Source organism: Lactuca saligna, chromosome 7, assembly GCF_052625555.1.
Source record: "Lactuca saligna cultivar CGN05327 chromosome 7, ASM5262555v1, whole genome shotgun sequence".
NCBI classification, from domain to species: domain Eukaryota; kingdom Viridiplantae; phylum Streptophyta; class Magnoliopsida; order Asterales; family Asteraceae; genus Lactuca; species Lactuca saligna.
In genome coordinates this window covers 61165430-61237518 of record NC_136423.1, presented here as the reverse complement: position 1 = coordinate 61237518, position 72089 = coordinate 61165430, and the positions used below count along the sequence as shown (strand labels likewise).

The 72089-nt window shown below is 37.2% G+C and overlaps 3 protein-coding genes across 7 annotated transcripts; all 3 read left to right on the top strand.

Moving 5' to 3' along the window:
* The first annotated feature begins 10862 nt into the window (after window positions 1–10862).
* On the top strand, window positions 10863–14697 carry LOC145005606 (lipid droplet phospholipase 1-like). 4 transcript variants are annotated; one of them, XM_078964718.1, is made up of 10 exons: window positions 10863–11441; window positions 11903–11970; window positions 12160–12230; window positions 12460–12672; window positions 12762–13000; window positions 13690–13745; window positions 13849–13901; window positions 13994–14090; window positions 14210–14307; window positions 14388–14697. In XM_078964718.1, exons 1-10 carry the CDS (start codon window positions 11134–11136, stop codon window positions 14457–14459), a joined length of 1275 nt encoding a protein of 424 aa, XP_078820844.1. In that variant the 5' UTR covers window positions 10863–11133; the 3' UTR covers window positions 14460–14697. The 4 variants fall into 4 exon arrangements, with proteins under 4 accessions (XP_078820844.1, XP_078820846.1, XP_078820843.1 ...); XM_078964720.1 differs by having other exon boundaries at window positions 10865–11441; window positions 11911–11970; window positions 13994–14111; XM_078964717.1 differs by having other exon boundaries at window positions 10865–11441; window positions 13994–14111.
* Window positions 14698–16010: 1313 nt separating this feature from the next.
* On the top strand, window positions 16011–16840 carry LOC145006881 (uncharacterized protein At4g14100-like). The gene is made up of 2 exons (XM_078965906.1): window positions 16011–16536; window positions 16633–16840. Exons 1-2 carry the CDS (start codon window positions 16056–16058, stop codon window positions 16746–16748), a joined length of 597 nt encoding a protein of 198 aa, XP_078822032.1. The 5' UTR covers window positions 16011–16055; the 3' UTR covers window positions 16749–16840.
* Window positions 16841–40868: 24028 nt separating this feature from the next.
* Window positions 40869–47065, top strand: LOC145006757 (putative 1-deoxy-D-xylulose-5-phosphate synthase 2, chloroplastic). 2 transcript variants are annotated; one of them, XM_078965811.1, is made up of 10 exons: window positions 40869–41007; window positions 41143–41310; window positions 43453–43617; window positions 43713–43863; window positions 44811–45082; window positions 45219–45498; window positions 45575–45882; window positions 45974–46255; window positions 46352–46636; window positions 46738–47065. In XM_078965811.1, the coding sequence occupies exons 1-10, from the start codon at window positions 40885–40887 to the stop codon at window positions 46888–46890; spliced, it is 2187 nt and encodes a 728-aa protein (XP_078821937.1). In that variant the 5' UTR covers window positions 40869–40884; the 3' UTR covers window positions 46891–47065. The 2 variants fall into 2 exon arrangements, with proteins under 2 accessions (XP_078821937.1, XP_078821938.1); XM_078965812.1 differs by having other exon boundaries at window positions 40919–41007; window positions 41162–41310.
* Window positions 47066–72089: the final 25024 nt, after the last annotated feature.

Below are 72089 nucleotides of genomic sequence, written 5' to 3'. Positions count from 1 at the left end.
TTACCCTAGGCTTTGGGGGGTTAGGGAGGCTTAGAGAGAGAGTTTAGAGAGAGAAAGAAGGTTTGGGAGGTGTGAGAATGAATGGAACCCGGAACCTCTATTTATAGGGGAGAAATATGATGGACTCGTCGAGTCTGAGTCATGACTCGTTGAGTTGGTCCATGTGGTGGCCTTCTGGTGGTGCCACGTGTCCAATTCTGGTGGTGCCACGTCACCCCCTATCGCGTATCAGCCTTCAAACTTAGAAAAATCATAACTTTCGCATACGAGATCCGTTTTCGACGTTCTTTATATCCACACGTAGGTAAAATCAAGATCTACAACTTTCGTTTAGACTTCGTTGGCTAATTTTTGACCGATCTCAAATTTAACAGTAGGAGGCGTTTAGACTGTTAAATGACCGCGAAGAATTCATAACTCCTTCATACAGACTCCATTTTCGTCTGTCTTTTTACTGTTGAGTTCCTATTAATGAGATTTTCAACTCTCATTTAGGTCACGTAAGCCAAAAACCGCTCGAACTAAAATTCGAGTTTCGGGCTGTACACTGCTAAGCCGAATCTTAGAAAAATCATAACTTCCTCATACGAAGTCAGATTTGGGCGTTCTTTTTATCGACGCTCTTAGTTTAACATATTCTACGAATTTCATTTAGATCACTAAGGCTAAAAAGTCCTCCATCGTAAATTCACTATTTACGCTTCCCGGTGCCGTGCCGGTTTTGCCGTAAAACTTCGACGGGGCATAACTTCTTCGTTATAACTCGGATTTCGGCGTTCTTTATATGTACGGAAACCTTGTGACATATTCTACAACTTGGTTAAGATTATTTATTCTAAATAAACTTTTGTTGAAAAGTCATTTTCGACCCCTATTGGCTCTAAATTGACTAGCCTGGATCTGCGGGCGTTACAGGTTCGAATCTGATGATAGAGAGTTTACCCACGGAGATGTATGTAATCTTTTAAAGGATGTCCCTCACTTTTAATATGCATGTCGGTTAACTTAATTGTTTTTCGTTAGTTAAGTTGCTTGTTGTTGTATGTGTTTTGTGAGTAGTCAATAAATCTACCTTACTTTTAATGTATGTTGTTTCCTCAATTAAGATAACAGGTACATAAATAACTAATACATAATAGGAGTTAAAATGCAAACGAGGTACACCAATTAAGATAACAGGTACATAAATATCTATTACATAATAGGACATAAAATGCAAACAGGGTACATCAATTAAGATAACAGGTACATAAATAACTAATACATAATAACACATAAAATGCAAACAGGGTACATGAATAATTAATATATAATAGGATATAAAATGCAAACGAGGTACATGAATAACTACTTCTTTTAGGGAGGTAACAAGACCACCATTTCATTTGGTATTTCCCAGTGCACATGTGATGGTATAGAATTCACTAACTCAGATCCAAATGCAAGTCGATACACGAAAGCAGTGAACTTATAATCAACTATTTCGTGAATGGCTTCAGACGTACGGGTTCTTAGAGATGCTATAGTGTGGCCACATGGTATACTGCTTTTTTGCCATTTCCCACAACTACAGACCCTATGTTCAAGTTGTACTTTGTTGGTGGCAAAATTTTCATCGACTTCAAATATATCCCCATACAAACGTCTTGTCATCCAATTATAAGAGTTGTTGATGCGTTTTTGAACCTTATTCTCAACATAAGGGGTCACCCCACTAAACAACCTCCCGACAAAATTTATTAATTTTAAAATAATAATACAAGAAAAAACTAAATTTAACAATCTCCCTTAGGAACCATCTTCATGATTCTTCACACTCTAAGGTTCCCAAACCAGTTGCTGAGAGTAGGGGTTCATGGTTTCCATCCAAAGCCACTGTGAAGTACATTGTTGTCAGATAGCTCCTAAGAAGGGGTAAATAACCCACATATAATAACGATATCATGCACCTAAGGAAGGGAATCTGCATAAAAAAACAAACATAAATTAGTGATAAATAAAGAGTAAATGAGATACATTACCAAGAAATATTAATTAACTCAATAAAAAAAATATGCTATACCACGTAACCTAAAGCCATAAAACAGAATTGAAAGCAGTTGGTATCCGTTTTCTTGATGGCTATGAAGGTATTATGATTTTTCCTTTGTAGATTATCCAAGAATATTGGTAGCTAAGAAAAGCTTATTTCGATGTAAGTACTCATTGTGAACAACAATGAAAGTGTTTTACAATAATCACGCAAATACAGTTATAATTATATACAAATTGGCGTTTCTCAAAAGTTCATACTTCATACTTCAACTTTTTTAATTCATAGTCAAACCAGTTTATTTCATAGTCAAACATCACTGACCGACAGACAATGTACTTGTATGCAGTTCATAGTTCAACGTTTTTAATTCATAGCTGTAACGCCCGCAGATCCGGGCTAGTCAATTTAGAGGCAATAGGGGTCGAAAATGACTTTTCGACAAAAGATTATTTAGAATAAATAATATTAACCAAGTTGTAGAATATGTCACAAGGTTTTCGTACATATAAAGAACGCCGAAATCCGAGTTATAACGAAGAAATTATGGCCCGTCGAAGTTTTACGGCAAAACCGGCACGACACCGGGAAGCGTAAATAGTGAATTTACGGTAGAGCGAGATTTATCCTTATCAATCTAAACGATAGTCGTATAATATGTTAAACTAAGAGCGTCGATAAAAAGAACGCCCAAATCTGACTTCGTATGAGGAAGTTATGATTTTTCTAAGATTCGGCCTAGCAGTGTACAGCCCGAAACTCGAATTTTAGTTCGAGCGGTTTTTGGCTTACGTGACCTAAATGAGAGTTGAAGATCTCATTAATAGGAACTCAACGGTAAAAAGACAGACGAAAACGGAGTCCGTATGAAGGAGTTATGAATTCTTCGCAATCATTTAACAGTCTAAACGCCTCCTACTGTTAAATTTGAGATCGGTCGAGAATTAGCTGACAGAGTCTAAATGAAAGTTGTAGATCTTGATTTTACCTACGCGTGGATATAAATAACGTCGAAAACGGAGCTCATATGTGAAAGTTATGATTTTTCTAAGTTTGAAGGCTGATACGCGATAGGGGGTGACGTGGCACCACCAGAAGGTTGCCACATGCACCAACTCGGTGAGTCATTACTCAGACTCGGCGAGTCCACCAGTCAGGCCTCCTATAAATAGAGGTGCCGGGCATTCACTTCTCTTCACACCTCTCCAACATTCTTTCTCTCTCTAGCCTCCCAAACCCTCCCTAAAGCCTAGGTAAACCCCCTAGCACCCGAAGGAAGCCCCGAGGCTTCCGGAGTTCCGAGAAAAGAGCCTTTCGGCTTCGGAAACGCTGCTCCAACGAAGCCCGGTTTTGCAAAAAAACCCGCTGTAAGTGAGCTACGCCTACGCTAGTTTTAATATAGCTTCTAATTAATTATAGTAACATTATTAGGACCTTAAAATAATTATTTGGGCTATTATTATGAGTTATATTGAGTGTTATTTAACGCTTATATAATAATAATAATAGCTATACTATTAATTAGTCGCGGTTATCGTTAGACTAAACCTACTGGTGTTGATACTAGGTTTTATCGAAGGAAATTGTTTTGAGAGTATCGAAGCGCTGTCCGAGTGTTGAGTCACCACCTATCAGGTGAGTGCATGGTCTCTTTCATCTTACACATAGATATGAAGTATTTATTATATAATTTACGTGTTGTGAGTGCATAGTCCCTTTCATCTTACACATAGATATGAAGTATTTTATATAAACTATGTGCTATGTGTGCAAATTATCTGAATACTTGCTGTCTATGCTGGATGAACGTTTTATACATGTTTTAAAGGATTTAAACTGTATACGTATTTTATATATACGAATATTTTGGGTATGCTGATGGGTAGATGAATGATGAGAGATAGAAGATGACGTGAGTATACATTGGCAGCTATAGACTTAGTGCCTATGGGACAAACACCGGTAGCTATGGATTTAGTACCTGTTAGACGTTGGTAGCTATGGATTTAGTACCTGTTAGGAGTTGGTAGCTATGGACTTAGTACCTATTAGTTAGACACTGGTAGCTATGGATTTAGTACCTGTAGGAATTGGTAGCTATGGACTTAGTACCTGTTGAGCACTGGTAGCTATGGATTTAGTACCCGATGAGTAAGATATAGCAGCTATGGAATTAGTGCTTTACGAACGAACATTGGCAGCTATGGATTTAGTGTCAGTCCTATGACCTTGGAAGTAAGGGACTTCGGAATAAACGAATGCAGGATAGACGACTTTTAGGTTAAATCCTTAAGAGTAAAGAAGATAACGGGGATGGGTAATTGGGTTGATTGTTTGATTGAATATAACAATTATATTATTGTGGGTTGAAAACCCTATGTACTCACCAGGTTTCCCAACCTGACCCACTCAGTTTATGTATATCACAGGTGACGAAGTGAAGTGACATTACACTGAGAGATTTAAAGAGATGTAGATCACTAGTGTAAACAAATGTAAGTTCTGTTTATGCTTATGTTTCTGTATTAACGATGACATCCCAAACGTTTTGAAATGAATAAAATACGTTTATCCGAAAATGTTTTAATAACGTATTTATCATGTTTTTCTGGGAACAAATTCCGCAACCTTTTTATAAAATGAAGTACTCTGATTTTCATAAAGCATAAACAAAAATCAATCTTTTCTGACCGTGATTTTGGGGATGTCACAATAGCCAAACCAGTTCATTTCATAGTCATACATCACTGACTGACAAGACAAGACAAGACAATGTACTTGTATGCAGTTCATAATTCAACTTTTTTAATTCATAGTCAAACCAGTTCATTTCATAGTCAACACCACTGACCGACAAGACAAGACAATGTACTTGTATGCAGTTCACAGTTCAACTTTTTAAATTCATAGTCAAACTAGTTCATTTCATAGTCAAACATACTTGTCTGTAATAAAATTTCTTTTATAAATGGGTGTAAAGTAACTCCATGAAATTTATCTGTGAAAGTAATTCATTTTTGATAGAATAAAAAAGGTGAATGACATACTGTAATTGCAGAGGTGAACGTATCATTAGGATTTCAGGTACAGCTAAAAACCCAGGAAGATTATTGTACGCTTGCCCATATATGGTATCATGTTGTTAACTTCGTTCATATTTACACCTAGTCATTATATGGAAACAATTCTTATTGTCAACGTTTAAATTTACAGGGAACAAAATGCGAGTTTATCAGTCGGGTTGACGAAGAGAAGGACCAATCATCTATGGTAATAGCTAAAATAGCTAACTGTAATAAGTATGTTCAATCAGAAAATAAGAAGTTAACGATAGCCTTGGTTTGTAGTTAGACTGTTTTTTTGGCAATTATTGTTTAGAAGTTGTAAGCTTTTTAATATTGTTTTGATAGTTTTGAAGTTGTTACGTCAATAAATTGTTGTATTTGTTGTTATGTTTGGAGCTGTGTACTTGTTACTTTAAAACAAATGGTGGTGTCATTGTTATGTTGTAAGTATTGAAGTTATTAGTATATCATTAAATCCAACATTCAATTACATATATAAATATATAATCCAACTACATAGGACCAAGACTCAACCCCCAAAATTTTTTTGCCATCCGTTGACTAAACTCTAAAGTTGCGTTCCTTGGGTCAATAAGTTCACGTATTGGTTGACCTGAAATTAATTGTTCCATAAACATACAAAGAAAAACACCACAATCTCCCAAATGACTACTTTGTTGGGGAACATTTTTTTCGAAAATGAATTGCATATTTAATGGAATCCTTGGGATGTTCCTCCAGGCCCAATAGTCAATCTTGTCTAAATAATCTACCACCCGAGATTCAAATTTGGTAAAGGTTCCATCAGAGTTGAATTTTTCATAAACCCCTCTACCGAGACTGTCATAAATATGGACTTCCATTGAGCCAATCGTAGTTCCCCAAATAACCGGTGATTAGGGGATGAATGAATCGGCAATAGGACCTGTATAAGGATCATAAAATAAAATTATGTTTACATATCAGAATACAAAAACATAACGACAATAACGAAAATATTTTCAAAATAAACAATTCATTTTACCGTATCGACATCCCATCAAACAACCATGAAGTTGGGGTACATAGCAATACCAGCCATAAACGCCCTCCAATCGTGTACTTCCTCCAAAGCATGGAAAACAAAAAAATTTGTAGGTATTATTGTATGTTGGTCGCTATCAAACTGTCTCTCTATCAGTAGTTCATACCAAATGGTGATATGCTGAACATAATTATGATACTTTTGTTATTAACAAAATAACGAAATGCTTTTAAAATAATAAATTAACAATTATTTTACCGATGACTCCAACCATCCGTCATGTGTATGCCCAAACAAGGCGCTCCAAAAATCTCTATCTAACACGAAATTAAACAAACGATGTTGGACATCATATGAATGAAATAAATAATTCTGGATGGCAACCTCACCGCCTGCTACGTAAGGTTGCAGGCGCAACACGAAGAATTCGTGAACAACAGCAAAAGTTGGAGGAGGAACGAGACTTGTTGATTTGATATCAACCTTCTTTTTTGGTCTTCTTTTGTGCTTCGGTGTCATGTGCAACTAAAACAATATTCAAATGTTTAAATCTCTATCTTTCAAATAATTCACATAAAAATAAAATTCTATTATTACGATATAAGTTTATAAATTAAACGAATACCTCGGTATAAGGAGGGCACAAATACTTTGATGGATTTCGAGCCCTCGGTCTATCGGGTGTAACTTCTTTGCCATCAAAACCATAAACATCATAATAATTTCCATTTCCTGTAATTATTACTTCATCTTCCACCGACACCTAATTTAATAAGCAATAATCTCTAACTAAAAATGTTTCAATCTACTAAAAAAATTTAAAATAAATGTAAGTATAAAAACCTCTTTAGCTTCATTATAATCATTACATCAAACACATCATCAAATTTGTTTCTACTACAACCCGCATTGTCATTCATCTCCTCCAACTCCTACATTAAAAACAACACATTATAGTTATTAACGAAAAACACCTTAAAATTTAATTATTAAAATTGTAACTGTAATATATATAATAACTTTGTCGTCTTCAATATAACCAAAAACATTTTTATTTTTATTATTTTTATTCATCCCTTCATCATCTACAACCTACATTTTCAAATATAAAATATGAAAAGAAAATTTCAAATATGCTAATAATTTTTTTTTAAAAATGTAGCGTGTAACTGATCGATTCATCAAAATTTGTTTGGAATACTGCAGGCTCCTCAAAACTGATGTTATTCCATAGATCTTCATTATTCACTTCTTCAACAAACACCTTTGTAGGTTCTCGGTTCATAAACACATGTTGCTACAGTGAATGTAGCCGTTTCAACACCTCCTCTAAGCTGGGTTTCTTTCTATGCCCACCTCTACCATGAGAGCGACCACTAGACGACATACTAGACGAAGATTCGTCCTGTCTCCTAAAATGGTCCCGTACTGGGGATGTAACTAATTTACATTCACCATATACATACTCTTGAAATGACATATAATAACAAGATGACATCTTATCATCACTCGGTGACATTCTATTTATTGGTGGGTGTCACTCCTAAAAAATTAAACGTATTAAAAATACATATAAAAGTATAATAATGAACTTTATTAAAAATTAAAAAAAAATTATAAACCTGTATCTTTGAAAAAATCTTGTTCACATCAACCCATTTCAATTTTTTTGTGCCACTCCATTGTTTCATCTGAAGCATGTCTCTATTTTTTTCTTAATACAAATCCACATGCACAAACAACCGGAAGCATCTCATATATCTATATCTACAATTTTTACAATTATAGTAGTAAAAGTTAAAATTAAAATAACTAACATAACAATAAAATCATTTAAATATAAATAATTTTTTATACGCTAAATGGAGCCGTAAATCCCGATACGGAATATTTTAAAGTTTGACAACGCTCAGGCAGTGATAAATATTTATTTATTTTGTTCCACGTATCCTCAACGTCCTCATAGGTAAAATCTCATAAGTAGCTACCCTAAGCAGAACTAACAAAACAAATAAATATTAGTTATAATATAAATTAATATTAATAATATGAAACTTTCAAAGTAAACAAAAAAAAAAAAAATACCTGTTCCAAACATCCAAATTCTCAGGAAAAAAAAACCAATCTTGCAACACCCGATCATTTATTTCTTTTCCCAAAAAACCTTCACACAAAATATATATCAAACATACTCTAACTATATCAGCGTCAACAATTTCTAAGAATGGTTGATTTAAAATAAAACTTTTCAGGTCACTAATTTTCACCGAACTATTTGTATAGTTCGTAAATAGTCGTTCATGCAATAAACATCTTTTTTTACTACTAAATATTTTTTCTGACAGTTTTTTCACGAGATTTTTTGGATACTCCCCAAAATTCAACCCGATTATTAAACAAAACTCTTCCGGATCATATACCATTTTCGTATCACCCACTCTAAAATATAACGGTTTTATCTCATCTGGAGATAAAACAACGTTCGACCGTATCTGATGAAGAGACATCTTGTGGAACAACAATCCGTCCCCTTGTAAACGAGGGACGTCCAACAAGAAACCAAATACCGTATTTCTAAAAATATCACGACTAACACCATCTAACACATAAAATACTTTCCATATATTACACCCCGATCCTTTTACGTTGACAATAGTTTTAACATTGAAATTATTATAATCAGGTTGCACAAAAAACAAAACAACTATTTCATTTTAAAATATCAGATTATTAAATGCAATAAAAATCTAACATTCAAATTACAAACATAAACAACAATAACTATGCAAATACCAACATTTAATCAACAATTTATATTATATATTTACGCTGAAAAACAATAACATACTATATAAACGACAACTATATAAACAACTTTCCAAGTTATACGACAAGTATACAAACGACAATTATATAAAATAACATATTATAACCATACTATAACAATTTCTCAACTTAAACAACAAATATATACAAATTTTAAAGTTATATGACAAATATACAAACGACTATTGGAAACATATTGTAAACATTATCTTAACCATTTTTTAAGTTATAAAACCATTTATACGATAACTATATACAAAATTTCAAGTTATACATACAACAACTATACAAACAACAAATAACATATTCTAATTAAGAACTTAAATAACATATTCTAACTAAAAACTTAAATAACAACTTATACGATACAATTTTTTAAGTTATAAAACCACTTATATGATAAGTATATACAGTTTTTCAAGTTATACATACAACAACTATATCAATTTATCAATTTAAACCACTAACCAAATATTTTTGTAAACATTATGGTAACAATTTATTTAACTAAGAATTTAAAAAAAATTAACATATTCTAACCATTTTACTAAATGTACAACTAACCAATACACATTATATGCAGTCTATATTTGTACATTCATACAACCACTAACAAAATACCATTTAAACTTCAAGTTTACTAATAAATAATATTAAAACTATCAACTACAACAAAAATACCCAACCACAATAAATATAATTTCATTTTTTTACACTAACTAATACAATAAATAATAAAATAATAAAGACATATATTAAATAAATATTATTTAAAACATAAAAAGTGTTAAAATCTAACAACATTTTATGGATTGTTGAAAAAATCATCCATTTTTTTTTCAAGAAATCGTCATAAGGAATCAAAGGGAATCAACGAGAGATAGAATTTTTATATCTTAAAGAGTGAAAAATAAAAAATAAAAAAAATGTTTTTATAATTTTCTTTTCAGTAAAATCGCAGATGGACTATTCCATCTGCGCTTGTACATTCACAAATGGAAGGACAAATCGTAGATAAGTCTTTTTTATCTGTGATTTTCGTGGTTAATTTTGTTTTTTTTTTTTGCTAAATTTGTAAAGTAATTAATGTATTTGGTTAATTTTGTAATTTTTTCAAAAAATTTCTTAAGCTTCAAACAAACTAACCCAAATCACAAGGATTATTATTCTTCTAATTTAACCTTTATAATCTATATATAAAAAAGGGAGAATTTCATATATACCCTTTCTAAACATTAAAATATCATATTTACCCAACTTAATTTCTAAATATCATATTTACCCTTTATAAAATTTCAAAATATCATATTTACCCTTCATAAAATTTCAAAATATCATATATCTCCTTTTTAAACATCAAAATATCATATATACCCTTCTTAAATATCAAAATATCGTATATGTATATTTTAAACATCAAAATATCATATATACCCTTCTTAAATATCAAAATATCGTATATGTATATTTTAAACATCAAAATATCAATGGTAATATCTAAAATAACCTCTATCTACAACATGATAATAATCAACAACAACAAAAACTAGACAATCAAAATATATATTCTATCTAGAGGGTTGAAGATGAATTTTTTTGTTTGTCAAGAGGGCGACATTCCAACAATTTAGAAGTTCACATTTCATTATCATAGACGTAAGGATAATATGGTTAATATTTTTAATTATTATAATAATTCTAAGGTATAAAGAATGATTATAAAATATTAAAAACATTATAAAAAAGGATTTGGGCAAATATGATATTTTGAAGGTTTATAAAGGGTAAATATGATATTGAGAAATTAAGTTAGGCAAATATGATATTTTGAAGTTTAAGAGGGGCATATATGAAATTCTCCCTGTAAAAAAAAAGTGGCCTATTGTGGAGAGCTTAATCGGGTTATTAGATTAGCCATGTGCTAAAACTCCCTTACGCACATGGTTGAAATTGAAACGGAATTGATGTCGTCGGCGGGTACGGACGACGACAGTTTCTTCCCGTTCGACCGTTTGTTACAGCAGAAGCCCCACCTCTCTCATCAAACCACCGCAGCCGTCGTTATCTTACGCTCATGAAACTACTTTGCCCCCTTCATTTAACCCCAACTTACTTTTCCAAATCTTATTCGCTTTACTCACCCAATCAACTTTTTCCCATGATTTTAAGTGATCGATTCCATACGCATGTTTGGTGTCGCTTCAAAACCCCGTTTCTCGCCCCTAAATTTCGATTTATTTACCCTAGGGTTTCGATTTGGTTCGCCGAGGTTTTTGTCTCTTCGGGGTGATTCCGGAGGTGAGGAAATGGAATTTGTTCGGAAATTGGGGGGAAGGTGTTGTTTTGTTCAGTCGAGGAAGAAGAACCATAAAGTGGAAGTGATTGAGTCCGATAATAATGTCGTTAGCGGTGAAGATATTTCTGATGCGGTGTCTGCCGGAGCCATGGTTCCACCTGATCACCTTGTAATCATGGTTAATGGGATCATTGGCAGGTAATTTCATCGCAATTTCTTTTATTCTTTGCTTCTATCATTTGAAAAACCCATTATGAGGTTTGGTACTAGAACCCTATTACCCTAATTGTCCAGTTTCTGAAATCCGTGATTTAAAGATGAACCACCATTCTCAAATCCCAAACCCCTAATCAAACTTCATTTGAACATCAAAGCGGGTTCATTTCTTCTACTTGTCAGCATAACTAAACCCTCATATTATTCATTTTCTCCATCTCTGTTTGCTTCATTTCTTAATGTTAGATTCCTTTTGAAACATAATCTAGTGGGGATGCAAATGTGATTAAACAAGAGGGGAACAAATAGGAGGATATGCTAGTTTTTACCATAAGAAAAACCGCATGCTACCATTTTTTTCAGATATTTTTAATCATCATTATTCATAAAGAACTTAATGTTGAAATGTGGAGGATATTTACTTAGTTATGCGATGTGTTCAGTGCTGCAGATTGGAGATATGCTGCTCAGCAATTTCTCGATAGGCTTCCTGATAAAGTTATTGTTCACTGTGAGTGTATCTCTTTCATCCATCTCCCTCTTTCACAATTCTTGTTTGATTGCTTTTCATTCAGAAACTGTCCTTTATTCCCAATTTTTCTTTTTCACTCTTTCCAACTTTTACAACAGTTTCACTTTAGATTCTATATAATAAAAAGTTATAATCTTTATAATATTTTCATAAATACTTCCCAAACAGGCAGTGAATGCAATTGTTCCACCTTGACTTTTGATGGTGTTGACCGAATGGGTGAAAGATTAGCTGAAGAGGTATTTTTCTCTCTTTCTTTTTAACCTTTTCACTTTTCATCTTATCAAAGCAAAGTGTATCAAAAAGTTGCTATCTTTATCCCATTTACATCAGTCTCAATCCCATTCCAATGCATTTCAAACACAGTACAATACTACACTCTGTCATGTCATATACATAACAAACAAATCTTTTTTTTGAAAATAATTTTATATAAATAATTTAGTTAGTTTCTTTTTATACTATCAGGTAATAGAAGTTGCCAAAAGGTGGCCTGAGGTGTCCAAGATCTCATTTGTATCACATTCATTAGGTGGTTTAGTTGCCAGATATGCAATTGGAATTCTTTATGAAAAAAATTCACAACAAAAACAAAATTTTGAAGCTAAAATTGCTACTTTGCAACCAATTAACTTCATTACAGTTGCAACTCCACATCTTGGTTCTAGAGGACACAGACAGGTAATTCAGCCATTTCTGCTATATTTTTTATTAATTTTTTTTTAAAAAATAAATATTTCTATTTCATCATGTTGTCTGTGTGTGAACAGCTTCCGATTCTTTGTGGTCTTCCATTTCTTGAAAGAAGGGCCCCACAAACAGCTCATTGGTTGGTTGGGAGATCAGGGAAGCATCTTTTTCTTACAGACAATGATGTTGAGGGACAGCCACTTCTCCTTCGAATGGTTTATGACTCTGAAGACATTAAGTTCATGTTAGTACTGAGGGCATTTTCGTCTTTTTGCATATACAAGAGACTGAGTTTGGGTCTCTTGTCCCACTTTCTTGGGTAGGACATATATTGCGGCCTTTCTCCTACCCAAGAAGATATTTTGTCTATGCAAAAGACTTGAATGCCCTATTTTCTTCTTGTCATATCCTAAAGAGGGCATTTTCGTCTTTTTGCACATACAAGAGACTGACTGCTAGTCTCTTGTCCCACTTTCTTTGGTAGGACATATATTGCGGCCTGTGTCCTACCCAAGATCTTTTGTATGCCCTATTTTCCTCTTGTCATATCGTAAGGAGGGCATTTTCGTCTTTTTGCACATACAAGAGACTGAATGCGAGTCTCTTGTCCCACTTTCTTGGGTAGGACAAATATTGCATCGTTTGTCTTACCCAAGAAGGTGGGACAGTCACTTCTGATCTTTTGTCTGTGAAAAAAACTTGAATGCCCTTATCAAATTTTCTTCTCATCACATCTTAAGGAGGGCATTTATGTCTTTTGCACAGACAAAAGATCGAGATCAAGAGCGGGTTCTGTGCCCCACATTGGATAGGGTAGAAAATAGAAATTGCAATTTATATCCTAACCAAGAAGGTGGAATTGGGACCCTCTCTCAATCTCTCCTATGTGCAAAAGACGTAAATGCCATTCTCAAGAATTTTGGTGGTCTCCATTTTCTTTAGAAACTTTTTTTTCTTTTTTTTTTTTTTTTTTTTTATATATTTTTTTTGTTAAATGTAATGTGGTAGGTCGGCTTTAAGATCTTTCAAGAGACGTGTGGCTTATGCTAATGCCAACTATGATCGTATCCTTTTTTTTTTAACTTTCTTTTAAAAAAAAATAATATAAATTAATATTTCCTTTTAATTGTTTTCTTTTATATGTTTTCCTTTTGTTGATCAATAAAGACGTGGTTGGTTGGAACACATCATCAATCCGTCGTCAACATGAACTTCCAAAGGTAATTTAATTTAATTTTTTAATTTTTTAATTTTTTTTACTTTGATTTATCATCTGTGCTAATGACGAAAACGCCCCTCTCATGTTTTGTAGCCGAACCTTCTTGTAAAGGATAAGAAGTATCCACACATTGTTTATGTTCAGCCTGAATCTGATGACATCATCAAGAATGAGGGGACATCTTCTGTAGGTGCACCTCAAACTTTAGAAGGTCCATTTTACCCTTTTAAATTGTAATTGTCCATTTTACCCTTTTGACCTAAACACTTTTTTTCAACTTATTATATTCATTTATCTTTGTTTATTCAGAGGAGATGCTTCGAGGTCTTACTCAAGTACCTTGGGAACGTGTTGATGTTAGCTTCCATAAAAGCACACAACGATATATTGCACATAGTACTATTCAGGTAAGTTGTAATTCTAAAGCTACATTTTTGTAAAAAGACGTAAACGCCCTTTGTATGTGATGTGGTGGTGGTTAAATCAGGTGAAAAGCTACTGGTTAAATTCAGATGGTGCAGATGTGGTTCTTCATATGATTGATAATTTTGTTCTTTAGCATACGGTTTATGTCCTTTTTAGTACTATTTTAAAAAGGGCATTTATGTCTTTTTGTGTAGAGTTGTTTAACGATAGATTTTGTAATTACTCATATAATTAGACTAAGGGGTTGTTTGGTAGAAAGTGAATGGTCTGATTAAAAAGTATTAAACACATCTCCTAAGACCATGACTTTTATTTGCAAGTGTTGTTGAATTGTAAATCATGAATTACAAAGATCTCATGTTTGAAATAAAGTTTAAATACTAAAATCAAATAAAAGTGAAATATGAAATTGATATAAAAAGGGCCAAAGGCAAGAAATGGCAATATATGTTATAGTGTTATACTTCATTTTTGTTGTATCAAAACAATGTCATGCAACTCTTAAAAAAACTTTTAGATGATTAGTTTTTTCAAAATACAATATGTTTTTTTGAAACAAACACCAACATTATACTCCAATTGTGTGTAAGCCTTTGTAGCCTTAAAAACCAACTTTTTTTTTGAAATGTGAATATCGGCACATTTATAGTTTTCGTTTTTTTGTGTGTTTTTTTATGTTTTCAAGTTGTAATTCTGCACATTTATAGTTTTCGTTTTTGTGTATGTGTGTTTTTTTTTATGTTTTCAAGTTGTAATTCTATTAGATGCTGACAAATGCAAAATATGTGTACATGCACATTTTGAACACACAAAAGATCTTTTTTTAGGTATTTTTGTGGTGATTTTCGACTTGCGATTGCTGTAAACGAGGTGTCTATTATGTGCCTATGGATTGAGATTTTTTTTTTTTTTTTTTTTGAAAATTGATTGTTTTCTTCCATATCTTTTTGTTTCAAAATAGTTGTTCTCTAAATGTATATAATTATAATTTGATGGAGTTGTCATGCAATAATCTCTTCACCGACTCCAATCCATTTTAAACATCCGATTTTCTTTCTTATCGCATCAACTATTCGCATCGACGACCCATGAAAAGCCGTATTCAAACCCACATATTTTTTAATTTTAAAATAAATACATAGTAATTAAAATAATACAAAACTAATTCACAAAATATTAAAAACATATAGAATAAATTCGCATACTAATTAAAAAAAATGCAAAACTATTTTAATACAATTTATTATGGATGAATTACGGCTAACCAAAGCTTGAACTAGAAATGGTGGAACGCCACATGAAGCACCTTTTTTTAGCTGTACTTCTGTTCCAAAAAGGCTTCCGTCCATCCTAAAAGAATTAAAAAAATAGTAAATTATGGCTCTTGAATACACTAACCACCCTAGTTTTATGCAATAAGCCGTTAAAATTTGAATATTTTTAAAGAATTTTAGAAAATATTTCTAAGTTTATATTGTTGATTTCTAATTCAAATAGAACAATTTGTTAAAATATAATCTATTGATTTATACTAAATATTTCATTTAAATAAAACAAATACGATAAATTGATGCTATTACTTTTATCTATAATGAAGAAGAGCATGGAAGCTCGATAAGAAGTGATAAAGCTTAAAGAATTGTGTGGTGCTCAATTAACCCATAAAAACTTTATCTCATATACCCACCACAACTAGTACCAAACAAAACATACCCACAAAGAAAGAAACATGAAGCAATCCTTCCAAGCCACTTCACTACTCATCCTTTTCCTTCTCCAACTTCCAAATCATGTAACACTTAGCCGAAAGCTAACCACACCCACACCCACACCCACCCCATGGCCTGAACAATTCCACGCACTTCTGTATATGAACCTAACCTCAACCCACCTCCAACTGAGCGACCTTTGGTATGACTGGCCCAGAGGTCGCAATGTTAACATTTTCCAAAAACAACTTGATGTAGTGCTATACGACATTGAGTGGAGCAACGGCACGTCTTTTTACTACACATTTGGTGAGGACGCACAATGTTCGGTGGTGGATTTTGGTGTTGGGATACCACGTCCTGACTTTCTTGATGGGGCGCAATATTTGGGGAGGGTGGTGACAGATGGAATCTTGTGTGACATGTGGGAAAAGGTCGACTTTATTTGGTATTATGAAGATGTGGTCACTAAGATACCGGTTCGTTGGGACTTTGTTGGTGGTAATAATTAAATTTAAGGGTTTTAATGGTTATTAATTTTTTTACTAGAATTGTTAAGTGTAAATGAATTAATTTATGAAAGATTTTAAAATGTAGGGATTTCTTCGCACGTGATGACTTGGGAGGTTGGAGCAGTTTTGCCTGATTCAGTTGTACAAGCGCCTGAATATTGTTTTACGAAGTCTGTAGATAGGAATACTTTCTTCGCTTAGGAGGCACGAGCACGAGTTATATCTTCTTTTCTGGTTGTCTTAAAAATATTTTTGTTGTGTTTTGGTTATTTAGTATTATTTTATCTTATTTATGCTATTAGTGTTCACAAATTTAAGCTACATATTTACTCATAGTTATAGACAAATAAAATATAATGATGCTAATTAAATTATTGACAATTGTATATGTATGACATGTTTCCTTTTTGCAAAATTACCATTACATTTGTTTCAAATGGAAGAGAGAGGTGGGTGATTGTGAACGTCATGGTGGGTTGATGTGCAGTAAAACACCGTTTTACTAAAATAAAATTGTTGGACAAGAGAGACCAAAATTTTATGTCTAATGAAGACAATAACAAAAAGTATCATATGGAAATATGCAATTTATCCAAACCATAGGGAATTAGGGATGATTTCTAGTTACTCTAATTGTTAACTTGATCAAATGAAGAAAATGATATTGTAATTAAAACTAGAGACTTGAAGTAAAACTCTTTCTAATTATGTGAAGAAAGAATAAATAGGTGATATTATTATTGATTTTAGCAATCTCATAATCTCCATTATGTGAAGAAAGAATAAATAGGTGATATTATTATTGATTTTAGCAATCTCATAATCTAAATTAAATTAGTTTTAAATGTGTATTTTAAAATTATTACCGATAATCAGTTGTAATAAAACTAAAACGTGTCTTATGTTTTTTCTGTGTGGTTATATAAGGAATTATGTATGAAATGAACAAACCATGGCATTTCTATGGAATGTTAGAAATATTAAATTTATAAAATTATAACTGTTTTCTATCAACAAAACAATACTGAAATAAATTATTTATTTATTGATATATGTTTTTCATCATAAGTTTCAACTACAATCGAATATGCCTGTACCAATCATGGGCCAGACAAGGCACGGGCGTCAAACGGTAAACAAGTGGGTCAGGCCAGGCTTTTGGGCCTTTACGATCAAAAAGCGAAAGATATGCCTCAAGTTTTGCAATGCTTATAAATGTTACAAAGTCCAAAGAATACATATTTTTTTTAGCTAATGATATTAATTTTAGGGAAAATAAGTAGATAGGGTAAGTTATATTTTTAAATTTAGTCTTTATTATTATTATTACTATTATTTTTTGTAAATTAAACCCTTATACCCGATTTTTTGTAATTATGAAATCATTTTGACCGGCTATACCCGGTATATCGGTCATATACGAATTTTATTTTATTTTTTCGAAATGAAATAACCAGGTGGCATCCACATGTCACCTTACGTGGATATTGTTAAATTACACCACATTGAAACGATAATTAGGGCTCATTTAATCAGTCATTCCTCCATTCACTTAGTCGATAATCTCTCAAACTTCCTGACTCACAATCGCCATCAACAATGGCAGAAGATGCAGATACAATCATTGATGTACACTATAATGGAGTGTTCACACCTACCCCATTGATGTATTTTAATGGAGTAAAAGCCTCTGTACCATACACGGTTGTGAACAAGATGAACTTCCCTGATTTCATCACCTTTCTTGAAAAGCTTACTAACGGAGCAGAGATGTGTATTACTGTCCACATGAAGTGAGGTTATCGGAGGGATTTCATGCTATTTAGAATGACTGTGATTTTAACGAGTTTCTTGAAGATATCAATGAAAAGAAGAGATTGGATGTGTATGTGGATCATCATCATGAACCTTTGTTTGATTGGATTCAGGAGGAAGAAGCAGACCTTGAAGATGAAGATTTGGTTTCTATTGATGATGTTGACTCCCTTTTAAAAGATGGTCTGAAAGCTGAACATGTAGAGGACGATGAAGTTATATCTCTCAAAAGATACTTCAATGATCAATTCCTCAACAAACTTTGTCCAATACAGAATGATGACTTGGTTGAAGAAGATCATAATGCAATACGACCTATCTACCCAAGACATGATCATACTCAGGAATGGAATGAGATGAGGCCTTGATTAGGTATGAAATACTCTAATACTGCTGAACTTAAATAGTCTCTTAGTTGCTATGCTGTAGCAAATGGTTATGATCTGTGGTATGAAAAGAATGACAAGACTAGGTTGCTAGTTAGGTGTTCTAAAGGAAAGAATCCAACATGCCCTTTTGGATTGTATGCTTTCTGGATGAAAGAGGAACACACTCTTCAGATTAAGTCTCTTATAACAGAGCACAAAGGCTGTAGGGCATTCAAACTTGGGTAAATTGTAACGTATAAGTGGATAGGGAAACAATTTGTGAATGATGTTTTGGAGAGTCCTAAACTGAGTTTGAGGAAAATGAAAGCCCTAATATCTAAGAGATACAACATTAATTTGAGTGTTGGGCAGTGTAGGAATGCAAAAAAGTTAGCATTGTCTGAAGTTGAGGGAAGTTTGAAAGAACATTATGCCAAATTATGGGATTATGTAGCTGAAATCAGAAGGGCTAATCCAGGTTCACATGTTGAGGTGTTCTTGGAGCCATAACCTGATAATACTATGGTGTTTGATAGGTTTTATGTTAGCTTTAAATGTATTGTGAAATCAGAAGCGCTAATCCAGGTTCACATGTACTGTGGTGTTTGATAGGTTTTATGTTAGCTTTAATTGGGGTTGATGGTTGCTTTCTTAAGGGTGTTTGTAGAGGGGAGCTCCTATCAGCAGTGGGTAGAGATGCTAATAATAACATCTATCCCTTAGCTTGGGCAGTATTCAATGTTGAGAGAAAAAGGACATGGAAATGGATTTTGGACAACCTAATGGAAGACATTGGAGGGGGGAATGGTCATGACATTACAATCCTCTCAGATGGCCACAAGGTAATCGTTATATTATTTTCAATTAACTTTAACTGTTTTGATAATTTAATTAACTAATCATTTAATTGTTTGAATGAAGGATTATTTGAAGCTGTTAAGGAAAGACTGTTGGATTAGTGTCTAAGTCCGTAACCATATTTGGTAAGTACTTGACCCGGTTGTGCATGGTCATTTTGGGTTGCCTTCACCAAAGCAACTTGATTGGAGAAATAATAGAGAAAGAGGTTATTATGATTTATTAATATATTATAGGAATAATATATTAATAGTAGAAATCATATTTGTTTAATTAATATTGGTCAATAATTAATTAATAATTAATTTTGTGATCAAATGTAATTAATTAAACTGCAGGGGCTGAATTGTAATTATATGATAGTTGCAAATTAGGGCAATGGATGCCATATGGGAGAGGTGGATGAATTCAAGGGGATAAGGCCCTTGAAATCGTCCAAGGATAAGGCTTTCAAGGCTTATCTTATGGTTACTTGGTGGGCAAGCAACTAGATAAGGATAAGGACTGAAACCCTAATCTATATCCTATATAAAGACCCCTAAGCCTAAGGAAATCGGCCACTTGTTCCCTAGGGTTCCTAGAGCCGATTTCTACCCTCTCTCTCCTCTCTCTCTCTCTCTCTCTCTCTTGCCTCTCTAATTTCTTGTGGTGTTTGTGAGCCATTAGAGGTACTACATGTGACATCCCCAAAATCAGGGCCAGAAAAGACCGGTTTTGTTTATACTTTATTTCAAAATCAGAGTTATCTTTTAATAAAAGGGTTGCGGAATTTGTCCCAAAACAATAATATGATAAAGATTTATCAAAAGCATTTCCATAGAAATGTATTTCATTAAAAGACTCGGGATGTCATGTTCGTACAGATCAAAAGTATAAACAGTACAATATAAGCCTTACTACATTATTTCATATCTACAGGCCTATATCCGTAATCCCTCGTCCAAAACATCACACCTATGCTCATGCGCCACTACCTGTAATACATAAACCTGAGTGGGTCAGGCTTGGGAGCCTGGTGAGCACATAGGGTTTTCAACCCACAATAAATAAGTTTATTAATTTCATCAATCAACAATAACCCGATTACCCGTTCCCGTTATCCTCACTTTACGTCCCTAAACACGTATCATAAGGGACCTAGCCTAAGGATCATCATCGGGACGGACACTACTGCTAAGGGGATTCCTCAGCGATAAATGTCCTAATAGGCAACCATGTGGGGGATGGAGTACACCGGTGAACACATCGTTCACAACACCTACAGGTTGCGAGCCTGCTAGTGTTCCACTGGACTGTCTAGAAGAGTCCGTGGTCGTCATCTATACTCCGCTAGATGACTAGATCAACAACAACAACATCGAGGCCTCTCATCATTTTATCACACATCACCTATTACATCTACCCATGTTTTACCCCAACATTTTCATAGATATAAAATACATATACAGTTTAAATCATTGAAAACATGTATAACAACGTTCATCTAACGTAGATAGCAAGTATTCAGATAATATGCACACATAGCACGTAATTTATATAAAATACTTCATATCTATGTGTAAGCTGAAAGTAACTATGCACTCACCGGAAAAGGTGGTGATTCCGAACTCAGACAGCGCTTCGCTTCTTAAAAAGAATTTTTTTCTTCGACGAAACCTAGTATTATTACCACTAGAGTTTAGTTTATTATTCGTCGAGACTAATTAATAGTCTAGCTATTATTATTATTATTATATAAGCGTCAAAAAAATACTTATATAACCCATAATAATAGCCCAAGTATTTATTATAAGTTCCTAATAACGTTACTATAATTAAATAAAAGTTATATTAAAAATAGCATAGGCGTAGCTCACTTACAGCGGGTTTTATAGAAAACCGGGCTTTGCTTGGAGCAGCATTCCCGAGCCAAAAAGCTCTTCTTCTCAGAGCCTTCGAGCACTCCGGGGCTTCCGCCTCGTGCTAGGGAGGTTCCCTAGGCTTTTCGGGGGATTTCGGGGCTAGAGAGAGGTTCTAGAGAGAGAGAGAGAGAGAGTAAAGAGAAGAAAGAATGGGAAAGGTGTGAAGAAAATGAGGGTGGGAGAGGTGGTATTTATAGGGTGAAATGTGGCTGAACTTGGTGCCACATGTCACAATCTGGTGGCAAGCCTTGGGGAGAAAGCAATGACCAAGATTGTGCCACATCATCCATTTTCGCACAGCACACTTCCGACTTCTAAAATCCGTAACTTTCACATACGACCTCCGTTTTTGACGTTCTTTATATCCACGCGTAGGTAATAATAAGATCTACAACTTTCATTTTGACACCGTCAGATAATTCTCGACCGATCTTAAATTTAACAGTACAAGGAGATTATACTGTTAAACGTCTGCGTAAAATTAATAACTTCTACATACGGACTCTGTTTTTGTCTGTCTTTTTACCGTTGATTTCCTATTAATGAGATCTTCAACTCTCATTTACGTTGCGTAAGCCCAAAACCGCTTGAACTAAAATTCGAGTTTCAGGCCGTGCACTGCTAAGCCGAATCTTAGAAAAATCATAACTTCTTCATACGAAGTCAGATTTGGGCGTTCTTTTTATCGATGTTCTTAGTTTAACATATTCTACGACTTTTGTTTAGATTGCTAAGGCTAAAAAGTCTTCTATCGTAAATTCACTATTTACGTCTCCCGGTGTCGTGCCGGTTTTGCCGTAAAACTTCGGCGGGCCATAACTTCTTCGTTATAGCTCGGATTTCGGCATTCTTTATATGTACGGAAACCTTGAGACATATTATACAACTTTATGTAGAGATATCGGGATTATCTCACACTTTAATTTTGACGCTCATTTTTATTCTTTATTAATTATACATTTATAATTAAATAATAAACACATAAACACACATAATTCACATAATACTCAAATATTTCATATTTATTACTTCAAAAAGAGTTACAATAGTTGACCTAGACTATTACATTGACAAAAATGCTTAGCCCTGAAAACCCGGGCGTTACACTACACTTGTGGTACTTGCTTTCAAGACTAAGAGATTGAAGATTAGTGTTGTTATTTCAATATAACAACAAGAGGTATGTGATCTACTCTTCTATATAAATTTCGAAATATATAACTGCTGGCTAGGGTTCTTATTGTGTTCATAAAGTTGTGTATCTAATAGAGAAAACATAGATCCAAATCTAGGGTTGCATTTGGTTGAATTGTTTTCAATTAGTATTATATAATTGTATGAATTTGACACTTTAGGGTTTATGGACAATAAACCCTAGGAGGCTAGGATTTCGATTTTAGGGTTCTAGAACCCTTGTGTTCGAAATTTTGAAGGGTTTTCAAACACTTTTCCTTGTTGCCCAAGATTTCGAGATCTAGGGTTTGAAAACCCTAGATTTTCGAGATTTGCCTCCTCCCCAAGATAAGTCCCTAAAATTTAGGGATTTGGATAATCTCATATCTTGTAATTATCTTTTAATTGTTAAATATGGTAATCAAAGATTTTGAATTATCCCCTCCCTAATTTTCGAAATTTAGAGGGATATAAGGGATTAGGATAAAATTAATTGTTTAATTTATAATAATCCTTTATGATTTAGTAATTAAAATTAATTGTTTAATTTAGATAATTATTAAATCAAGAGTTTTAATATTTAAAATTTTAATTTAAAAGTTATAAATTTTGAAAATTTTAAATTGAGATTAAAACCCTAGTATTTTTAAAATGTTTAAAATACACCCTATACTATTATATTATTACAAGATTAATATATATATATATATATATATATATATATATATATATATATATATATATATATATATATATATAACTAAAATGCTAGTCTTACCGTTAGTAGGCCTCATTCACGAATCCGATCTATAAGGGGGGCATAAGGTTATGACCTATAAATTGGCCGTTTAATGGGTATCCACTCTTATCCACCGCTTCCTTGATTTGTAGAGGGTCGTTAGCCGAACGGGTAGGATAGGGCAACCCTCTCTTCATTAATAAGTATAATGAAACTATATAAAGTAACTGAACGTTCTTACAAAATTCCCAATCCTAGTTACTTTAGGAAAAAATGAATTGATGCAATCCCATGAAATTACACTTTGCACCCTTGCTAAGAAGTTAGTGGAGCGTGTGTGGTTAACCGGCACACTAATTGGTTCTAAGCAAATGTGGAAAAGGGTGACTCATTGTTGTTCATAGTTCGATGGAGCGTGTGTGGTTAACCGACACATCGAATAGGTGACTGTAATAATGAGGCACCATGTATATTTGTATGGTTATTCACACCCGCTTTGTGATCCTCGCCATCCCAGTCACAAACAAGAGGGGCATATCGAGATTTAAACATGCCATTGAAAAGTTCAATGAATCTCAAGAAATCTAGGAATTCTCAATACATTTATAACCTAAGCCTTATGTTTTTCATGGTAAAGAATTAGTGAATCGTCATTCACTTACCTCCAAATTATTTGCACATTGGATTACGGCATCCCTTTTCTAATGTGTAAATAATGTTGTTGGATCCTAGCCCTAATTTCTCATTTTGGGTGTTTAATTGGGGATTCAATTCTAATCAAACTTTTTTCCTTTCTATTTACAGATGTTTAACACAAACGCAAACAACGTTGTTGCTGGTTCATTCTCGCTAATGAGCCTATGTCAAAAGGTGACATTTGACGGATCGAATTTAAACGAATGGATAAGATACATTTGAATGATTGCCGGCTACGAGGAGAAAGAATATGTCCTCGACGAGAAGCTTGAAAAGATCAATTCGGAAATCGCTACCCTCGAAGAAATGGCCGTCTTTGAGACCCATGAGCGTGATGCAACGAAAGTCCATTGCATTATGCTGGCCACTATGAATCTTGAACTCCAAAAGTCCTATGAGGACATGTATCCCTATGAAATGCACCAAGTTTTGCTGGAGAGGTACCACCAAAGCGCAAGGCAAGAGCGCTACGAGATCATCACCAACATGATCACCGCTAAGATGGGAAGTTGAGAATCCCTAACCTCGCATTTGCAAAAGATGCAAAGGTATGTTGATCGTCTTCACAAGTTAAATGTTAACTTTGGGGAAGACTTGGCTATCGACATCATTCTCCACTCCTTGCCCTCGTGCTACAACTAATTTAGGATGACCTACCACATGAACAAAGAAGAGGTCACCCTAAGAAAACTCCAAGGACTGTTGAGAGCAACCTCAAGGATAAATCTATTGCACCAACTCCCACTCCATCTGCTGCTCCTGTTTTGGCCATTGGGCAAGTGAAGGGCAAAAAGAGGAAGGCTCCTTCAAAGAGCCACCACAAGGGAAAGCCCCAAGATGGTTCCTCTACTAGTGGAATGAAAGTCGGCCCCGCTAAGCCCAACTCAAACCCTAAGGAGGCTGAATGTCACCACTGCCACAAAATAGGACACTGGAAGAGAAGTTGCCCGGAATATCTGTAAGCCATCAAAGATGGGAAGATCAAGCCGTATTTCGCATGTATTTACACAATTAAATCTAATGATTCATCACGTGATATTTCTTGGGTTCTTGATACAGGATGTGGTTTTCATATATGTTCTGATTTGCAGGGACTTAGAAGAAATAGAGATGTGGAGCGTGGAAGAATAAATCTAATCATGGGAAACAGAAGATCGTCGTCTGTCACCAAGATTGGAGTGTATTCTTTAGCGCTTAGTAATGGATTAGGTTTAGATTTAGATAATTGTTGCTATTCGCCAGATATGGCAAGAAACATCATTTCATTTCATGGTTTGTTTAGACAAGGATTTAGATATTCGTTTGATAATGAGAAAGGTTCAATTTATGCTTATCTAAATGGTGTCTTATATTTTGAAGCATTGCCTTATAATGGAATTTATCAAACTGTTATGGTTGTAGACAACTTAGGAAATGATGTGTTGTGTGTGGATTCTTCCAATGGTTTGGATAAAGCATGCTTGTAGCATTGTCGTCTTGGACATGTCAACAAGAAACGCATAGCCCAACTCCAAAAGGATGGAGTTTTGGAGTCATTTGACCTTAGGGACGATGACGTGTGCGAGTCTTGTTTACTTGGAAAGATGACCAAGTCACCCTTCACTGGAACTTGTGAAAGGGGTGAGGGTTTATTGGATCTCATACATACCGATGTATGTGGACCCTTTAGATCCACCACAAGGGATGTGAACCGCTTCTATGTGACTTTCATCGATGATTATAGTAGATATGGGTATATTTACTTAATCAAGCACAAGTCAGAAACCTTTGAAAAGTTCAAAGAGTTTAAACAAGAAGTGGAGAATCAATTGGGCAGGAAAATCAAGATGCTTCGATCCGATTGAGGAGGAGAGTACCTAAGTCTTGAATTCCATGACTATCTCAAGGAATGCGGAATAGTTTCGCAATTGACACCGCCTAGGACACCGCAGTTGAATGGTGTGGCTGAGAGGCGTAGTTGAACCTTGTTGGACATGGTTCGTTCCATGATGAGTCATGCTTCACTACCTATTTAATTATGGGGGTATGCCTTAGAGACTGCCGCCCATATCCTTAACTTAGTCGCTACAAAAAAGGTTACCAAAATTCCTCATGAGATGTGGACAGGGAAAGCTTCCTCGTTGGCACATATCAAGGTTCGGGGTTGCAAGGCTTTTGTAAGACGAGAGACTCACGACAAGCTCGAACCTCGTAGTGAGCGATGTATTTTCATCGGCTACCCGCAGAAATCCTTTGGGTATCTCTTCTATAGACCGAGTGACAATGTTGTATTTGTTGCGAGGAGAGGGGTTTTCCGAGAGCGAGAACTCATAAACCAAGCAGACAGTGGGAGGCAAATCGATCTTGAGGAGATTCAAGAGTCGAGCGATAAAGGAACCTCTAATGCTAGCGCTCAACCCGAGGAGGAAACTCCGGTTGAACCAATTGACGAATCCTTACCTCTTAGACGTTCCGAAAGAGTTAGAGTTCAACCCCAGTTGTATGGTTTTCATATTACTACCAAAGGGGACACATATATTAGTGATAGTACACTAGTAAATCTAGATGAACCTAACAACTATAAGGAAGCCATGGCAGGCCCGGAGTCTGCAAAATGGAAAGAGGCGATGGACAGCGAGATTCAGTCCTTGTATGACAACCAAGTTTGGAATTTGGTTGACAATGTGCCCGGACGTAAGACGGTTGGGTGCAAGTGGATCTTCAAGAAGAATACGGACATGGATGGGAATGTGCACACATATAAGACGCGATTGGTTGCGAAGGGCTTTACTTAAACTCCCAGAGTTGACTATGACGAGACCTTCTCACCAGTTGCTAAAATTAAGTCTATTAGGGTGATGCTAGCTATTGCTGCATTTCATGATTATGAAATATGGCAAATGGATGTCAAAACCGCTTTCCTTAATGGGAAGTTGGCTGAGGAGGTTTACATGGCTCAGCTAGAGGGTTTTGTCAATGTGAAGCATCCCAATAGAGTGTGTAAGCTTGAGAAGTCCATTTATGGACTTAAACAAGCATCTCACAGATGGAATCTTCGCTTTGATGAGAAAGTCAAAGAGTTTGGATTTGTACGAAGCGAAGATGAATCATGTGTATATGTCAAAGCCAGTGGGAGTATAGTTAGCTTTCTCGTGTTATATCTTGATGACATATTACTCATAGGAAACGACATCCCGAAACTACAGGAAGTTAAGTCCTGGCTCGGGAAGTGTTTCGCTATGAAGGACCTCGGAGAGGCTTCCTATATTTTAGGAATAAGGATAATGAGAGACCAAAGTAAGACACTAATAGGAATTAGTCAGAATACTTACTTGGACAAGGTACTAAAACGTTTTAGTATGGAGAACTCGAAGAAGGGAGAATTATTGATCCAAAGTAATGCCAAGTTGACTAAGAATCAAAGTCCGAGTACTAAAGCCGAGATAGCAGAGATGAGCCGAGTACCTTACGCTTCCGCAGTAGGCTCAATCATGTATGTTATGACTTGTACTCGCCATGATGTGGCCTTTGCTTTGAGCATGGTTAGTAGATATCAAGGGAACCCCGACAGAGCACATTGGACCGCAGTCAAGAATATCCTTAAGTACCTTCGGATGACCAAGGAATGGTTTCTTGTTCTCGGAGGGAGTGATGACTTAAAGGTGCGAGGGTATAGTGATGCCAGTTTCCAGACCGACATGGAAAAATACTGTTCGCAGCCGGGCTGGGTCTTTACCCTTAATGGAGGAGCAATGACTTGGAAAAGTTCCAAGCAAGAAGTCGTAGCTGATTCAACGTGCGAATCAGAGTACATTGCAGTGAGTGAAGCATCAAAGGAGGCAATATGGTTGATGGACTTCATTGGAGACCTTGGATTTGTACCTGCCATAATGGTGTTGGAATAGTGTCTAAGGCTGCAACTATATTAGGCAAGTATTTGACCCGATTGTGCATGGTCCTTTTGGGTTGCCTTCACCATAGCAACTTGGTAGGATGATTTATTATGAGAGAATAGATATTATTAATATATTATGAGAATAATATAAGAAATAATAATATTGTTATTTGATTAATATAAGTCATAGATTAATTAGTATTAATTTAGTGACTTAATGAGATTAATTAAATAAAAGGGTATAAACTGTCAATTGTTTGATAGTTACAATTTGGGCTATGAATCCTTAAGAGATAGGGTTTGGACGATTTCTAGGGCTAGGATAAGCCTCAAATAGTCCAAGGATTATCTAAGGAAAGGATTAGGATCGCTTTGGGTTTAAGTTATCCAATTAGGGTTTAAGGGTAAAACCCTAGGAGCCTTACAAGTATAAATAGACCCCTTGGGGAAGGGAAATCGGCACCTCACCTAAAGCAAGGAAACCCTGGCCGATTTCCTCCTCTCTCCTCTCTCTCAAATCATTCTCTTTGCTAGTTGGTGTTTGTAAGCCATTAGAGGAGTGACAATTGTGACTCTAAAGCTCCAAGAACAAGAAGATCAAACAAGTGTTTCAAGGTAAGCTTCTAACTCTGGTTTTGTATTGTTCTTATACCCAATTAGCCGTTAGAAGTCTTGGATTCAATGCTTGTTTAATTAGAGAAAACTAGATCCAAGCATTAGGGTTTGCATGTGCACATAGGAATGTTCATATGGCCAAAACCCATCAGTGGTATCAGAGCCTAGATTGTTTTCTATTAAATTGTTGCTTGATTGTTTGAATCTTACATGCAAAATTCGAATTTTGTGATTCTGAGTCATGAATTCGGCGAGTCCCATAGTGGACTCGGTGAGTAGGCCTGACTCGGTGAGTCCAGAGTGGGTACTCTGCGAGTCCGAGCGTCAGGAAGAGCCAAAATCGGGATTTTTTCATATTTATCTTATGGAAACTTACCTTTATCATACTAGATCAACCCAAATCCGATTTTATGATATATATGACTATATTTTTGATCTAATTGAAGATATTTATTAATTAATAAAATATTTAATTTCGTTATATGATAATTATTAATTATTTTGATTAAATTGGTAATTGTTTTTCAAGAAATAATAAATAAATCAAATATGGATAATTATGTGATTAATTGTTAATTTAATTTATTTATTATTTGATCCATTATGTTTTAAATGTTTAAAAAGTTGCCCTCAAGTTTTGAAATTTATGTTATGTGATTAAAAGATTTAATTTAGACAATTTAAATTTCAAACCCTAGAATTTTACAAGTTTAAAATCCAACCCTATACTAATATAATATTACAAGATTAATATCTATATATGTATAACTTAAATGCTAGTCTTACAGATAGTAGGCCTCATTCACAAAGCCGGTCTATAAGGTGGGTATAAGGTTGCGGCCTATAAAATGGCGCTTAATGGGTGTACACTCACACCCACCGCTTGCTTGATTGGTGGAGGGTCGTTAGCCGAACGGGTAGGATAGGGAAACCTCATCCTCTCATTAAAAGTATAATATGAAATACAAAGTAACTACATGTTTTCTTAAAATTTCCCAATCTTAGTTACTTTAGGAAAAGTGAATTGATGCAATCCCATGAAATTACACTTTGCACCTTGCTAAGAAGTTAGTGGAGCGTGTGTGGTTTACCGGCACACTAATTGGTTCTAAGCGAAGGTGGAAAAGGGTGATTCATTTTTTATCATAGTTCGATGGAGCGTGTGTGTTTTACCGGCACATCGAATAGGTGATCGTTACAATGAAGGCACCACGTGAATTTGCATGGTAACTCACACCCGCTTTGTGATCCTCGGTATCCCAGTCACAAACGAGAGGGGCATATCGAGATTTAAACATGCCATTGAAAAGTTTCAATGAATCTCATCCAAACCTAGGAATTCTCAATACATTTAGGACTTAAAGTTATGTTTTTCATGGTGGAGAATTAGTGAATCGTCATTCACTTACCTTCAAATTGTTTGCATATTAGATTACGGCATCCCTTTTCTAATGTGTAAATATTGTTGTTGGATCCTAGCCCTAATTTTTCTTATTGGGTGATAATTAGGGATTCATATTCTAATCTATCTTTGTCCTTTCTATTTGTAGACGTCGAACGCTAACAACGCTGCTGCTAGTTCATTCACTTTGATGAGCCTTTGTCAAAAGGTTACCTTCGATGGAACGAACTTTAGCGAATGGATAAGATACATTCGCACGATTGCTCGCTATGAGGATAAGGAGTATGTCCTTGATGAGAAGCTCGAGAAAATCAACCCTGAAATCGCTACTCCGGCTGAAATGACCGCTTTTGAAACTCACGAGCGTGATGCAACGAAGGTACATTGCATCATGATCGCCACTATGAACTCCGAATTCCAAAAGTCCTACGAGACATGTATCCGTATGAAATGTACCAAGACTTGTTGAAGAGATACCATCAAAACGCGAGACAAGAGCGTTATGAGATTTTCACTAACATGATTTCCGCTAAGATGGGTCATGGAGAGTCTCTTACCGTGTACCTGCAAAAGATGCAAAGGTATGTCGACCGTCTTCGCAAGTTGAATGTTGACTTTGGGGAAGACTTGGCGATCGACATGGTGCTTCACTCTTTGCCTCCAAGTTACAATCAATTTAGGATGACCTATCACATGAACAAAGAAGAGGTCACCCTAAGCAAACTCCAAGGTCTCTTGAGGGTCGCTGAGAGCAACTTCAAGGACAAGTATGTTGCACCAACTCCCAATCTGCCCGCCGCTCCTGTTTTGGCAATCGGACAAGGAAATGGAAAGAAGAGGAAGGCTTCGTCTAAGAACTATCGCAAGGTTAAAGCCCAAGATGGTGCCTCTTCTAGTGGGACCAAAGTTGATCCCGCTAAGCCCTGCCCTAACCCAAAGGAGGCAGAGTGTCACCACTGCTACAAGATAGGACATTGGAAAAGAAGCTGCCCAGAGTACCTGCAAGCCATCAAGGAAGGAAAGATCAAGCCGTCTTTCGCAGGTATATACACAATTAAATCTAACGATTCATCTCATGTTATTTCTTGGGTTCTTGATACCGGTTGTGGTTACCACATTTGTTCTAATGTGCACGGACTAAGAAGAAATAAAGACGTGGAGCATGGAAGAATAAATTTAATCATGGGGAACAGAAAATTGTCGCCTGTGACCAAGATTGGAGTGTATTCTTTAGTGCTTAGGAATGGTTTATCTTTAGATTTAAATAATTGTTGCTATTCGCCAGAAATGGCTAGAAACATCATTTCATTTCATGGTTTGTTTAGACAAGGTTTTAGATTTTTTTTAATAATGAGAATGGTTCTATTTTGGCTTATCTAAATGGTATCTTTTATTTTGAAGCAATACAGTGTAATGGAATTTATGAAACTGTTATGATTGTTGATAACTTAGGAAATGATGTTTTATGCGTGGACGGGGAAAGCTCCTTCGTTAGCACATATCAAGGTTTGGGGTTGCGAGGCTTTCATAAGATGAGATACTCACGACAAGCTCAAAGCTCGTAGTGAGCGATGTATTTTCATCGGCTACCTGCAGAAATCCTTTGGATATCTCTTCTATAGACCGAAGGACAATGTTGTCTTTGTTGCAAGGAGAGGAGTTTTCCAAGAGCGAGAACTCATAGGCCAAGGAGACAGTGGGAGGCAAATCGAGCTTGAAGAGATTCAAGAGTCGATAGATGAAGGAACCTCTACCGCTGGCACTCAACCCGAGGAGGAAACTCCGGTTGAACCGATTGACGTATCGTTACCTCTTAGACGTTCCGAAAGAGTTAGAGTTCCCAGTTGTATGGTTTTCATATTACTACCGAAGGGGAAACGTATATTAGTGATAGTACACTAATAAACCTTGATGAACCTAATAGCTATAAAGAAGCCATGGCAGGCCCGAAGTCTGAAAAATGGAAAGAGGCAATGGATAGCGAAATCTAATCCATGTATGATAACCAAGTTTGGAATGTGGTTGATAATGTGCCCGGACGTAAGACTGTTGGGTGCAAATGGATCTTCAAGAAGAAGACCGGCGTGGATGGAAAAGTACACACGTATAAGGCGCGATTGGTTGCGAAGGGCTTTACTCAAACTCCCAGAGTTGACTATGATGAGACCTTCTCACCAGTTGCGAAGATAAAGTCTATTAGAGTGATGCTAGCTATTGCCACATTTAATGATTATGAGATTTGGCAAATGGATGTCAAGACCGCTTTCCTTAACGGGAAGTTGGCTGAGGATGTTTACATGGCTCAGCCAGAGGGGTTTGTGGATCCGAAGCATCCGAATAGAGTGTGTAAGCTTGAGAAGTCCATTTATCGACTAAAGCAAGCGTCTCGCAGATGGAATCTTTGCTTTGATGAGAAAGTCAAAGAGTTTGGATTTGTACGAAGCGAAGATGAATCCTGTGTATATGTCAAAGCCAGTGGGAGTGTAGTAAGCTTCCTCTTTCTATATGTCGATGACATATCACTCATAGAAAATGACATCCCGACTCTGCAGGAGGTTAAGTCCTGGCTCGGGAAGTGCTTCGCTATGAAGGACCTCGGAGAGGCTTCCTATATTTTGGGAATAAGGATAGTAAGAGAAAGAAGTAAGAGAGTAATAGGACTTAGTCATAACACTTACTTAGAGAAGGTACTAAAACGTTTTAGTATGGAAAACTCAAAGAAGGGAGAATTACCGATACAAAGTAATGCCAAGTTGAGTAAGACTCAAAGTCCTAGTACCGAAGCTGAGATAGCTGAAATGAGCCGAGTTCCATACGCTTCCGTAGTTGGCTCAATCATGTACGCTATGACTTGTACTCGCCCTGATGTAGCCTTTGCTTTGAGCATGGTTAGTAGATATCAATGGAACCCTGGCAGAGTCCATTGGATTGCGGTGAAGAATATCCTTAGGTACCTTCGGAGGACGAAGGAATGGTTCTTAGTCCTCGGAGGGTGTGATGACTTGAAGGTGCGAGGGTATAGTGACGCCAGCTTTCAAACCCACAGGGACAACTACCGTTCGCAGTCAGGTTGGGTTTTTACCCTGAATGGAGGAGCAGTAACTTGGAAAAGTTCCAAGCAGGAAACCGTAGCTGATTCAACGTGCGAATCATAGTACATTGCAGCGAGTGAAGCGTCGAAGGAGGCAATATGGATGAAGAACTTCATTGGTGATCTTGGAGTTGTACCCGCCATAAAGGAACCCATGGAGATTTTCTGTGATAATGAAGGAGCGGTTGCCTTGACCAAGGAACCGAGAGATCATGGTAGATCACGACATATCGACAGAAAATATCACTTTATTAGACATCATGTAGAAGAAGGACAACTCGTAGTTAAGAGGATATCATCAGAAGATAACCCAACAGATCCGCTTACGAAGGGACTGAGTAGGGTTAAGCACTTGCAGCATGCTAGGAGTATTGGGCTGAAGGATGATATTAGCATAGATTAGATAGTATTAGAAACGTGTAATAGATAAATGTAATTAACATTTGATGATTAAATAAAGGAGTTTTATTTATAAGTAATGTTACTGTCTTATGTTGATTGTTTAACTATTGTTTCACTTTGCATGTTTTGACTTCCAAAATAATTGAGTTTATTAAGAATAATCGAATTATTCAAATTGTCCACAATCGTTCATATGTCGGAAGTAGATATGAATGAAGATTGTCATGAATAGGTGTGTAGATTGTCTAAATGGTATTAGACATAGCAAAAGATTGTTGCAACGTTCATGAATGCCTATGAACTGGTTTTGAGCATTGGAACAAACCTGCGCTTGCTGGAATCACCTTATGGAATGTGATAAAAAGGGTGATCGCAAGACGATAATATCACATAGTCTTAAAACCTAGATATATGGTTTGTTATTTGTTAATTGATTGTACATTGATAATGCGAAAACGCATTGGTAACTCGATGTTATAAAACGAATTGTTGTGTATAGTTGATTAATGAATAAGTAAATGCATATAAGTCGAAGTTTATTTGTAACTTTTATCCTAAGAAGGAAAAAGCGATATCTCGGCCGCTTGATGATTTGATTTGACTTACGTGCCGGGCCCGGTCAGAACTGAATTGATGTGTTCGATTAAGTTCTATGTCAAATAAATCGGAGATCGAGAAACCAAATGCTAGACTAATCATTCCATAGAATTGTCAGCATGATATCTAACAGAGGACTGTACGATCCCTTATCTAAAGGACAAGATTGATTAGATCAGAGTTTGACAGCATCTTTGAGAGCTACGATTGCAAATCGGATTGTACTTGTGCATATAGTTACTAGACTTATCCAAGTGGGAGACTGTTGGAATAGTGTCTAAGGCTGCAACTATATTAGGCAAGTATTTGACCCGATTGTGCATGGTCCTTTTGGGTTGCCTTCACCATAGCAACTTGGTAGGATGATTTATTATGAGAGAATAGATATTATTAATATATTATGAGAATAATATAAGAAATAATATTGTTATTTGATTAATATAAGTCATAGATTAATTAGTATTAATTTAGTGACTTAATGAGATTAATTAAATAAAAGGGTATAAACTGTTAATTGTTTGATAGTTACAATTTGGGCTATGAATCCTTAAGAGATAGGGTTTGGACGATTTCTAGGGCTAGGATAAGCCTCAAATAGTCCAAGGATTATCTAAGGAAAGGATTAGGATCGCTTTGGGTTTAAGTTATCCAATTAGGGTTTAAGGGTAAAACCCTAGGAGCCTTACAAGTATAAATAGACCCCTTGGGGAAGGGAAATCGGCACCTCACCTAAAGCAAGGAAACCCTGGCCTATTTCCTCCTCTCTCCTCTCTCTCAAATCATTCTCTTTGTTAGTTGGTGTTTGTAAGCCATTAGAGGAGTGACAATTGTGACTCTAAAGCTCCAAGAACAAGAAGATCAAACAAGTGTTTCAAGGTAAGCTTCTAACTCTGGTTTTGTATTGTTCTTATACCTAATTAGCCATTAGAAGTCTTGGATTCAATGCTTGTTTAATTAGAGAAACCTAGATCCAAGCATTAGGGTTTGCATATGCACATAAGAATGTTCATATGGCCAAAACCCATCAAATGGAGCGTATGGAAATTTTCTGTGATAATGAAGGAGCGGTTTCCTTGACCAAGGAACCAAGGGATCATGGTAGATCTCGACATATTGACAGAAAATATCACTTTATTAGACATCGGGTAGAAGAAGGAATCCTCATAGTTAAGAGGATATCGTCAGAGGATAACCCAGCAGATCCGCTTATGAAGGGACTGAGTAGGGTTAAGCATTTGCAGCACGCTAGGAGCATTGGGCTGAAGGATGATGTTAGTTTGGATTAGATAGTTTAGAAATGAGTAATAGATAATTGTAATTGACATTTGATGATTAAATAAAGGAGTGTTATTTATTAGTATAGCTACTGTCTTATGTTAATTGGTTGACTATTATTAGCCCATCTGCCGAGTACAATGGGCGTACTCAACTCGTACGCTTAGCGTACATGCTCTGGGGCTAATACGCACAACGTACCAAGTTCTCCACCCCATGTACTCCCTAGTTTGCCAACCCTTATTAAAAAGTGCAAAAAAGATGACTTATCGTGTATTCTCAGATCTTGACCCAAAAGATGACTTATCATGTAAAGTTGGCATCCTTACGTGCATCCATGGCTTAATGGGGCTCTAGAGCTCAAAAGAGCTTAACAAATGACTTAAAAAATGCATGAGTCCCCAAACACCATAAATTTTACATCTTTATGCTTAAAGAAACCTTAATATGTCCAGATCTAAAAGGCTAAACTCCATAAACGACCTTAGCTCACAAGAACCAAGCAAAAGGGACCAAAATAGCCAAAAACAAGCCAATGAATAGATCTATGAAATGAGTTGACAAGCTATGAACTCTATACCTCAAAAGCCACGAAATGGAGATGCTAAAGCTGGATCTCTAAGATTCTCTCCAAAGGACGAGTCTTCAATCTTCTCCTTCCTCTTCAAGATGCACAAAATACACTCAAAATGCTTCACAAGAGCTCAAAAGCACCACACAAAGGCTAAGAGATGAAATTAGGGTTTGAGGATGTGGAGACTGGTCCAAAAATATCTAAAAGGTGGGTTAATGTTGCTTAAATAGGGTGCAAACCCTAAAAATTAGGGTTTTCCCCTTGCCAGCGTACGCACAACGTAATCAGTGTATGCCTAGCGTATGTGGTCGATGCTCGCGATCAGAATTCCGCTAGCACGCCAAGTATGCTCTATAGTATGCCCCACGTACTAGCCAAAAAGACCAAAATTGGAATGCTTTTAATTAAGAAGGGTTAAATATGAACATACCAAATTCAAGTGTTATAGTACTACCTAAAATATACTAGACACTCATCTCACATTGCTTAGCATTCTAACTTTAACTCTATAAATAAATCCTTACTCCTACTTTGGTTAAACTAATGCTTTGATACCAACTGTGACATCCCCATTTTCATAGCCATAAAAGACCAGTTTATGCTTATTTTAAAATCCGACTTTTTAATTTATAAATATGGAATTTTCCTATAAAATATTCTCGAATGAATGCTTTTCATTAATTAAAAACTTGGGATGTTATAATTGATACCATAAACATAAGTATAAATGAAGACTTACAACATCTAAATATAGTCTAAAGTTCCTCAAATCTCTTAGGCATCATCATTATTGTTTCCTATGATACAAAGATGCTGAGTGGGTCAGTATGGGAAACCTGGTAAGATACATAGGGTTTTCAACCCAAAATATTATAACTTTTACTTATATAACCATCAACATTAAAATAACCCAATTACCCTATTTCCCATCATTAACACTTAATAAGAATATTATGAAGATCTTGAAGGATCTTTCCTAAAGGATCTTTATCAGATGACAAGTATAATTCCTAGGTGATAAGGCACGACGGTATGATAATAATCGCGACAACATGGCAGTACACTAGTAATTTTTGTATAATCACGACAGGCACGACAATACAAAGTACTTGGGTTTAGCACGGTAGTACAAAAGTACTTAGCTTTAGCACGACAGTACAAAAGTACTTGGGTTTAGCACGACAGTACAAAAGTACTTGGGTTTAGCATGAAAATACAAAAGTACTTAAGATAGACACGACATACATGGATTATTATCTGACACGAATATCTCTTTAAGTTGTCATAACCAGCATTTCACACAACCCTATCACAACCTCTCATTTATTATTTTTCACAACCCGTCGCTACCCAGTCATATTATTAAGTATGTTAAACATACCGATAAATCAAGTAGTAATCATATTTGTACAGCTACATTAAACACATCAAAGATAGCGCACATAGTAGTTAAGCATTTATAATACTTATATTTATGTGTAAGATTGAAAGTAACTATGCACTCACTTGTTAAAGTGATGACTCAAAATTCGGGCAGAGCTTCACTTCTAGCAACTGACCTTTCCTTTGACGTGACCTAGTATCATTATCCACTAAGTTTTATTCTAATATTCTACACGATTAGAGATAATATAGACCTATCAATCATTCTAATCAATATTGATAGTTCTATCAAATAAGGATCGACTTGGAAAGATAGTTGGGAGGTAGGACTATTTCGACATACAATCTTTCTGAAATCCAACAACGAACCGACATGACAATTCTAGACACCTGTCCCATAAGTAGATCAATCTGTATATGACTTGGAATAAATGATAAATCTTAATTATAGGTTCATAACAACGAATATGACTATAAATATAAATTACGCGAGGGCAGAGTAAGTGTAGCTCAGTTACAAATTATGGATGAGAACCAGGGTGCTAGTGGGCAAAAATATGACTCAGGGTCTCCTACTCGAAGGCTATTACTCAAACGCGTACTCCGGGGTGTCACATGGCTTCGTCTCAGGCTAGAAACGAAAGAAAAATAGGTTTATAGGTGGGATAATCGAGAGAGAATGATAGAAGATGTGTGGAGGAAGAGAATGAGAGTTGCTGCCTTTTTTATAGGCGATTTTAGGGGTGTGTGGCATGAAAAAAGGGTGCATGATGCGCATATCAAGCTTACATCTCCCTAGCTACTTTGTGTTATGTTTCGGGCACTTTGTGGTCTGCGTTTTCACATTCTAGAATCGTGCGACGTGCACCCGACACAAACCTGGCGCACACTGCACGGGGCTCAACTTGTAGATTTTGTAAATTCCACAACTTCCTCATACGGACTCCGTTTTCGACGTTTTTTAATATCCCCGGAAAGCTCTCGACAAGATCTACAATTTTCCTTTACACTCTATCAGCTAATTCTGATTTTATTTTTAGCCCCTATTTTACAACTTTTAATGATTTTTCAAAAATCATACCTCGATCGTACAAACTCTTATTTTGGTATTACTCTTACCAAAATTCTTAAATCAGAAAGTACTACGATTATTCTTTTGGTTACTTTACCCAAAAGTTAACCATTTTCTCTGTACCGTATGACCTTAATAGTTTTTAACTATACCGACCTGAGGAGGGAGACTACCGCCCCTGAGGGGCTTGTTGCTAGAGGCATCCCCTCAAATGAGATTTCTAAACTCTACAACCGCTCCGGTTTGAGCAATAAGAGCCCGCCTTCCGGGTCCTATATTCTAGTTACTAGCTTCAAAGGAACTACTAAAAGAAGGAGTCTATACGACCGATTTTTATATTTTATAAAATTCATATCTTTCATATGAATTCTGATTTTTATGAAACTTATATTTTTGTTATCTGGATTACGCGTACTTTCCAAATATATATTTTTGGGATAGGGAATCACGCTTAGTTTTTGGATTAGGATTTTGCGTACTTTCCATATATATGTTTCGACACACTAATTTTAATGACGTACAGATGATTTGGTTGATTTTTAATATCTCTCTTAATACGAAACTTTATATATATATATATATATATATATATATATATATATATATATATATATATATAAATGTTATAAAAAGCTCGCCATAGCTCCGCCATGACGTGCCACGGCTCCAAGGCTTACACCTGCCGCCAAGCTTTGCCAGAACGCAACCTTAACTCATATATGTGTATAAAAATGAATAATAATTGAAAATACATATAAAAATATTAATTATATAGAGAATTGCCGCCTTAAATCACGTCTTACAAACGTCATGACTCGCCAAGGCTCGGAAAAGCTTGAGGCTTGACATTACCGTTATGTCACGCTTTATGTTATTTAGAACATTGATATATATATATATATATATATATATATATATATATATATATATATATATATATATATATATATATATATATATATATATATATATATATATAACGTTTTAAGCTTATTAAACTCGATGTTGGCCACTTTTCGTTTAGTTAACTAGGGGCTAATAAGTAACATATCTCCAACTCACTATTTACGACATATACTATAACTCGGTTAAGATTATTTTTCCTAAATAATCTCTTATTTAAAAGTCATTTTTATAGCTTATAATATCTTTATTGCCTAGCCTGAATTTACGAGACAAACACCTTTACTCCACAGCCGCTTTAAAGACTATTCTTTCTTTGGCTGAAACATGCAAAGAAAATACTGCGGCTAACCTCAAATGCTTCTCAGATATGATTAGATAGCACTTGTGTGTCCGAAACACACTTCTGAGTTTAATGCAAAAACTGTTTAATGTGAAGAAGAGAAAACAATGAAGGTACTCCTTCTGAATTTGACACAAAAGAGGAGATTGTTAGGTTTATATTATGTTGTGTCAAATGTGTACTTATATAGTTTGTTTATCCAAAATGGGCCTGTCCATGTTCTGATTCACTATCTAGTCTAGTCTAAATATAGTGCTTGCATGTAACATTTTAGGGTTACGCCTTTGAACCCTAAACGTTGTTTTTGTACCCTCTCACAGAGAAGTTCTTTCATTGAAAACTCTTGTAAAGCTGTTTGAATTTAATCATTCAACATACTTTTGATCATTGTTTCTTGTCTTCTATTCATGTCTTTAATATAAAATCTATCGATCTTATTTACTGTTTTTATAGAGAGCCATCTTGGATCGGTCCGAAAAAAAGTGTGGACCATTCTAAAATTGGTCCCAAAAAAAGATCGGACCATTCTGAAACGACATAGGCCCGGTCTCAAAAAAGACCAGTAAATAAAGTTTGTTTATAAACATAAATTTTAATCACAAGTTATCTAATTCATTCATTTCTTTTTCTTTATTAAACTTAAGTGTAACAATTTTTGTGCTAATCATATATTTGTTAACACAAAAACTCAAAACCGAAAAACACTAAAACCGAACAAAAAAGCCTGCAAATCGAAACGAAAGACGCATAGAAAGACCATTAGACCGGATCGACAAAGACCGATCCCAAAAAAAGATTAGAACGAGAAAACTAAACCGGAAAAGACCGGTCAAATATCATCCAAAATCGGTCTAAAGAAAGCCATTTCCATGCCCGATCCTAAAATCATCGGACCGATCCGATTTAAAACCGGTCCACCAATATGGGCTAGTGCTAGTTTCAACATACTCTCTAGATATTTCCACAAAAATTCAGCAGCCTCGATTATTAATTTAGGCGACCAAATTGTCATTCTGCATGGGGCCCATACTCTTGCTATTGGCATGTAAGAAATCTAAAACCCTCAAAAAAATCAAATCAAACAAATTTCGATTATTCATTTCGGCGACTAAATTGTAAGTTCTGCATGGGACCCATACACTTGCTATCGGCCTATAAGAAAGCTCTAAAACCCTCAGAAAATCATATCAAGTATCTCTCTCTCTCTCTCTCTCTCTCTCTCTCTCTCTCTCTCTCTCTCTCTCTCTCTCTCTCAAATGGCTTCTTATGGTGCTTTGAAGGCTGCATTTCATTCCATAGATATAACTCAAGATCTTTACAGTTCTTGTAGTTTGCTTAATCCATCATCCAACGCAATCATGAGGCTGAAAAAGAGAAAGGTTCTACATTTTTTTTTCGTCTCTTGTTTGGAATTGTTAATACACATACACACATACAAGTACCCGTATATGTGTCATTGTGTGTACTGTGTACGTACATATACAATATGATCATGCTGTTTCCTGTTTTACTAGTTTATGGGAATTGTAGCAGTAGCGAAGTTCAAGCCAAATGAACATGAAGAGATGAGAACCACGAATGGGACTGTGGGAACAACTCTAAAGTACTCTGGGGAGAAACCAAACACTCCGATTTTGGATACTATTAATTACCCGATCCATATGAAGAATCTTAATGTGGAGGTAAATTTCGTAATCTTTTTTCAGGTTGTATTTTTGTCATAATGCTGGTGCGTTAGTGCACACATGTAAGGGAAATTATGAAACCTGTTTAACAAAAATACTGTAGTAAATAGATAGACGAGTTTTTGGCCACCCTTCCGTTTGCACACATTCATGAAATTATGAAGATGTATAACTTTCATTCGCCTCATAGAAATCCAACATGCATTTTTCAACAACTTAAAAAATTGGTGTTAATTTCATAGACTTGGGCTATGTTTGACCTATTAGCTGAAAAACTAGTTGTTTGCTGAAAAGCTAGCTGTTAAATAAAAAACTAGCTGATAGCTGAAAAGCTAGCTGATAAAAAATAACGTTTGATAAAACTAGTTGAAAAGCGAGCTGAAATATATAAAATTATATAAAAGGATATGTAGGAGTATGTGTTTCTATAATTAATTAAGGGGTGTATTTGGAAAATTTTAAAAAAGTTCTTAAAAAGCTAGTCTAAGTAGCTTTTCAAAAAGCTAACTTAAAAACTACTTTTTGGCTTACCAAACACGACAACATAAAAAAGTTCGAAAAATAAGCTAGCTGTGTCGCACCAAATACAACCTTGATCACTTGAATTCTGCAAAACAAACCACGAGTTTACAAATATAATTGCTTTATATTCAATGCACGGTTATTTTTTAATCCATATATATCTAATTGTTGAATGAATAAATCTATATAATCCAAACCTATTATTCATTTTTTTAAGGAAAAATCTATTCCATACGAAAGAATGACAATATCTAATCCGGTTGGGTTATAAACTATTTAGGATAGTTTATTATTATTATTTTTTATAACCTCACAATTTGATTATTATACCCATTTTAATTTATTTAGACATCTTTAGTAAAGTTCTTCTATTTTGACCTTATATTTAATTATGTTTTAATATTCTTAGCATTTACTAAAAATTTGTAATTGTTTATACATTTAAGATTTTATCCGGTAAGTAGCTAGGTCACCAACAAGTCATAATAAAATATGAGCGTTCTTTCACAAATATAATAAAAATTAAGGGCATTTTTAAAAATATTAATTTATTATCATTAATTTATTATCTTATTATATCTTAATGTAATAATTTAAGAATATTATATTATTATTATCTTGTTGTAATCGTAATATTATCTTACAATATTCTAAAAATAATAATCCAAAATTTATAAAAGAAACATTTGTCAAACAATCATATACTTTGTTTAAAAAATATAAAAAACTGTTAGTTTTAGAAGAAACCTCAATAAAAAAGTTTCAAAAAACAATTATTTTTACAATGTATATTTTTTGTCAACAAAGTAATACCATAAGTTTAAATTAAGATAATAGAATCCATCAAATAAAAAATATATCAAGATAATAAGATAATATACAAATTAATAATTAAAAAAAAAACTTTTAAATTTGGATCATAAATATATAAGGTTTCATATTCTATCCATGACCGATTAATGACGTGTTTATTAGGGCTTAATTGAATATCTTATAAAATAAAAGGATTTACTAGAGATTGTTTTTTGTCAAATATGATAATATATTGGAAGGAAATTCAGTTATGGCCTTAAAATCAAAGTCAAACTCAATTTGATTCCTATAAATACTCATCAACCACGTTTTTTTTTTCTAAGATATTAAGATTGCAATCATATACAGTGGAGTTAGGATTTTATTTTAAAAATAGACCAAATAATATATAAAATATGAACAAGTGATAAAATTTATCGAACGATAACAAAATATAACCATATATACATATTTAATTAAATTTTTTATTTAAGTTGTACATGGTGTTATTATACATCATTAAAATAATTTAAAATTGAGTCTAATCAAATGATATTTATTCTTTTCTAGTAATTTCATGTTTTGAATGGAGTAGATGATATGGCAACCTCAATTTTTTTTTATTTAACAGAAATATATATATATATATATATATATATATATATATATATATATATATATATATATATATATATATATACACACACGCACCTCATCGTAGAAATGTGAAAAGGGTCCCATTTACACAAGTTGTAATCAAAGTAAAAGTTATAAAATAAAATAAAAAACTATGTGATCTTTTTTGTTAATAATATGCCATTACAGGAGCTTGAAAATCTTGCTGATGAACTACGGGAAGAGATTGTATATACAGTGTCCAAAACAGGTGGTCACCTGAGTTCAAATTTGGGCGTCATTGAATTAACTATCTCCCTCCATTATGTTTTTGACACCCCTGACGACAAGATCATTTGGGATGTTGGTCATCAGGTAATGAATCACAAGATTTACTCGCAATATTTACATTACAATTTTATTTTCTTGAATTAAAAAAGCATACTCATTTTTATTATTTCCATATATAGTCGTATCCACATAAAATATTGACAGGAAGGAGATCGAAAATGGATTCTATCAGACAAACGTGTGGAATTGCAGGCTTCCCTAAGAGAGACGAGAGTTCGCATGATGCTTTTGGTGTTGGCCATAGCTCTACTAGCATTTCTGCAGGTTTAGGTAATATTTTACTTTATTTTTTGAAACGCATATCTAAACTTTTAATTTCATATATGTCATACACTCGATGATCTTAGAAAGGAAAGGTAACAAAGAAAGGGAAACATCTAACCCTTTGTTATCATAAATCAGTATTTAATTAGAAAAAAAAAAACAAAAATATAAACAGTGTTTTAATCGTGGCTCAAAAAAGTTTGTACTTTATGCAAAATAACACGTTTAAATCAGTATTAGATTTATTTTGAGTTTTGTGGAAAAAGTTAATTGGTTATTAATTTATAAGGCAACAAGGAGCTGAGGTGGAAGTCGATGAGCTCTATATCACTCCTCTCAGTCTAACATTAATTTAAAAAAAAACATTTTGCGAAGCGCTTCTTGCACTTTTTATTTATCATAAGTTTTTGTTTATTGAATTTCAATCATATTGTTTTTGAAAACTTTTAGTGTTCGTAATTATGAGTCTAGTATTAATTATAATATATACGGTAATTTTTTCATAGTTTTGAACAAAAATTAATTCAACTTATTTGAATTATGAGATTTGTTACGTTATAATCTTAAGAAATTAATCTCTGATTTTGATTTTTAATAGCAAAAGCTCCAATCTTTTTATCATTATATTTATCATTTTTCAAACTTAGATGAAAGAAATACAACGTTGAACTTGTTATACTTCAACAAAATTTCATTATTTATAACCAAATGTTACAAAATAAAACAATAACATAATCAAGACGCATAAAACTAATTAACGAATCTTTTTAAAATGTCGTATTTACCATTAGTTGTTGGCGGCTTTGAAAATGATCCTTCTAGCTAAAATAATTAAACCGAAACTATTTACAATTTTTCAAACAAAAAGTACTAACTTTTTAACGAGTCATCATCATCATCATCCTCAGGTTGACAGTTTGCAAAATAATTAAATTAAATTAATTATAAAACAGGAATGGCTATTGGTAGAGACTTGCTTGGCAAAAACAACCATGTAATTGCAGTGATCGGCGATGGAGCCATGACTGCAGGACAAGCATACGAAGCAATGAACAACGCCGGCTACACGAATTCCAATCTCATTATTGTCTTGAATGACAACCGCCAAGTCTCCCTCCCCACCGCTACTCTTAATGGTCCCGCGACGCCTGTTGGCGCTCTCAGTCGGTGCCTCAAAAAGCTGCAAACTAGCCGGAAGTTTCACCAACTTCGTGAACTTGCAAAGGTGCAACTTCTTTGTATCTTTCTTGTTTTTACATGTCAAATATCTTACGTACATGCATTCATCCAATATATGCAAACTAGACATCGACTAGAATGTTAGAAGACTAAAACTTAATGCATGGTATTGTCATAAACAGGGAGTAACGACAAAACTGGGGGATAGAAGTAGAACACATGAAATTGCCGCAAAAATGGATTCTTGTATGAAAGGAATGGTGGGTGATCATGGAGCTTCCATGTTTGAAGATCTTGGGCTCAACTATGTTGGTCCAATAGATGGACACAATCTTGAAGATCTTGTCGATGTTTTCAACAAGATTAAGTCCATACAAGATCCAGGACCTGTTCTCATCCATATTGTCACTGAGAAAGGCAAAGGCTACTATCCCGCTGAAATTGCGTCTGACAAAATGCATGGTATGTATGTATTTGTGTTTTGTAAGAGCAATAAATTATAAAAAGTGAACAATTGCTAATGTAGTTTTTGTTATAGGTGTTGTGAAATTTGACACCCAAACGGGTAAACAAGTGAAAAACAAGGTGAAAACGCTCTCATATACACAATATTTTGCGGATTCATTGGTGGCTGAAGCAGAAAGAGATGATAAAATAATTGCTATTCATGCGGCTATGGGAGGAGGCACAGGGCTTAACACGTTCGAAAAACAGTTTCCCTTGAGATGTTTTGATGTTGGTATCGCTGAGCAACATGCTGTTACCTTCGCTGCAGGTTTAGCAACCGAAGGCCTCAAACCATTTTGTGCGATTTATTCATCTTTCTTACAAAGAGGTTATGATCAAGTAAGATCTTTGGCTTTTTCTTAATAAGGGTGGTTTATGTATTTATTTTTTATTTATGAATCTTGGTTGTAACAATGTTTATATCGTGCAGGTAGTTCATGATGTGGATCTTCAGAAGCTTCCAGTGAGATTTGCTATTGATAGGGCGGGTTTGGTTGGAGCAGATGGGCCAACTCATTGTGGTTCATTTGATACAACTTTCATGGCGTGTTTACCAAACATGGTGGTGATGGCTCCTTCGTGTGAGTCTGAGCTCATGCACATGGTAGCCACAGCTGCTGCCATTGATGATGGTCCAAGTTGCTTTAGGTACCCGAGAGGCAATGGAATAGGTTCATTTCTCCCACTTAATAACAAAGGAACCCCTATTGAGGTACTTCAGTTTGAGTAGTGCGATAACTTTTTGCTTTATATATATGATCACTATAATTAGGTAATACTTATATATTGACTCGAAAATTTGAAATAGGTTGGTAGGGGAAGAGTTCTTAAGGAAGGAAGTAGAGTGGCGTTATTGGGATATGGAACCATAGTACAAAGTTGTTTAGCAGCAAGAGAACTACTTCAAGAGATCGGTATCTCAGTGACTGTGGCAGATGCTCGATTTTGCAAGCCACTCGATGGAAATTTGATCAAGCAATTAGCAAGAGAACATGAGGTCATAATAACGGTTGAAGAAGGAGCTATAGGAGGATTCAGTTCTCATGTTTCTCATTTCTTGGCAATGAATGGATTATTCGATGGCAATCTCAAGGTAAATGTGGTTAATTCGCTAATGATGATCTCCGACTTTTTGTTATATAACAAAAAAGAGTTGTACTTATCTTGGTTTGCATTATCTTTGACTTGTTGTAGTGGAGGGCAATGATGTTACCCGATAGGTATATTGAACATGGAGCAAAAAATCACCAGCTTGAAGAGGTTGGTCTCACCCCAAAGCATATTGCAGCAACGGCTTTGTCGTTGATTGGCAAGAGCAACCAAATATCACATCTTTTCAATGTATAGGTTAAGTACTTCCCTGATAGATATTCATTAGTCTAGTGAGAATTAAGGTTAGATGGAGGCAATAGTGTTTCCTGATTCTCTTTCGATCACATACACATTGTTGCTAGCTATAAATGGATAGCAAATTATCATTTTCTCTTTATAATCTATTCTAATAAATTAACGGTTTTTTTTTTTTTTTTTTTTTTTTTTTTCCACATATCACATTTTCATTCAAATTATCAAATATAATTTTGTGATTATTTTGAATTAATTTCTTTTCCATATGTCAGATGAGTTTTTTCTATTTTACTAAATTTCACATAATAATTTAATATAATAATTATAATAAATGAATCTCAATTTTATTAGTAGACTTACCTTTTTATTTCAAAATTCATAAATTAAAGCTCTTTAGTTTATTTAGTAGATTTATTTAAATTTAAAAAATAAAAAGATCAATTTTAATAATTTATTATTTTTCTTAGTTTCTTATAAATACAAAGTTCTTAAATATCTAGACCTTTATATGTATTTTTTTAATTAACTCATATAATACATGAATCTTACACCCAGTTAGATTAACAAACGATTAGTTGAAATCCTAGTTTAAATTGGTCCAACAAAATATAATTTATTTGTATTGTTGAAATGCCCTTTCATTTGTAGTTGATTCATGTTTATCTACCAAGTTTTACGACTATGCATTGTATGTGAGATATTGATAGCTCGAAGAAGTTCGCTTGCTGCTACAGGCAGATCCATGACAAAACTCAAGCCAGGGTCCTAGTATAAAACAAATAAATAAATAAAATCTCAAAATATTGATGATACTCTTGTTTGAAACAAATAACTCTAATCTAAAAATGTTAATAAAATATATATTAAGTTATATGTTACTAAAAATTACTAACTACTAAAAAGACTAAATCAAATCTCAAAATAGTCTTTAAAAACCCCATAAAAAATAAAAGAACATCGACTTTCCTCATGGTAATAATCTTTTGTTTGAACTACAACATGGAAATACAAACGAAATACATCAATAAAAAGATGATATAATTATGTCACTATCTTTAAGGATAATTAGCACCTACTGTCTTTCTTGTTTGGTTGAATGGATAAGAAACTCCTTTGACTTCATCACTAAAGAAAAAGTTAATAATGAACAAGGTCAAGGTGAAACATGTGAAGAAGATGATGAAGATCTCTCAAAGTTTTCAGAACTCACATCTCAATCTACTAATTGTAAATCAATATAACTGTAAACGTATAGATAAGAGATATAGATAGGATGATCCATGTTTATATGATAGTGTTTATCTCTTATATGTAATACGTATGTATATAATGAATACAAACCCATATTGGGAATTCACGACAATTAACTCATTTTCACTTGGTATTAGAGCCACTCCTAGGGATGCGACTTATCTTTATCTTCTTCCAGCTTCTAACTCTCTATCTCAGAATCACCATCACCATGTCTGCCATTAACTCCTCTAAAATCACCACTTCTATCTCCTGCAAGCTTACTTGAACCAATCTCCTACTATGGAAGGCCCAAGTCATACCCATATTACGAGGTATCCAACTCTATGGATACCTCAATGGCACCACACCAAAACGCAGTGCAAAAATAACTTCTAACACAAGCACAAAAGCTAGAGAAATAGATAATCCTCTATACAATGCTTGGTTTATTCAAGAGCAAGCAATCATCAGGGCTCTTCTTTCCTCGATGACAGAAGGTATGCTTGCTTAACTTACGAGATGCACAAACACATCCAACGAGTTATGGACTTCTCTTCACACAATGTTCTCTGCTCAACATCATGGAAACTCCATCCAAATATATACTCAACTTTCAATCACTAAGAAAAGAGATATGACTGCATCAGAATACTATCAAAAGATGGTTAGTCTCGTTGATACTATGGCTAATATATGCCACCCTACGACTGATGAAAAAGTCATAAGATACATCTTATTAGGTTTGGGACCAAGACATGGCGATCTCATCAACGCCATCACTATTTTGAGTAACCAAAAAGCTTTAACCCTTCCTGACTTCTACTCATTTTTTATTGCCCATGAAGCATAAGCTAAAACCATGAATAACATGATCGGATTCTCTACCTCTGCCTACAATGTGACGCATCAAGAGTAAAATTCTTCATGTCGGAACTATAACAACAATTCTTCCTATAACCATTAGTGTGGAAACAACTGAGGTGGAGGAAGCAATTACGGTCGTGGAAGAGGCCATGACAGGGGTAATGGAGGTCCACATTGTCAGGTATGCAACATCCCTAGCAATACAACTCTAAATTGTCGAAATATGTTCAATCATGCCTATCAGGTTGATGAATATCATGGGGGGAAGCAGTGCTATTGCCAGTAGCTACTTCAATTATCCAAATTTGTACCTTGACACTGGAGCAACAGATCATTTCACAAACAATCTTGATTATCTCACGGTGCAGGAACAATATCAAGGCAAAGATTAGGCTACGTGGCCAATGGAGCAAGTTTGCAAATTACTCATAATGGTAATTGTAAAATTCCCGACTTAGGCAAACCTCTTGTTCTTAAAAACATTTTGTGTGTTCCTAAAATTAATAAATATCTTCTTTTAACTTATAAACATGTCTCTGATAATGATGTTTTGATTGAAATTCACCCAAATTCTTTCTTTGTTAATTACAATGTCATGAAGAAAATCCTCCACTCTGGAAAAGTAAGAGAGGTGTTTACCTGGAGCCGATCAGTCACTCTTCCTTTGAAACACTTCATCAGGTTTCCTCAAGTGTTCGAGTGTCTCAATCTCAATGGAATCAACATCTAGGCCATCCAACTTTTGAAGTAGTCAATTTCATTTTTAAGTCAAATAAATTAGTTTGTTCTTTGAATAATAAACTTTTAGTGTGTGATGTTTGTCAATGTTCTAAAAGTCATTAGTTACCTTATAAAAACTTTGTTTGTGTTACTTCGTATCCACTTGAGCTTGTTTACACGGATGTTTGGGGACCTACTCAAGTATCTAGTGGTGGTTTTGAATATTATGTTAGTTTCGTTGATGATTATAGTTGCTACACTTGGATTTATCTCATTAAATACAAGTCTGATGTGGAACAAATTTTCTATAATTTTCAAAATCATGTTAAATGCCTTTTAAATGACAAAATTCGAATCATTTAATCTGATTAGGAAGGCAATTATCATAAGCTCCACAAATATTTCCAACAAACATGAACCACTCATCGTGTGTCCTGCTCCCACACTTCCCGACAAAATAGGATTTCTAAACACAAACATTATCATATATTTGAAAAAGGTTGGATTTACTTCATCACTCCTTACTTCTTCTTTGTTTTTGGGATGAAGCTTTTCTCACTGCTTTTTATCTCATAAACAACATGTCTAGTTGCACTAAACACAATTCAACACCTATTACACATCTACTCAATATCTAACCTGATTATCGGTACCAGGTTACCATGGCGTGGCGATAAGGATATCGCAATGAACTGTTGCTGGAGGGCCACGACATGGCCATAGGTGGCCACGACGTAGCGCTTGACTAGAGTTAACGTTAGCCGTTGAATTTTGGCATGGGTTGACTTGTTGGTTAATCTCTATTTTTAGAAGGTAGACTTAGATTTTACCTTGTGTCGATTGTTACGAGGTGCTTTGCACCCATCTTTTGGCACACAGAGAGAGAGAGAGATAGAGAGAGAAGGAGAGATAGATAGATAGATAGATAGATAGATAGAGAGAGAGAGAGAACTATTGGTTGTTATCGATGCATCGTTGCGCGGGGTTTTAGTCAGCATCGTAATTCAGGTGAGACTCCTCCCGATGTTTGGCAGGTCGAAGACACCAATTCCGACCCATGGATTATTGGTATTTGTATGCTAGCTGTGTGTATGATTCTCGCATGTGTTGTATGGCTGTTTTCTCTCTCTCCCTCCCCCCCCCCTCTCTCTCTCTATATATATATATATATATATATATATATATATATATATATATATATATATATATAGGGAGAAATAGACCCAATATAGCCTTGTGCTGACATGTTAGTTGAAATAGACTCGAGGGTGAATTAGACCTCGTGATGAAACAGACTTGGTACAACCTTGTGCTGACATATGAGTTGAAATAGATTTGGGGATGAAAAAGACCCGATATAGCCTTGAGCTGGCATATATGTATTGTATATGGTATTTTGGGGAACTCACTAAGTTTTGTGCTTACGGTTTCATATTTATGATTTTAGGTACTTCTAGTTAAAAAGGGAAGGGCCCGACATGATTACCCAACATCACCCAGAGTTTTCTGCATTTGCAATTAAGGATATTACTTTGATGTTTAAATGATATATTCACTTTGATCGTTTTGGAAAAACTTGTTTGTATGATTTACTGTTCTAAAAATGAAAATTTTACTGTGAATTTTTGGGACGTTACAAATGAATGAAGAATTAAAACCTTTATCAATAGTGTTAATGGCTTCAAAATGTTTGATAGAAAAATAGAAGTTAGAAGTTGTAACAGCCCGAAATCCAGGTACTCTTCTATTTATCCCTTCATCTTTGAATTGTTGCCATTTAGGGTTTTGCATGTTGGGCGAGTACGCTGCGCGTACTCGCGCGCTTCATTTAAACATATTCACCCTTAGGTACGCTGGGCGTAACCGGTCCAGACACAAAAAAACCCTAATTGTGATGGTTGGCTATAAAAGGAATGTGATGGCTTGATTCCCCATCCACCATCCCTCAGAAAGAAACCCTAAGAGAGTGCTTATTCGTTCCAAGTCCATTTGTGAGTGTTCTAAGCTTGGTGGTGCCATTTCAAGGTAGCAAAGAAGCAGAAGAGTTCATTGGGAAGGCTAGAAGTTGGTGCTCAAGGGTAGATCTGGGCTTTGCAGAGGTTGGAGCTTCATTCTAAGGTAAAAAGTTCGGATCTTGACATATAGTTCTTGTGATATGCTTTAAGTACCATTTTCTAGGGTTTTGGTCACAAAGGTGGAGACTTTATGAGCAAATGGTCTCCATTATCTTAGATCCATCATATTTATGGTCTATTTGAGTTGTAGACTCATAAAAATGTAATCTTGGATGTGAATGTTGGACCATGCATGAGATCTAGATCCTTGAGTTGGAATAGAAAGATGTTAAGGAGTGTAGGAGCCTTTACAGCCATGCCAAGGCTTAAAGGTTTCGACTTTATGGGTAAAGATACTTAAATAAAGCCGGATCTAGAACTTGAAGTAATGGCTTAACTGATTAAGACAAAAAATAAAGAGTGTTTAGAACTGAAGGTTACGCTGGGTGTAACTCCCAGTACGCGCAGCGTACTGGGTGGAGACCCTGATTTCTGGGTTAGCGATGTACGCCCCGCGTACATCAAGCTGTACGCCCCACGTACTGGAATGTTGACTTTTAGGGTTTTGGTCAACATGTGGACTTTGAGTCAAGGAAGGGTAAAATGGTCTTTTACCCTCTAAGGAATGATGATAAGGGGTAAATTCTAGTTCTGGAAGTCTATATTAATTAAAATAATATTCGTTATGATTAGGCGAGGTTGAGTCTTCGTTGGGATTTGGAGGTAGCATGTACGCGAGATTCTAGCCTTTCCACAAGGTGAGTTTTCTCACTATACTGTACCCGGAAGGGTTTTATTTTATGACTAGAAGGTCGGATATGTGATGAGTTGTATGCGCTATATATGATAAGTTAATCGTTTGTATGTGCTATGTATGCTATGTTTGATATGGGCTGGAAGGCATTATGTTATGGGCCGGAAGGCATATATGATATGGGCCGGAAGGCATTGTGATGTGGACCGTAAGGTTGACGCAGGTAGGACCGGAAGGTTTACCGAGTCGGGACGGAAGTCGCCTGAGACACATGGACCGGAAGGTTAGGGCCTGGAAAGGCATATGTGCGTAAGTAGTATTTTGGGGAACTCACTAAGCATTTATGCTTACAGTTGTTGTGTTATGTGTTTCAGGTACTAGCGAGGACCGTGGGAAGGCGCCGACGTAATTGTACACACTGACGAAGGAACTGTTTTATGATCATGGGATGTATTTTGTTACAATGACATTTGTTACACATATGATTTCAGAATATTAAATGTTGGTTTTGATGTTTGCAAAAATGAAAAATTGTTTTGAAAATTCACGTTGTTACAAGTTGGTATTAGAGCCTTGGTTTGAGGAATTCGGATGAACCTTCGGGCGTAACTGAACTCAAACCGGGGATTTGAGGAAAATTTTTAATTAATAAAATCAATAAAAATTTGATAAGAGATTTCGTAATAACCAAAGGAGAAGCAATGTGTACGGTCAGCCAGCGCCCGAACGGTAAAATCCCCAAAATACCCTTACAATATGTGTTATGAGATATGTTATGATATGATATGCATGCTAGTAGACTAGGTATTCATATTAGGACTAGAGTGGCCTGATTTGTGATGCCTTAGTCTAGGGGAACCTGCTGTTATGAGATACTTTGAGAGCGAGTAGGTAGCCAATGCATAGCAAGAATAGAGTACTCATGATCCGGGGTCCGAGGAGGAGGACTTGGGGTGAATGCTGATGCGGTGTAGTCGGTAGTATTGGGCCCGTACTACTGAAGACACCGGGTCAGTGGGCAACCCAAGTAAGAATCCTTGGGTATCGGAGGCCGAGTAGGGTTGCGTTATCGAGTGCGATTATGCTCGATGGAGTCTCTGATATTTTTATGTTGTATTTCAGAGGCATTATGGTTGGACCACGCCACAGACCTAGTACGAGCGGTGTGAGTGACGAGGAGCTTCATCAGATGATTCACGAGGAGGTGGCTGCGGTGATCCGGGCCGAGATTCCGGAGATGTTTGAGTTTATCAAGACCACGCTGATGGAGACTTTTGATGAGCGGTACGCTGCGGTGACTGAGGCCACAGCCGCTGCAGCTACCGCAGCTGTGGCCGCTGCCAGACCACAGGGAGGTGACTCGTTGCTATTCCGGGAGTTCAGCAACACAAAGCCACCCGAGTTTGACAGGACGCAGGAGCCGATTGATGCGATGAGATGGATTGCTGATATTGAGGGATGCTTCTACACATGTTCATGTATGGAGCATCTGAGGGTACGGTTCGCTTTGAACCAGCTTCGCCTGGGAGCAAAGGATTGGTGGAAGTTCATGACGACGAACTTCACTCTTGCGGAGATTTCAGCCGTGACTTGGGAGAGATTTACTTCTATGTTCAGAGACGAGTATCTTCCCCCGGTGGAGAGGGAACGGTTGGTTCAGGAGTTCTTGACCCTCAAGCAGGGTAATGATTCAGTTACTGTGATCACTCGGAAGTTTCATGAGAGGGCAATGTTTTGCCCTGAGCAGGCTCAGATGAACCGATATTTGGGTGTACTGAGGAGGGATATTCGGGAGTTCGTATCGAACTCGTCATACCAGACCTTTGCTGAGCTCCAGGCAAATTCCAGGAAGAGAGAGATCGAGTTGGAGACTCAGGTCAGGGAGGAGGCCGAGTCTCAGCGGGTGGATCGGTGGCCGACTCAGTCCCAGCCGGCAGCCAAGCGGACCAAGTCCGACGATTAGAGGACGGGAGGTCAGAAGGGTCGTACTTGCGGAAAGTGCGACAAAGGTCATGAGGGGGCATGTCGATCAGGTACTTGCTACAAGTGTGGCAAGGAGGGGCACATTGCTAGGGATTGCCCCAAGGGATTTATGGTTTGCTTTCATTGCAACCAGACCGGCCATCGGAAGGCCGAGTGCCCTTAGCTTCACCAGGGATCTGCGCCTACTGCTAGGGTTACCGAGACTCGGCCGGTGAAAGCCGAGGCTCCGAAGGCTCGTGGGAGAGCTTTTCAGTTGACTGCAGAGGAGGTCCGCGCAGCGCCCGATGTCGTAGCTGGTGTGTATTCTTTCGTGTATTTACTTTTATGCTGAGATATTGTGCTTATATTATGATATGCGTAGGTAATTTTCTTGTGAATTCTGTACCTTCCTTGGTATTATTTGACTCGGGTGCGAGTCGGTCTTTTGTATCTTTTTCTTTTAGCCAGCACATTGGTATTGACCGGGAGGTGATGAGTCGACCCCTGCGGGTTTCCATAGCTGATGAGAAAGCGGTATACGCCACTGACGTGATTCGAGGATGTGTGCTCGAGAATTTTGGTGTCAAGTTCCCTATAGACTTGGTTCCTATAGCGATGGGGGATGTCTGCATCATCGTGCACATGGACTGGTTGAGTAAGTTTGGGGCAGTCATTGACTGCAAGAGACAACTGGTGACTATGCGAGACCCTAGTGGGGGAGTGCTTACTGTGTATGGTGAGGGGACCCGGTGTGGGTCAGCGTTTTGTTCGGCTGCCAGGGCGAGACAGAGTTTGCAGCAGGGCTGCAGTGGATTCATAGCCCATGTAATGGACACTCGAGTGGCCGTGGGGAGGCCAAATTCGGTTGACGAGGTTCCAGTAGTGTGCGAGTTTTTGGATGTGTTCCCCGAAGAATTACCAGGTGTGCCTCCGGAAAGGCAAGTGGAGTTCTGTATCGATCTGGTTCCGGGAGCGGCGCCCATCGCCAAGGTGCCTTATCGCCTCGCTCCACCAGAAATGCAGGAGTTATCCTCGCAGCTTCAGGAGCTGTTGGGAAAGGGGTTTATTCGACCGAGTAGCTCACCTTGGGGAGCGCCGATTCTATTTGTCAAGAAAAAGGATGGTTCACACCGGATGTGTATCGATTACCGGGAGTTGAACAAGTTGACGGTTAAAAACCGGTATCCGTTACCTAGGATCGATGATCTGTTCAATCAGTTGCAGGGGACATCTTGGTTCTCTAAGATAGACTTGAGGTCGGGTTATCATCAGATGAGGGTTCGGGATGAAGATATCCAGAAGACTGCATTCAAAACTCGTTACGGGCATTACGAGTTTGTGGTGATGCCTTTTGGACTCACCAATGCCCTGACTGTGTTCATGGATCTTATGAACAGGGTGTGCAGGCCGATGCTGGATCGGTCGGTGATCGTATTCATTGATGATATTTTGGTATATTCGAGGTCTAGGGAGCAACATGAGGATCATTTGAGGGAGATTCTTGGAGTATTGAGATCGGGAGGCTGTACGCCAAATTCTACAAGTGTGATTTCTGGTTACGAGAGGTCCAATTCCTAGGACACCTTGTTAACCAGAAGGGGGTATTGGTCGATCCGGCCAAGATCGAGGCGGTGATGAGATGGGAAGTGCCGAGATCGCCCACTGAGATTAGGAGCTTTTTGGGATTGGCCGACTATTATCGAAGGTTTATCAGGGATTTCTCCAAGATTGCCGTGCACTTACTAGGATGACCCGGAAGGGTGTTGCATTTTTATGGGGTCCGGAGCAGCAGTCCTCATTTGAGACCCTTCATCAGAAATTTTGCGAGGCTCTGATGCTTGCACTCCCGGAAGGGATGGAGGATTTTGTGGTATACTGTGATGCATCTATATCTAGATTAAGGGCAGTGCTTATGCATAGGGGACACATTATAGAGTATGCTTCGAGGCAACTGAAGCCTCATGAGTCGAGATATCCCACCCACGACCTGAAATTGGGGGCTGTGGTGTTTGCCCTCAAGATCTGGCGGCACTATCTTTATGGGGTTCGGTGTACCATATACACGGACCACAAGAGTCTGAAGTACTTGATGGATCAGTTAAATCTGAATATGCGTTAGAGGAGATGGTTGGATGTGGTGAAGGATTATGATTGTGAGATCCTGTACCACCCGGGCAAGGCTAATGTAGTGGTCGATGCGTTGAGTTGTAGGGCGGAAAGCGCCCCGATCCGAGACGTTTGTATGAGGTTGACGGTGATGACTCCGATTTTGGACACCATTCGAGGAGCCCAGGCTGAGGCTGCGAGACCAGAAAACCAGATGAGGGAGCGGGTTGTCGGTCAGGTATCGGAATTCGTTACGGATGGTCGGGGACTTATGACATTTTAGGGTCGGATTTGGGTACCGTTTGTGGGCGGTACGCTTACTATTTTGATGGAAGAAGCGCATCGATCGAAATTCTCGATCCATCCCGGGGCTACTAAGATGTATTTGGACCTAAAGAAGGAGTATTAGTGGCCCTGTATGAAGAGGGATGTTGCATGGTTCGTCGAGAAGTGCCTGACTTGTCTTCAGGTTAACGCCGAGCACCAGCATCCGCACGGTAAATTGCAGCCGCTGGAGATTCCCGAATGGAAGTGGGAACAGATTACCATGGCTTTTATCACCAAATTGCCAAGGACTACGAGGGGGGTCGATGCAATTTGGGTGATTGTGGATAGATTGACGAAGAGCGCTCATTTTCTAGCCATCAGTGAGAGCTCTTCTGCGGAGAAGTTGGCAGAGTTATATGTAAGGGAGGTGGTATCGCGACATGGGGTTCCGATTTCGATCGTTTCAGATCGGGATGTACAATTTACTTCCAGGTTTTGGAAGAAGTTTCATGAGGAGTTGGGTACGAGGCTGTATTTCAGTACCGCATACCACCCGCAGACGGACGGACAGAGTGAGCGGGCGATTCAGACGCTTGAGGATATGCTCCGAGCATGTGTTTTGGATTTTGGAGGGAGTTGGACACTTATTTACCCTTAGCAGAGTTTTCGTACAACAACATCCATCATTCGAGCATTGGTATGCCACCCTTTGAGCTGTTGTATGGGAGGAGGTGTCGCACCCCCATCTGTTGGGGAGAGGTGGGGCAACGAGTAATGGGTAGCACGGAGATTGTACTTCAGACGACCGAGCAGATACAACAGGTCAGGCAGAGATTGTTGACCGCGCATAGTCACCAGAAGAGTTATGCATACAGGCGTCGGGCTGAGCTCGAGTTTCCGGTTGGTGACCTTGTGCTCCTAAAGGTCTCTCCTTGGAAAGGAGTGATACGATTCAGGAAGAGGGGCAAGTTGGGACCCCGATATATTGGACCTTTCAGGGTAATCACTAGGGTAGGAAGGGTAGCCTACTGGTTGGATCTACCTGCTGAGTTGGGACAGATCCACGACACCTTTCATGTCTCGCAGTTGAGGAAATGTATTGCTGACGAGTCGGCAGTGGTGCCATTAGATGATATTTAGGTGGATGCAGGCCTGAACTATGTTGAGAGACCAGTGGCGATCAGGGATCAAAAGGTTAAGGTTCTGAGGAACAAGGAAGTACCCTTGGTACAAGTGCAGTGGCAACATCGGAAGGGGTCCGAGCTGACATGGGAGTCCGAGTCTGAGATGCGGGATCAGTATCCGAAATTGTTTTCAGTGTGAGACTTCGGGGACGAAGTCTGGTTCTAGTGGGGGAGAATTGTAACAGCCCGAAATCCAGGTACTCTTCTATTTAGCCCTTCATCGTCGAATTGTGTCCATTTAGGGTTTTGCATGTTGGGCGAGTACGCTGGGCGTACAAGGAGTACGTTGCACGTACTCGCACGCTTCATTTAAACGCGTTCACCCTTGGGTACGGGGCGTACCCAAGGTTACGTTGGGCGTAACCGGTCCAGACACAAAAAAACCCTAATTGTGATGGTTGGGTATAAAAGGAATGTGATGGCTTGATTCCCCAGCCACCACCCCTCAGAAAGAAACCCTAAGAGAGTGCTTATTCGTTCCAAGTCCATTTGTGAGTGTTCTAAGCTTGGTGGTGCCATTTCAAGGTAGCAAAGAAGAAGAAGAGTTCATTGGGAAAGCTAGAAGTTGGTGCTCAAGGGTAGATCCGAGCTTTGCAGAGGTTGGAGCTTCATTCTAAGGTAAAAAGTTCGGATCTTGACATATAGTTCTTGTGATATGCTTTAAGTACCATTTTCTAGGGTTTTGGTCCCAAAGGTGGAGACTTTATGAGCAAATGGTCTCGATTAGCTTAGATCCATCATATTTATGGTCTATTTGAGTTGTAGACTCATAAAAATGTAATCTTGGACGTGAATGTTGGACCATGCATGAGATCTAGATCCTTGAGTTGGAATAGAAAGATGTTAAGGAGTGTAGGAGCCTTTACAGCCATGCCAAGGCTTAAAGGTTTCGACTTTATGGGTAAATATGCTTAAATAAACCCGGATCTAGAAGTTGAAGTAATGACTTAACCGATTAAGACCAAAAATAAAGAGTGTTTAGAACTGAAGGTTACGCTGGGCGTAACTCCCAGTACGCGCAGCGTACTGGGTGGAGACCCCGATTTCTGGGTTGGCGATGTACTGTTGACTTTTAGGGTTTTGGTCAACATGTGGACTTTGAGTCAAGGAAGGGTAAAATGGTCTTTTACCTTCTAAGGAATGATGATAAGGTTTAAAGTCTAGTTGTGGAAGTCTATATTAATTAAAATACTATTCGTTATGATTAGGCGAGGTTGAGTGTTCGTTGGGATTTGGAGGTAGCGTGTACACGAGATTCTAGACTTTCCACGAGGTGAGTTTTCTCACTATACTGTACTCGGAAGGGTTTTATTGTGTGACCGGAAGGTCGGATATGTTATGAGTTCTATGCGATGTATATGATAAGTTAATCGTTTGTTTGTGCTATGTATGCTATGTTTGATATGGGCCAGAAGGCATTATGTTATGGGCTGTAAGGCATATATGATATGGGCCGGAAGGCGTTGTGATGTGGACCGTAAGGTTGATGCAGGTAGGACCGGAAGGTTTACCAAGTCGGGACAGAAGTCCCCTGAGACACATGGACCGGAAGGTTAGGGCCTCGAAAGGCGTATGTGCATAAGTAGTATTTTGGGGAACTCACTAAGCATTTATGCTTACAGTTGTTGTGTTATGTGTTTCAGGTACTAGCGAGGACCGTGGGAAGGCGCCGACGTGATTGTACACACTGACGAGGAACTGTTATATGATCATGGGATGTATTTTGTTACAATGACATTTGTTACACATATGATTTCAAAATATTAAATGTTGGTTTTTATGTTTGCAAAAATGAGAAATTGTTTTGAAAATTCACGCTGTTACAGAAGCAATTTTTTTCGAGTGTTGCTTTAAAAAGGTGAATGATAACCCGTTCGAATCAAGGGCAAGATTTGAACCACAACTCCATATATCAACTTTAATTTCAGACATAGTGAATAGTTCTTCGAGATATGCAATGAGATGGGAAGGCATTTTTTTTACAAATTTTAAACTAAGGAACCATGGCCTGGATCGAATGGCTTAACATGTCACACCCCCAAACTGGAATGACGGAAACGTTCAGGAGCAGAGGACGTTATGTATAATATCACAACAATTAAATAATAGTAATCAAAGTAACAACAACCACTGTATTAATATTAAAATGTTTACATTGTATTCAAATCATATATGACTGACTCCAAAAGTTAATAGCAAAATCAAGACGTGAAGCTACCACGCTTCGTCTTCTCGAAACCTATGCGAGTACCTGTCTACTAGTGTCCTGAGAATACAAGTGGTTTTGAAAGTCTCAACATTAAAGTTTGTGAGTGCATAAGCATTTTGTTTTAGAAATTATGTTCTTTGTTTCTTGTAAAACTTGATGTGTTCCTCCAGAAAATTCTACATTTTCTAATATGATGAATGATAGGTAAAATGACTGATACTGGTTCATTCTACGAGTACTTAGTGTATACAAGTTATATACAATCCAGATCGAATAGAAAATCGATTTCGTGGTTCTGCACTAAGCCCACAATGTGACATCCCCAATTTCACGGCCAGAAAAGACCGATTTGTTTATGCTTTGCTCTTATAAAATCAGAGTACTCTTTTGATTAAAAGAGTTGCGGAATTTGTTCCCAAAATAAAATATGATAAAATTTATCAAAACGTTTCTCAAAGAGAATGTATTTTCATTAAATAATAAAACCTCGGGATGTCATGTTCTGATACAGACCAAAAGCATAAACAATATAAAATAGACCTTACAACAGTTATTTATAACTACTGATCAATAATCCAAAATCTCTCGTCAAGTCCACCAACTTATACCCTTGTGCCATTACCTGTAATGCAAAGAAAACTGAGTGGGTCAGGCTTGGGAGCCTGGTGAGCATATATGGTTTTCAACCCACAATAATATATTTATTATATTTAATCATCAAACAATCAACCTAATTACCCATCCCCATTATCTACATTTGTCTTAAGGATCTACCCTAAGAATCATCTATCCTTCATTCTTACGGATTGACCTGAGGTATAGGCACAAAGTCACATCGTTTCCAGGGTTTACTCAATAGGCGCTAACTCCATAGTCACCAAGGTTTATACAATAGGCGCTACCTCCATAGTCACCAAGGCTTATACAATAGGCGCTAACTCCATAGTCACCAAGGCTTATACAATAGGCGCTAACTCCATAGTCACCAAGGCTTATACAATAGGCGCTAACTCCATAGTCACCAAGGCTTATACAATAGGCACGAACTCCATAGTCACCAAGGCTTATACAATAGGCGCTAACTCCAGAGTCACCAAGGCTTACACAATAGGCGCTAACTCCATAGTCACCAAGGTTTACTTAACAGTAGGCGCTAACTCCATAGTCACCAAGGTTTATACAATAGGTGCTAACTCCATAGTCACCAACTATCCCATCTACCCATATTCTACCCAACATTTTCGTAGATATAAATATACACTTTTATACATAGTTTGAAACCTGTATAGCATGTTTATCCAATACACATTCCAAATAATAGATGAGACACATACACATAACACGTATCTCATAGAGAATAACTCCTATCTATGAGTTAGAAGAAAGTAACTACACACTCACACAAAACATATACTTAATACATTCAAACAATAATTGTATTAAAATCGTGTTTGTGAAAGGGACTATACACTCACTTGATTAGACGATGCTCGGATAACACTACAACTCTTCAAGTAGAACTCTTCAGTGAAACCGGGATATCTTCACACACCGGGTTTCTCACGGATAGAGCTTCGGCTCGGAAACTCTTTTCTCCTCGGGATCTTCTGGCTTCGGGACTTTCTTTGGGTCTCGGGGTTGATACAGGGGCTTTGGGGGTACTTCTTTTCATGTAAATCGATGTAATATGGGAGAGAGATGAGAGAATGAGCAACCAAACTCGGCTGGCCCTTCAAATCTATTTATAGGGCAAAACTGGCCCTTACCACGTCGTGGAACCTTTTGCCACATCGTGGGATTGATCGTCACTGCATGTGTTATCCCAAGTTGCATCTGGGGGACTCCCGGAGGTTTCAGGAGACTTGCCACATCGTGGTCTCTGACACAGCTTTGGGGTTCGCGCCCCGAACTTCAGAAATTCATAAATTTCGCATACGAACTCCGTTTTCGACGTTCTTTATATCGACGCGAAGGTGAGATTATGATCTACAACTCTCATTTAGAATCCATTGGCTAATTTTGACGTTATTTTTAATATATTATAAGTATATTACTTATATATTATCTTTAGTAGGCTGGGACAGGAAAACTCCGTTCGAAATTCATAACTCCTTCATCTGAACTCCGTTTTCGTCTGTCTTTTTATCGTTGGACTACTATCGAAGAAATCTTCAACTATCATTTAGATTACTAAGGATAGATATCTATCTACCTTAAATTCACTATTGACGTTGCGCTGGGTCGCGCTGGGTCATGTCGGTTCTGTCGCGAAACTTCGACAGGTCATAACTTCTTCGTTATAACTCGGATTTTGGCGTTCCTTATATGCACGGAAACCTTGTGATATATACTAAAACTTGGTTAAGATTAATCCTTATAAATAATATTCCATAAAAAAGTCACTTTTGATGCTTACTGTCTCTAAATTGACTAGCCCTAATCTACGGGCGTTACACACAACCAAACAAGGAATAGGAATTAAAGCGGAAGCCACACATTCTACTGCCTATTGGATCCTTGTTGTATATAACCGTAACGTATTCACTAGGTAATTACAGAGTTAAGTGTAATAGTCCTTTTAGAATGGTGAATGTATTCTTTCAGAAAACCCAATATTTTCTTAGTTTAATTGAGAAGTAGCCTTAAGCCCTAAGACCAAAGTGTTTGCATGTTGATTTGCGTTAAGTTTGTATACTTGTTGTTTTGTTACTTGATAAAACTGCTTTGATATATGTTTCCCCAAAGTTGTAAGTTTTGTACTAGAAAATGGTATACTATAATGGTATGTGTTGGTATGACCCATATCTGTTCCTCCTATGATTACTTACTGCATACGAATTATATATAATCAAGATCGTTCAGACAGTCGATTGAGTGATTCTGCCCTAATCCCACAACCAAACAAGGAACAAGAAGTAAGGCAGAAAACACCCATCCTACTGCCTATAAGATATTATCTATATATAACCCTGACATACAAACCAATAAATACTAGAATTTACAATAAGAGTCCTTTAGATCCTTCTGGTTTGTACATTCCTTTGTTGTAGTTTTATAATTAAATAAAACTATGTGAAGTTTGTTTATGTATTCATACACTAATCGTACTGCTGATACCAAATTGTGAGTCGTCATAACCATACTAATATGTAGGATGGTCTGACACAACGTTCTTCAGGCGTCGGGATCGTTAATGACATTTGTCACCCAGGCCTACCGGCCTAACTATAGCTAACAATTAAGGTGCAGGATTGTCAGTCTTGTATAGATCTATACACAAACTCACTCTCTCCCTCCAGGAGACTCTGGTTATTAAGGTTAGGAATTTCGTTGGCACTTAAATAAGTACTTGAAGATGTTATCTCACAAAGCTATATCGACGGTTAATTATAGAACAAAGAAAACCTTTTTGTGAATAACTTGTAACATTGTAAAATAGTCCGTTTGTTTCATAAACTATACCTATTATAGTTGATAAGTTTGTTTCCGTGTTATGATCTGAGCCTGTAAAATAGTTATCTTTGTTCCATAAACTATACCCATTATAGTTTATAAGTTTGTAAAATAGTTCATGTGTTCCTTTCATGTAAAAATCATAACGACTTAAGATATTTTGTAGTTTAACCGTAATGATAGTCAGCGTATTTAGTAATTTCACATTTAAATGCATGTTAACGTTAAGAAAATTTAATAAGTAAATTATATTTTTAAACACAAGATTTCTTGTATTTTACTTGTATCCGCCCCATAAAAACATTCAAAAAAAGCTTGGAAAAATGTAGGGGTATGAACTCACCTCGAATGTGTGTGCTCGGTTAAGTCGCGAAGTGCTAACGATGATCCTCGAGTTAGAATACATGATTGTGGTCGCATCCTAAAAATAATTATACCCGACGTCGTATTTAAATTAATAAGATATTAATTTAATTAATTAAGTAGTGGCTAAAATAATCAATTACTTAGAAAAGTCTTAGGAATTATTTGGAATAATTCTAGACGTTTTCGGTGAGAAAAGGGGTGTTTTCGGTTGACATGGGGAGTTTTCGTCTGGAGGTTGAAGATTTGAAGATCTTGTTGAATGTTCTTGGGGTTCTTGGTGAAAACTTGAAGATCAAGAATCCTATGAGTTTATGGTGTTCACGGATGATAGTTGAGAGCAAAAATGGGAGTTTTTTCGAATGGAAATGTGAGAAATGAAATTGTTTTCGAAAGCAAACATATATATAGAAATGGGTTTACGGTTAAGATGGGCCTTGGGCTTTAGTTTTTTTGGTTTTACCCGTTGGGTTTTCGCCCCAAATAGGCTTTGGATTGTGCTCACCTTCATCTCTTGGCCGGGAACTCTAATGATTCTTAAACCCCAAACCGTCAACACCCTTTTGGTGTCATTTCTAATCCGTAAACCCCTTTGATCTTGATTCCAGATTCAAAAACCCTTCTTCAATTAATTCCAAAACCTTGAACCCTTTTCTTCTTTAATTAATTGGGCGAAACCCTTTGTTCTTGATTATTTTAGGGCGAAAATTCATTTGTTCTAGAATCCTATGGCTGAAAACACACACACACACACACACACACACATATATATATATATATATATATATATATATATATATATATATGGGGTGTTATTTATGGTTTACATTTTAATCCTTTGTCTTATATTAATTTATGTTTATTTATAACACCCTAATTTAGCTTAGGTTTCAATCTGTAGTTCTTTGTTAGCTCTATTCACAAGCCCTAAGGCTATAGATGATACGTTGCAACAAGGATTGCAATGTAGTATCACTTCTACTAGGTTATGGTTTAGACTTTGTTGGGTTAAAATTTTCGGGTTGTTACATCATCCCCCCATTAGAGGGAATTTCATCATGAAATTCGAATTCTGTGTGGTTATTCAGGGGTTACAGAATGATGGGTTTAGTTCGGTTCCATATGATCTTCTTATTTCCAAGTGAACCTAGATCCTCGCATGGCTTTCCCGCAGATCTTCACTCTCTACTGTTTTGATGGATGGAGAGTGTGTGGGTTTGACTTACTTGTCTATGTTCATCTGAATGGTAGTATGTACACTTGTAGTCCTGGTAGCTTTTATCCTAAAGTTCATGGTAGGACTCATACCCGGTCAATCCATCATCACCTTGTGTATACATGTCATATATAATTAAGATTGATAAGACGGTCGAATGGGTGACTCTACCCCAAGTCCACAACCAGACAAGGAACAAGAGATAGGGCGGAAACACACATCCTAAGTCCGTAAAATCTTAATTATATACGACCCTCATGTATACACTTAACAGTGATAGGCTAACCTTATTTGTCCCTAGCCTTTGTTCTTGAACTTGACTTTCTGCACGCATGGTATTCTTGAAGAGTCTGTTGGGGATACTTTGGGGAGGTTACGGAAGGTGTGGTACTCCTCGCATGAGTACTTCGGAGGTTTAAAGCGAGAGACGATTCCGAAGTTCGTATCTGGTTTGTCGTTATGAGTGATGGGGATTTGTTAATCGGTCTGTTAAGGTGAAGGGTCATTTTGATAGCACATGTGATTGGTATGGTGAGGAACAATCCAATCCATGTTGGATGATGTCTTCGGAACTTCTTATGAATACACGTGTTAAGTCGATTCAGAAGAAGTGTTTGCTATGTCAATAGTGCATCTGTGTGTACATTTCTAGTGCTTTCAGTTTTATCCTTGTTATTACTACTGCGAGCATTTTTTTGTACCACGTTAAGTGGATACTAGCAGTAAAAGTGTTCCGATAGATGGTATTGATACTTAATATTATGATCCCCACTAGGTCCGTCTATAATCGATTGGTGTCTACAAGTCACGTATAATTAATATTGGGAAGACAGTCGACTGAGTAACTCTGCCATAAATCCACAATCAAACAAGAAACATGAAATAAGGTAGAGTCACACACTCTAAGCCTGAAATTTTAATTATATATGACCCTAATGTTTACACTTGGCCATCATAGCTTACATGCAAAGATACTTAGTTTTTATATAAGTGACGTGCTTTTTTCGAACGAGGAATCAATTTAATTCCTTTTTAATTGGTACTTATCTTAGTAAAAATAGAAGCTGTACGTATTATTGTTGGGGGACATACCAAAAATCCCAGGAGTGTTCCTTGTTGTTTCGACATGTCTTGTCATTAAACTCCTCCCGCTCCTCCATCATTCCTCTCTGTTGGGAAGACTCTCTTGAAATGCCCAATTTCACCACATGCATGGCATATTCGGCTCCTACCAACATTGGTAGTAGAAGTGATGTGTTGTGTCGGAGCTCTACAAACGCAGGCAGTGTCCCCCTTCTTGCTGCACCTATTATAATCCAACTCTCTGCAGACTCCATGGTGATAATAGTAGCAATTGCTACATTGTGGGAGATTTCCATAGTATGGTTTTGTCGGTGTTGAGGTAGTAGAGCCAGCGGGGGTAGGGACTGCTACCACTTGTTGCCTTTTAGTAGGACCCTAATTCAAACGGATCCCTTTCTCATTCCTGAACTTTCGTTTCATGTTCTTAGGTTTATGGTTTGGGGTATCCCTGTATGTAGACACTCGTTGGTTTCCTTGGTTATTACTACGGTTAGGATTGACGATGCCGTTTCCATTCTCATTAGCCTTATTTTCATTAAGATGCACCATGACAACTGACATGGTGGCGGTGACCGCAACTTGAAAGGTAGCGGAGTCTATCTGTAGAAATGGCATTTCCCCGATTGGTTGGTTACTTCCTTTTGGAGGAACATAATCTACCAAATGTTCAAGTCGATGGAGATTACAATGAGGGATCATCTAAGAACACTGCCCAGCCTAACCAATTTGAAGATCTTGATCTTACTGGATTTGATCAAGATGACATTCCTGAGACTTTTGGAAGAAATGATGACTTCTTAGCAAGTGTAAATATCAACTCTTTGCTAGATAATGTCAGTGATGTTACTATCCGAGTAACGAAGACAAGGGAAAAGGAAGATGTTTTTAATTCAGCTCTTGTTTCTCAAGAGCAAGTGGTTGGTTCTTCAACTCCTACGATGACAGTGTCAGGGATTCCTCCCCTTGACAGTGCATTGCCCATATTTGAACCACTTCAAGACGATCAACAAGAAGACCAGACAGTCCAGCCTCCATCAAAAAGGAGAAGAAGAGATCCTAGGGTCGGGTTTTTGGACTCTGGCCTTTCTCAAGGCGTGTCTACTAATCAAACTACTACACAGGCTATTGTAACTGCATAACCATTCAGTGAAGGCCCCAATACCATTTTTAAAACCGGATACTCCTCTATACCACCAGGGTTCTCTCCCCCAGGGGCAGATCTTGAAGAAGCTTCAATTTGTTTTGCTCAGTTTTTGGCTCAAGAGCTAACCGCTGCAACTACTTCTAAGGCGAAAGGGATCGTTTTTAATGAGGGCAATCTAGAGATGTAGATTCTATAATCGACGAACTTCAAAAAAGAGTAAATGTTCTTGATCAGAAAAACATTGAGCTCAACATCCAGGTTGAAGATCTTCTAAGTCTCTGATCTCAAAGAAGTTGGAGCTACAAAGACCAAGCAAATATATGAGCTCCAAGCTCATTTTAATCTTTTAACCTCCATCTACTTTGATCTATAGAAGAAGCTTGAAGAAGATTTGGGTGTTAAGTACAAGGCTACTGCTGATGAATACAAAATTAACCTTCACTCTTAGGCTCACCCTATTGCTGTGCCAACTGCTGATACCTCACGGGTCGTGGATCTCTTTGAAAAGGAACCTGCTCAAGATCCTCACGTTGCACAGATAATCAGAGACAGACAAGCTGAAGCAGCTGAGAAGGGACAACTCTTATTCAAGAGGAGTTCCGATAAAAATGCACCTGGGAGCAAATCACAATCACTGTAACAGATCTCTAGGCCTCAACGTTTAGAGACACGTACAGTGATAGGTCTTGAATTATTTCTTGGGGTTTTCATGATCCCTTGAAAACGTGGATTATAAGGAGGAAGAGTGGTAATACAGAGCTCTACAAGGACAATCGTGACTTTAATTCTTGGACTAGGGTGGATCTTTCGGAGCTGTCTCAATCTCCGTTCTCAAACACGACTAATAATCAGCAAGCAACAAGCTTCAAGCACTTTTTGGAAGACGAAGCAAAGAAGGGATTTCTAGCTTTGAAGACTGTTGAGTCAGTGATAATAGATCATCCTGATGTTATTGATCCCAAGATTGGCAAACCGCTTTAGGTGGTGATGTGGCCTACTACAAATCAGGTCAAACGAATTCCAGTGCTTCAGAGCTATGCGGATGGATCCTTGAGTTCAATGCTTTATTAGGTATTTGATGAGACAACAACATCTGATGTCATCAAGCTGAAAGAAGGATGCATTCCTATATACGACAAAATAGATTTGTTCCCATTTAGAAAATAGGACATTCATCACTTGAGCAATTTTCTGATCCAAGTTGCTGAGGAGATTTTCGAGTCGGCTGCAAAAGAGTACACTGCTATGGTAGCTGAGATTATCAATAAGAGAATGTGGAATGGAGCCATGGGACTTGATGATATAATGATCGTGGGAAAAGATTAACCTAAAGCTAGCACCAAACCAAGGGGGAGATTGAAAGGTCTAATTAGTGGTTTGGCGAGTCAATGAGATGGACTCGGCGAGTAGGCGCTGAGTGGAGAAAACCCTAATTCTCGGGGTTGAGCCCTATATAAAGAGCATTATGTTTCCTCCCCATCCTCTTTATCACCCCCTTGAGTCCCAAAAACCCTAAAATCATGGAGAAGCACCATTGTTGAGTGGATTGGAGCTTGGAGAAGTAATTGTTGAAGAAAGTTTGGGAATTTGAAGGTGTGGAGCAAGGGGATTTTCTTGGATTCGAGTTCCTTGCAGATTGGGGCGTTCCTTTGAGGTAATATCTCGTTCTTAGGCTGTTGTTATCTTGTCTCTTCATTTTGGGGTTTGGTGGAAACTTATCTTGGGTGATATTGGAATCTAGAGGTTAGATTTGAGGTTGCTACCTCAGATCTGGAATGGAGGAGAGTTGGAATGCAGGAAAGTCCCTGTGTTGAGTGTTGGATGAAGCTATCTTGTCCCAAACGTTAGCCCTAAAGTGCAAAATGCATAGATCTCTTTGGATTCACGTAAAGTTGCCACTTTACGTAATAAATGAGTGGTAGGAGGCTAGATCTATGTTTTGGATCAATTGCATGGTCTGGAACGCTTCTGTATGGATTCAGACCGGTGGTACTCGACGAGTCACATGGGTGGACTCGACGAGTTGCTTGAAGATGAGCTGAGACTCGACGAGTTGGATGAAGATGGCTTGAAACTCGACGAGTTGTATGAACAACTCGACGAGTAGGTTGATGATAGCCTTAGACTCGGCGAGTCTGTTTTTGGACTCGACGAGTCTTGTCGAAGAGTCCAAATATTTTCTGGTTGAGTCGAGAACCGGCGAGTCAAGGGATGACTCGGTGAGTTGTGTGCGAGTGGACTCAGAGTTGTTGGACTCGGCGAGTCTCAGGGTGACTCGGCGAGTTAGGTCGCGGATTGAGTGAAGTTTTGAGTATGGGAACTCGGCGAGTCATAGGGTTGACTCGGTGAGTAGGGTCAGTCAGGGGTTGACTTTGACCTAGGATTTGACCAAGGGTTAACCAGTGGTTTCCAGGGGTACTTTGGTAATTGTTGATTATGGTTTTGATTTCAATGCATTGGTGGCTATCCAGTGGTGGAGATCGTATCAGTGATCGGAGCAGCTTGAGTTATCTGTTCAGTCGGCAGTTTCAAGGTGAGTTATCCTCACTATATCTATAGGGTTTAAGGCACCAAGGCCGACCCTTTTATCGGATGGAAATTCGGGTAATTGTCTGTTGTATGATATTGCGGGAAATGGGCCGCAAGGCGTTACGTTATGGGCCGGAAGGTCATGGCCTGGAAAGGCGTATGTGCATAATTATTGTGTTGGTTGAGTCGTACGGTGATGTTATGCTAGTGATCGGCTAGGCTGGTATCTTGGTTAGGGAATGATATGTTATGTGATCTGTTGATCGATTTGCTAACTGTGAACTGTTATATGATTACATGTTGTGTGCATGGTTGTCTGGTCTAGAGTGTAACCCGGTATGCATGGTTGTTCTATGTTCTGTCATGATATGTATGCTTTTATGTTGCGGGCCGGAAGGCGATATGTTATGGGCCGGAAGGCAATGTGTTATGGGCCAGAAGGCATTACGCTATGGGCCGAAAGGCGATATGTTTTGGACTGGAAGGTTGTGGCCTGGAAGGGCGTACATGTGGTTGGTATTTTGGTGGTATCTCACTAAGCTTTCGGGCTTACAGTTGTGGTTTTCATGTTTTCAGGTTCTCAGGAGTCTGTGGCAAGGCAAAGGCGTGATCGTACCGTTGCTCGCGTTGGTGTTTTATGAAATGGACCTGGGAAATACTCTGTTAAATAATGTATTGAAAACCTTTTTGTAATAACGTTATTAAAATGGGTTGTTTTGGAAAAGTTTTAATTGTTTCGAAATTTCGGATGTTACAAGTTGGTATCAGAGCCTTGGTTTGAGTGAATTGGAGGAACACTCGTGTGACTCCAGTCTCAAATCGAGGAAGGTTTTAAAAGAGAAATTAAAATGGTTTTAAAATTAAGTAAAAGGATAACGCGGAGGTACGATCAGTCGGAGCCAGTAAGTAACCCCAAATTACCATTCATGACATTTGTTTTATTGAGCTTTGATAGAACAACATGCTAGAGTTAGGCTAGGGATCTTCAGGATTTCATGATAATGTTTCTTGTTTTATGATGCCTGCTAGCCTATGGTTTTGCTCTGTTGAGATTTCCAGTGTTTCTCTAGGAGTGAGGATCGAGCGCTTGCTATGAACATTTGTCGCTAAGGTGTTGTGGTAGTACTTCATACATATATGGATAGGTGTGGAAGGTAGTATGGGACCGTACTACTGAAAGCACAGGACCCATACGCGTATCAGGGAAGCCATGACCTCTAGGGTTGGGTTGAGAGTTGGTTCCCGGGATAGTGGGAAGAGTTTGAGGTTTACCAGTATATTTTCAATATGGAGATTTCGAGGCATGCTGGAAGCGGATCCGGGTCAGGATCGGGTACAGGGGGAGGAGTTGCGGACGAGTCAGTACCGCCCGAGGTTATCGGTCAGATGAGTACGCACGAGTTGGATGCGAGGATTCGTGAGAGCCTGCATGATGAGGTTGCTGCATTGTTCCGGGCCGAGCTGCCGGAACTGTTTGGTCGATCAAGACCGCCATGGTGGAGTATTTTGATGAGTGCTCTGCGGCTCTCACGGAGACGGCTGCCGCGGCGGCTACAGTGGCTGTAGCAGCGGCAGGGGGAGGAGCTAATATGGATTTTCAGTATCGGGACTTTGATAATACGAAGCCTCCCACCTTCGATGGAGTTCAGGACCCGATTGTTGCTATGAGGTGGTTATCGGTCATGGAGGGGTGTTTCTTCACGTGTTCATGCCCTGCTGATCTGAGGGTGAGGTGTGCTCTGAACCTGTTGAGGCTCGGGGCGAAGGATTGGTGGAGATTGACCACGGGGTCATACTAGGATGCGCAGAGGGTTGCGGTTTCATGGGATCAGTTCAGAGAGATGTTCAGTGCTCGCTATGTTCCGCAGGATGAGAGGGAAAGATTGGCTCAAGAGTTCCTTGAGCTGAAGCAGGATTCGGAGTCGGTGACTGAGATCACCAGGATGTTCACTGAGAGGGAGATGTTTTTCCATGAGTTCGCTTCGGAGTAGGCCCAGATGTCCCGATATCTGAGTATGCTCAAGGGGGATATCAGACAGTTTGTGTCTGTGCACGGGT

Excerpts from the sequence above, each read along its gene's own strand:
- LOC145005606 (XM_078964717.1), top strand. The coding sequence starts at position 11,134 with ATGTTTGGTGTCGCTTCAAAACCCCGTTTCTCGCCCCTAAATTTCGAT. Across the intron at positions 13,746-13,848 it reads TGCTAATGCCAACTATGATC|ACGTGGTTGGTTGGAACACA; the intron begins GTATCCTTTTTT and ends TGATCAATAAAG. Across the intron at positions 13,902-13,993 it reads GTCAACATGAACTTCCAAAG|CCGAACCTTCTTGTAAAGGA; the intron begins GTAATTTAATTT and ends CATGTTTTGTAG.
- LOC145006881 (XM_078965906.1), top strand. The coding sequence starts at position 16,056 with ATGAAGCAATCCTTCCAAGCCACTTCACTACTCATCCTTTTCCTTCTC. Across the intron at positions 16,537-16,632 it reads TCGTTGGGACTTTGTTGGTG|GGATTTCTTCGCACGTGATG; the intron begins GTAATAATTAAA and ends TTTAAAATGTAG.
- LOC145006757 (XM_078965811.1), top strand. The coding sequence starts at position 40,885 with ATGGCTTCTTATGGTGCTTTGAAGGCTGCATTTCATTCCATAGATATA. Across the intron at positions 43,864-44,810 it reads TAGCATTTCTGCAGGTTTAG|GAATGGCTATTGGTAGAGAC; the intron begins GTAATATTTTAC and ends ATTATAAAACAG. Across the intron at positions 45,083-45,218 it reads AACTTCGTGAACTTGCAAAG|GGAGTAACGACAAAACTGGG; the intron begins GTGCAACTTCTT and ends TGTCATAAACAG.